Source organism: Phytophthora ramorum (assembly GCF_020800215.1).
Source record: "Phytophthora ramorum isolate Pr-102 chromosome Unknown Phyram_PR-102_s0001, whole genome shotgun sequence".
Taxonomy (NCBI): domain Eukaryota; phylum Oomycota; class Peronosporomycetes; order Peronosporales; family Peronosporaceae; genus Phytophthora; species Phytophthora ramorum.
In genome coordinates this window covers 2094181-2166269 of record NW_027150647.1, presented here as the reverse complement: position 1 = coordinate 2166269, position 72089 = coordinate 2094181, and the positions used below count along the sequence as shown (strand labels likewise).

At 54.0% G+C, this 72089-nt stretch overlaps 3 protein-coding genes across 3 annotated transcripts in view; 2 read left to right on the top strand and 1 right to left on the bottom strand.

Moving 5' to 3' along the window:
* Positions 1-14558: 14558 nt before the first annotated feature.
* On the top strand, positions 14559-17264 carry KRP23_374 (uncharacterized protein; the record flags this gene model as incomplete). The annotated part of the gene is made up of 1 exon (XM_067888409.1): positions 14559-17264. One exon carries the CDS (start codon positions 14559-14561, stop codon positions 17262-17264), a length of 2706 nt encoding a protein of 901 aa, XP_067750931.1.
* Positions 17265-17305: 41 nt separating this feature from the next.
* Positions 17306-19195, top strand: KRP23_373 (ATP-dependent DNA helicase pif1; the record flags this gene model as incomplete). The annotated part of the gene is made up of 1 exon (XM_067888398.1): positions 17306-19195. One exon carries the CDS (start codon positions 17306-17308, stop codon positions 19193-19195), a length of 1890 nt encoding a protein of 629 aa, XP_067750930.1.
* A 52550-nt stretch (positions 19196-71745) lies between these two features.
* Positions 71746-72089, bottom strand: part of KRP23_372 (uncharacterized protein) — a gene marked incomplete at both ends in the record, with an annotated part of 590 nt that continues 246 nt past the window's right edge. Inside the window, 2 exons of the mRNA XM_067888387.1 lie at positions 71746-71751; positions 71829-72089. The exon at positions 71829-72089 is cut by the window's right edge and continues 246 nt beyond it. Coding sequence (XP_067750929.1) covers positions 71746-71751; positions 71829-72089 — 267 coding nt within the window. The remainder of the gene's footprint in view (positions 71752-71828) is intronic.

Sequence of the window (72089 nt, the reverse complement as noted above, 5' to 3'; positions counted from 1 at the left end):
GAGATGAGCAGCGCTGAGCTGCGATCGCAAGACGTCGTGAAGGTGCTGACGAATGAGCACATCAAGCGGCAAGGCGAGAAGACGGCGACGGTGAAGACGGAGGACGCGGCCAAGGCGTTCAACACCGACCGAGAGTCTCGCCAGTGCACGTACTGCGGGAAATTGGGGCACACGATCGACAAGTGCTGGACCAAGCAGAAGGACGAGAATCGGGGCCCAAGACGCGGCGGCAATGGCAATGGCCGTGGACGCGGGGCCAACAATGCCCAGTGGAGGAACGACGACGCCAGCTACGACTACGGCTACGGCTATGATCGAGTGGCGTTCGCGGTCTCACTGGAGTGTGGCATTTCGACGGCCAAGGATATGCTCGGCATGTGGGCGGTCGACAGCGGCGCAACGCACCACATCTGCAACGACAAAGCCAAGTTCGCCCATTTGATTGAGCGAAACGAGGGCGAACTTTCGGTGGCCGACGGCAACAAGGCGGCCATCATGGGTGTGGGGACCATCGTGGAACGAGTGGTTCTGCCCAACGGCGACGAGCGCGACATCGAGATCAAGAACGCGCTGTACGTGCCGAGCATGAGCAAGAATCTGCTCTCCGTGCCACAGATCAACAAGAGTGGTCTGTTCCAAGTCGTGTTCGACGGCACCGAGATGCGCGTTGCGCACAAGGCCTCCAAGCAAGTGGTGGCGGCGGCGAACCTCGTGGATGGCCTCTACTGGCTCCAGACGCCTCAGAGAGCGGCGAATGCGGCGACCAGTGGGAAGACGGTCGACCTGCACGCGCGTATGGGTCACGCTCCGATGGAGGTGCTTCGCAAGATGGTCGACAACGACATGATCAAGGACGCGAAGGCACCTTCCAAGTCGAGTGGACCAAGCGTGTGTCGCGGCTGCCAGCAAGGCAAAATGGTCCAGAAGCCGTTCCCAAGCAACCGGGACAAGCGTCGCTACGACACATTCGAGCTGCTCCAATTCGACATCTGCGGCCCCATGGAAGAAGAGTCACTGGGTGGCAGCAAGTATCTGCTGCTGATCGTGGACGAAGCCAGCGGATGCATGAAGGGGTTCTGCCTGCGTGCCAAGTCGGAGAGCGAAGACTGCATCAAGACGTACGTCACGAAGGTGCAGACGCAGTTCGGCAAGAAGGTCAAGTTTGTGCGGCACGACGGAGCTCGTGAGTTCGCGACCAACTCGCTCAAGGCCTTCTACGAAGTCGAAGGCATCGAGCAGCAAACCACGGTTCCGTACGCGCACCAGACCAACGGCACGGCAGAACGCGCCATCCGGACCATCGTCACGATCGGCCGCAGCATGCTGCATCACGCCAAGTTGGACAAGTGTTTCTGGGCTGAGGCGGCCATGACGGCCATCTACGTGAAGAACCGCCTGCCGTCACCCAAGGTGGAGCACAAGACTCCATTCGAGATCGTGTACAAGTCCAAGCCAAGTGTGAAGCACATGCGTGTGTTCGGATGCCAGACGTACATCCTGACGCCGAAGGAAAAGCGGCGCAAGTGGGACCCCAAGGCTCGCGCCGGGTTGTTCCTCGGCTACGAAGAAGTGTCCAAGGCGTATCGACTTTATGACATCGAGGCGGGGCAGGTGGTTGTCAGTCGCGATGTCAACTTCGATGAGTCGGCCTTTGGACTTTCGACGCATACTTCGGATGAAGACGTCGATGCTGCTGCGCTGGACCTGGACGCGCTGGACCTGGACGACAACGATGGACCGCGCCAAACCAGCTTCAAGCAGGCGGAAAAGCGCAAGAGCCGACCGAGTGGCGACGACGACACTGCCAGAAGATCGCGCCCCGTTCGCCACCGAGCTGGCTTAGAAGAAGCAAGTGCGCCGGATGTATCCTCGTCGCGCCGAGCTGAACCCGACGAAGAAGAAAAGTCTGGGGACCAAGATGAAGACGACGACTCGACGCCTCCAGTGTTTTGGCGTGCCAGTGCCAACGCTGTGGAAGCAGCAGCCGATCTATCGGAGCCGACGACGTTCCAAGAGGCTGTGAACGGTCCGGATCAAGTGCACTGGCGCAAGGCGATCCGCGCGGAGCTCAAGTCGATGCGACTGCGTGGTGTGTTTCGAGCTGACAAGTTGCCCACCGGCCAGCGCGCCATCGGCACCAAGTGGGTGTTCAAGATCAAGCGCAAAGCGGACGGCTCGATCGAGAAGTACAAGGCGCGCCTCGTGGCCAAGGGCTTCAAGCAGAAGTACGGCATCGACTACACGGAGACGTTCTCGCCCGTGGTCAAGTACGTGACGCTGCGCATGATCATCGCGATCGCCAAGTACTTCGGCTGGCCCCTCGACCAACTCGACGTCGTGACAGCGTTCCTGTACGGGGTCATGAAGGAGGTGGTGTTCTGCGTGGTTCCCGAAGGCGTCGAACTGGATGGTGGTTTTGACTGCCTGGAACTGGTGAAGGCCATCTACGGTCTCAAGCAAGCTTCGCGCGTGTGGAACGAGACCTTCGACGAGTTCATGTGCTCTATCGGCTTCCAAGTGTCGGCCTTCGATCCGTGCCTCTACATCAAGGTGGTGGACGGTCACTGCGTGCTAGTGCTGGTGTACGTGGACGACGTGCTGATTACCGGGAGTTCGCCTGAGCTGATCTCGCGCACGAAGACGGACCTGAAGACGCGCTTCGAGATGACCGACAGCGGCAAGTGCGCGTTTGTTCTTGGGATCGAGCTGGTGGACGGCCCGGACGGCAGCGTGACCATGTGCCAGCGTCGCTACGTGGACGACATCCTGAAGCGCTTCGCCATGGACGAGTGCAAGGCTGTGGTGAGTCCGGTGGACATGAGCACTCGACTGGTTCTAAGCGACGCGGCGGCCAAGGTGAACGCTCCGTTTCGCGAAGCTGTTGGTGCGCTGATGCACCTGATGACCGCCACGCGCCCGGACATCGCGTACGCCGTTGGCTATGTGTCGCGCTTCATGGAGAACCCCCAAGAGGAACACTGGGTTGCGGTCAAGCGCATCTTTCGCTACCTGCAAGGCACCAAGACGCATGGCATCTGCTTCAAGCCGGGCGACAAGATCGACTTTCGTGGCTACTCGGACGCGGACTGGGCCGGCGACCTCGCCGACCGCAAGTCCACTTCAGGCTACGCGTTCATGCTGATGAGTGCACCTGTGAGCTGGGGAAGCAAGAAGCAGTCAAGTGTGTCGCTGTCCACGAGCGAAGCGGAGTACATCGCGCTCAGCCTGGCTATCCAAGAGGGCAAGTGGATCCATCGCCTGCTGTGCGAGATTCTGGCGGCTGCCAACGACACGGGACCCGAGCTCATGATCCGCGAAGACAACCAGTCGTGCATCAAGATGACCAAGAACCCGGTGAACCACGGCCGCGCCAAGCACATCGACATCAAGTACCACCACATCCGCGACGAAGTGAAACGCGGTGAAGTGAAGCTCGAGTATTGCGAGACTTCTGTCATGATGTCCGCCAGCATCACAGAAGTCTCGCAATACTCCGCACCACGCCACACGGAGCTGACGGCGGCTCTCGGCATTCATGGGACTTCGCATTGAGGGGGCGTATTGAAGGTATGGAGGGTTACCGGTTTGATATCGGTTGTTGACCGTGAACCGGTTAACCCGAACCGGTCCAATCCGAACCCACGCCGATAACGCCACTGTCGATTACGCCACCTGTGGGCACAAGATTGTAGGTACAAGATGGGTTTCGACGTAGGTAGATCAGCGTCAGCGATTTTTGAGAGCTTTCCTTGCATTAGGCCCCAAGGTACAATCACAGTGCGGACATTTACCGCTTCTGGGGTTTGACGGAGCCCGCCCAAAGAACCTCAACTACAATGGTGTTATTCTGTTGATGATAGGACGCGATGGAAACAATAGCAACGTTACGCTCGCTACGGCCCTTGTTCACGTTGAAAACGAGGACAATATTTTGTGGTGCATTCGAAAGTGCCATGCAGCTTGTGTCGAGTTATAAGATCGCGCCATGTTTTGTGATCGTGGAAAAAATAATTGGGGAAGCACAACGAGTTTTTTCGTCGACTGGAATTCGTAATCATTTGCGTTACTGTACTGCTCATTTGCTGAGAAACATTCGCAGAACCTGTCGATTATCAGGGAAAGATTTCGAGAAACTCGTTTGAAAGACTGAAGCTGCTGAGGATCGTCAATACTTTCATTCAGCTATGCGAGTACTAAAGCGCTCATACGATCACAACGTCTTCCAGTACGTGAAAATAATAAAACCTTGGCGTTGGGCCGTACATGCAAATATGTCAACTTACGTTCCATTTCAAGGTCAAGTTGACCGACAAAACGACGTGGAACATGACGCTGACGATTTTGGTGCTGAGCCTGAATGTGGAAATCAGATGCCTAGTGAAGCCAGCCAGCCTGATAGTGGTGAATGTGACACGGACAGCATAGCTACTACGGACTTGGACCATCTTAGTACAGAAGACTGGGCAACTTTGCCCTTATTTGAATGGAGATTATCCAATTTCGTAGAGTGACAACAATGCAATGTTGGAGAGTGGAATATGAATGGCTGTACCATTTGATGCTCTGTACAAATTAGCTCTAGTAGAGATGGGGCGGTTCATTCACCGCAACAAGAATTTGGTACACTGGCAACAAACTTTCCGCCATTTGAGACCTTTTAACAAAGAGTTATAGGAAATTGGAAAATCTCACGGGGCAGTATTTAGTGCCAAGATCATCGCCAACGATGGCATATGTGCTACACACAGGTAAAACACGAGAGATCGAAGTGCACCTTGATCCTCCATTGTGTAGTTACACCACGTGTGATCAGATGAGAATCGCATGCAAACACTTAACAGCAGCTCTTGACGGCCGTGGCGTCACCGAAAGATCTGTGTTGGCTTTTCAAAGAAGGTATTTAGTGAAACGTATGCGCGTGCGTTCGAGGGGAAAACAATCGCTCTCCCTATTTGAGACATCGAGCCAGCATACGGAGCCGTGGAGCCGTAGACAAGCCGGGTGGTGTATTACCCGGCGTTATGCAAGTGTGGGCGAAAATGCAAGTACTAGCATGGTGATACATCGATGTCAAAATTGCAAAAAAGAGGGACATAACAAACGTACCTGTCGACGTCATGCTAACGAAAGTGACAAGTTACATGATCAGCTGAAAGGCACTGCCGTAGAGCTACCCCCGATAGTCAACATCCGCACTGATATAGAACCCAACACGATAGATGATGAAACTGTGAAAGAGACAACTACTGGGAGGGCAACGACAATTGCGGAGACTAAGGTAGTGCAAACCAAAATCGCTGTAAGTACCAATGGCTTTAACAACATCAACAACGTCGATGACAACTCAACGCTTGCCGAGCTAGAAGCGGAAGAAGGTGCAATACAAGTTGAACGTAATGGTGGACACGTAGTTGCAAATCGACTGCCCCTTGAATTTCTCCTTAGTCTAGGTTAATTAAATAAATACAAAACCGGATTGTTCGTCTAATCTGAGGCATTAGTGCCCGCGGGGGCTAAGAGATCCGGGATCGTTGCGTCCTGTCAGTCGCCTTCATGCCTACGGGCAGGGGTTAATAGAGACTGGGATGGGTACACACGGCGATAAAAGCCGGCCTAGCCGGGTCGTCCATCCTAGCCCCGGGCTTGATGCCGTGTAATGGGACCGGCCCGTAGTTTGGTAACATGCTATTTGGGTTTCTGAGCAGTTACGGCTGTGGCGGACACTTTCCAATCAAAAGGACGAGTCGGCACTATTGTGACAAGTGAGGACCGCTCGACGGTGGCCATTTGCAGTGGTACCGGTGGAAAACCGTTGGTTTGGTGCAGTCTGCGCGCGAACTCGGGGTTTGTACGGCCCTTTAATGCCTATGATGCCTTGCTGCTAAAAAAAAATATTAAAAAAGATTCCCAAAAAGCTGACACGTGTCCCTTTACAACCAAAACGGTTAATTGCCTGAGCTGATAAAGCTCAGTGGCATTGAGCGCGACCGGTAGACCTCCGTTGCCAAAGGAAGCAACTAAAAGAAAAGAAAACAAAAAAAGAATTGAGGTACCGAGTCGCGCTTCAGCACCTCGAACCCGCAGCTGTGTCTCCAAAGGTATTGAGACGCAGCACCAATGCGGGGGTGCTTTAAAGGGATAACGGTGGATGTGAGGGACCAGAAACAAACAAAAGCAAACGCGGCAAGGCTAATGAGGTGTTTTACAGCCGTGCAGGACTCGGCTTCCTGGCTAGGACTGTGCAAGACTGGCGGTGCTACACGGGTATTCTGCAGGTGTGTCTCCAGAAGGCGTCTCCTTGCGAATTGCGAGGTACCGGCCGTCCTTTTACTAACGACTGCAGTTTTGGGTGGTTGTTTTCCAATGCACGTGCGCATTTATTGGGAAGTCCACTAACGCTGCATTTGCTGTTGCAGTTGTTGCGGACAGCACCATGGTGAATGTCGGCAGCAAGCGGGAGCGGTACGGCTGTTTCTTGGTTGTTGTCAAGTGTCCCTTGCTCAGTGGTCTCTTTTGTTAGTGATGAGCGGCGTCAGGAGCTGGACCAGCGCCATACCCAGGCCCTCGATGCTAACGCGTCACCACAAGGATATGAGTCTCCAGCGTCTAAGAGGCGACGGTTGGGGCGCCGCCGCGCGGCTCAAAGGCGGTTTCGGGTGGCAATGGAGCAGATGGAACAACTGAGCCTACAAGAGGCGGCCGCAGGTGGGGGGGACGTCGTCACAGTGACAACGGGTGAAACTGCCCCTCCTGTGCCGACGGTCGTTGGACAAGGGGCGACTAGCCAGCTCTCTGCAGGTGCTCCAGTGCAGAGGGCGACTGACCCACAAGCAAATCCACGTCGGATGAGGGAGGCGCAGCGAGCGCGTTCCAGAAGAAGTAACATGACCGACTCTCAGCGGGAGAGTGCGCGGCGGCGTGACGCGGAGCGAAAGCTAGCCCGGCGAGCCCAACTCAGTGCCGAGCAGCTTTAGGACGTACGAGAACGAAACCGGATCACACAGCAGGAACGTCGGCATAATCTGAACGAAGAGGTCCACGCCGCGGAGCGTGAACGCAACAGTGCTTCTCGCGCGCTTCACAGGAGTCTACACGATTGCACCGAAGAACGCATGGTAAACCAAGAGCAACACGCGGAGCGCCGGTCTCAGCTTACGCAGGAGGAGCGTGCTGAAGCGCGAAGGGTAAACCAAGAGCAACACGCGGAGCGCAGATCACAGCTTACCCAGGAGGAACGCGCCGAAGAACGCATGGTAAACCAAGAGCAACATGCGGAACGCCGCAGAGAACAGACCGAGGAAGAAGCACTTGAGCAACGCGAGAGAGAGCGATTTCGGCGTAGATCGGCTCGACGTGGAGAGGCGTTGGCAAACCACGACGATTTTGACGTGGCCTACGTCCAGGGTCCAGACGTTGTGAATGGGCGCCATCGGCTTCCTCCCACCACTGTTTGTGAACATTGTGGCGCTTGGAAGTGGCCTGGCGAATCCAAAATGAGCTGTTGTCTGGAAGACAAGGTTCGTCTTCCCCCTTTACGGCCTGCACGTCCAAGATTGTTGCAACTGTACCGGGATCCAGCGTTTCGACAACACATACGAGCGTATAACCAAGCTTTTGCGTTCACGTCCATTGGCGCTTCGTGCTCCAACCGATCCTTCCAGGACGTCAACCAGGATGCAAGCGTAGCGGGACAGAGGGGCGTGTACACGTACCGCATCCAGGGTGCAATGGGTCACTACTTGGGATTTCTACTCCCCTATATTGATCCCGCCACCGGAGAGCGCACGGACCCTAAGTTCGCGCAGATCTATATTGTGGACCCGGACATGCAGCAGCGCGCCCAACGCCGCAGAGGAATTTTTGCTGACTTGGATCCTGTGGCGTTGATGGACATTGACCAAATGATGGAGCAGCACAACCCATTTGCTCAACAGTTCCTGAGTTTCGGAGAGCAAGTGCGCTCGCGAGACACGAGCGCCGTCGTGGATATGGTGTTCCGCCTCCACGAAAATATAGCGCATCCTCGGACATACAATTTGCCAACCGTTTCTGAGGTAGGCGCGACGCTCATCGAGGACGGCAACCTGGATAGGCCTCGCGATCTACTACTGTATACTCGGGATCACAGGCTTCTGCGACTGTTCGAGACGCGCCCGGAGTATGATCCGCTTCAGTACCCTCTTCTGCTTCCATATGGGGAGCTGGGTTGGACCTACATGGACACATACGCGAACGGAGTCAGACGTCGCAACAAGAACCAGATGTCCCTTCGCGAACATGTCGCCTTCCGGTTGCACCAAAAAGTGGGAGATCAGTCTGCTCTTCATCAAGGCGGCCGTCTCTTTCAGCAGTGGTGTGTCGACCAACGCGCTAAATGCGAGCAGGAGCAACTTCGCTGGGTGGCCTCACATCAGAAGCAAATTCGCGCCGATCAGTACAGAGGGCTTCAGGACGCACTGCTTAACGAAGGTACAATTCAGCTGGAAGCAGGCGAAGGGCTACTCTCCGAGTTTGACAGAGGCGATGGTACGTTGGTCCACCCTGATCGAGGCCGTGGTGGTGATACCCATTTTCTCAACCAAGTGGGACGCCGCGTTATTCTGCCCTCATCTCATATGGGCAGTCCTCGCGCAATGTACCAGTCCTACCAAGACTCAATGGCCATTGTTAGAGAATTCGGCAAGCCTGATGTGTTCATGACAACGACCTGCAGCCCTACATGGGAAGAGATAGTCGAGGCCCTTGGGTCCGATCAACAAAACGCTCAGGACCGCCCCGATATTGTAGCCCGTGTCTGGCAGCAAAAGCTGCAAGCTCAGCTTAAAGACCTGAGCGAAGGAGTGCTGGGCCGTATGGAAGCGCGGATTTACGTGGTCGAGTTTCAAAAGAGAGGGCTCCCTCACGCGCACATCTTGATCATTTTGGCTGAAGAGGACAAGCCACGTACTCGCCAAATCGTAGATCGTATGGTGTCTGCAGAGCTTCCTGACAGAGAAAAGTTCCCGCAACTATTCGAGACAATCATGACATGCATGCTGCATGGACCCTGTGGAGCGGCAAACCCGTCATGCGCTTGCATGAAGGACGGGAAGTGTACGAAAGGATATCCGAAACCTTTTGCAGAGGCGACAAGGACCAATGGGAACGGCTATCCGGTCTACAGACGGCGTCGACGAGCTGAAGGCGTCCTGGTATGGAAGGGCAGGGAGTACGACAGCGCCACTATTAACCAGTGGGTTGTTCCGTACAACCCGTACTTATCCCAAAAGTACAATTGCCACATCAACGTCGAGGTGTGCACGGATATTTCAGCTGTGAAATATCTATACAAGTACGTCTACAAAGGGTCCGATAAAGCTGTGCTAACTGTCGAGGCAGTTCGCGCGGGTGGAGAGCTCCCTCGGCAAGAGCCAAACGAGATTCTGCGCTTCCTCACGGCCAGGTACATATCTCCAGTTGAAGCCTGTATCCGTTTACTCGACATCTTGATCCAAGGAAAGACACACGCAGTCACTCAGCTTACCGTTCACGTTGAAGATGCCCAAACCGTGTTCTTCAGAGCGACGGAAGACCCGGAGCGTGTTCTTGGTCGTGGGAATCACACAATGTTGACCCGCTTCTTCGAATTGTGTGCGAGCGACGAACCCGAGAACCAGATCGCGAAGTCAATGCTGTACCAGGGTATACCCAAGGAATTCCGCTGGATGGGAAACACGAAGTGCTGGGTTCGACGTAAAAGGTACCAGGCTGCAATTGGTCGGATGGTGCATGTTTCACCGCGTGATATGGAGCGCTTCTATTTACGCCTGCTATTATGCCATCGCCGAGGACTGAGGTCTTTCGAAGACCTGCGGACAGTTGATGGTGTGCTGTGTCCCACGTATTGAGACGCGGCTGAACATGCCGGCTATCTGGAGAACGACAGCGAATGGTTTTGTGTTTGTCGGAGGCTGCCGAGTTCCAGATGCCGTACCAGCTGCGCCAGCTCTTTGCAACAATCTTGGTCTACTCGGCGCCTACGGATGTTCGGGGTCTTTGGGACCAATTCTTCAAAGACCTTTCGCTTGACTATGCGTACAGGAACCGAGAGATGTTGGACCCTTTTAAAACGTCTGTTGTGACGTTCGACACACTGAAGAGTATCCAAGACTTGCTCAGTGCCAGTGGGTACTCCGTTCAAGACTTTGATCTCCCTCGGCTGAGCGAGTTCCCTCGCCTGGTGCTTGAGTCTGTTCTGCAAAACAATCTCATCCGACGAGAGCTAACGGGATATGACGCGTCTGTTCTTGAACAAATTGTGAGCGAGGAGGACCACCTAAACGAGGAGCAGCGCTTGACCTATGATCAGATCACCCAAGCTGTCGAGGACCCACAGGAAGGCAGGAAGCTATTCTTCGTTGATGGACCAGGCGGTACCGGGAAGTCGACACTGGTTCGGAACATACTGGCCAAGGTTCGTCTATCCGGAAAAATTGCAATCGCGGTCGCTTCCAGTTGGATTGCTTCTCTGCTGCTTATGGGAGGTCGGACAGCGCATTCTACCTTCAAAATCCCCTTGAAGATAGACGGCGAATCTACTTGCAACATCAACAAGCGATCCCAGGTCACTGAATTGATGAGGAAAGCAAGTTTGATAGTTTGGGACGAGGCACCCATGGTGCATCGGCACGCGTTTGAGGCAGTGGACAGAACGCTTCGTGACGTTTTGGATAACGAGGCAGAACCTTTCGGTGGGAAAGTCGTTGTGCTTTCGGGAGATTTCAGGCAAATTCTCCCCGTGGCGAAGGGCGGCTCGGCTACAGAGACAATCGACGCATGCCTGAAGTCATCCGAACTGTGGCCACTTTTCCATAAGGTGCGTCTGACAGAGAACATGCGTGTTCGCACGGCTGCCACCTCCGATAGTGCTGCAGAAATGGCTGCGTTTTCCGAGTACCTGCTGAAGGTTGGAGAGGGGAGACACGAGGTACACAACGATCTGGGAAATGACTACATTAAGATTCAACGTGACATGCTCATCGACAACCCCGCCGGTGATCCAGATGAGGACGAGGAGATCCGACCGGGAGCTATTCCGCGAGGTATGCGGCGCATGATCGACGAGATGTACGCCGACATCAACAATTCGGAAGTCGCAACGGACGAGTACTTTGCGAGTCGCACCATCCTCACCACCACGAACGCGATAGTCCATCGTATCAACGAAGCCGTAGCGGATCGCATGACTGGACCAGCTCGAGAATATGTGTCCACAGACTCAGTGGAGGATGACGAGGACGGGAACTTATTCGAGCAGGAGGTGCTCAACTCCCTGAACATCAGTGGCATCCCACCCCACAAGCTGAAACTCAAGAAGGGGATGCCGATCATCATGATGCGGAACTTAAATCCCGACCTGGGGTTGTGCAACGGAACACGCCTGCGAATCGTCGAACTCAAAGATCATGTCATCCATGCCACCATCATGGCCGGCGACAGGCAAGGCCAGCATGTGTTGATCCCGCGCATCGTGTTCATCAGTGATGGCGACATCCGCGATTTCCCATTTCGACTGAGACGCAGGCAGTTTCCTATCCAGACTGCCTTTGCCATGACGATCAACAAGGCGCAGGGACAAACGGTGCAGTACCTGGGACTGTACTTGGCGACTCCTTGCTTTTCCCACGGTCAGCTGTATGTGGCCATGTCGAGGGTTACGTCGAGGTCGAGATTCAAGGCATTGGTCGAGTATCCAGAGCGGGAGGAAGAAGACGGAGTGTACACGGCGAACATAGTGTACCGACAGCTTCGAGATGGCGTAGGCAGTGACTTCGTGTGAATGCATATTTTACGAAAGGAATACATTTGTCACTTTGCATAGCGGTAATTGTTGAGAGTCACCATTCCCCCTCGAGCGCAGCGAGCACGCCTGCGGTTTGAAGTCCGTGTGCGAAACACGCGGGTGAAAACCCAGGACCAAGCAGTGCATGCTAGACAAGTGGAGGTGAAGCTTTCGAGCCGTAGCGGGCTTAGGGTTGTGGTACAAGTCTACTGTAAAATATACTGATATAAGCCTGTCGTAGTAAAACATAGTAGTGAAGCGAGCTGGAAGAGCGAGGGAACGGGCACCAACCAACCATGCACCCACCGCCCGCAACGCGGGCGGCGCTCGGCTAGTCTCCTACAAGTAACAGAGTAACCTGTGCGTCATTCCGTACGCACCTCGAGCGTAACGCAAATCCGGACTTTCCGTTGGCTATAAATAGCTGCCGAGCGCAGCGAAGGCGGCCTCCCCATTCGCTATTATTATACTACGAGCCCTCTCATTGGCTATATAGTGGAGCCTCTGCGCGATTGGCTATTATAATGCGTAGAGTGGACTACATCACATCGGAAGTAGCCGAATGAAATCACTGCTGATTGGACAAAATAAACCGCCTTTCAACAACGTTTCTTTTCATTTCCATTTTCAAAACGACGCTCCGGCGACGGACCAGCTCGACGGAGGACCGGGCGGGATAGCTTCGCAGGCAGGTCATCCCCGCCGCAGGCAGGGTAGGTATAGATTAATCCTATTTAATTCTAATACATAACGATTTCGGGAGTGCCGCCTGTTGCGGATAACTGGTACCTTCAGGGCAGTCGAGGGGTAACCGTGCGTGTTAGAGGAGGATAACCGGAGCCGTGCATTGTGTGGGAAGGGCACAACTGCATGGAGGGATGGGTACCCTATGACGGCCACACTGATGCGGCCTAGCCAGCCCCCAGAGGATCCCATCCCTGCCCAGCGAGCCAGGCCGACCTCTCTCGAAGCAATCGTGACGGTTACCCCGTCTTTTCGGGCTTTCTGGTGAACATGCTATTTTGGGGGGCTCCCTTCACCCCCGGGAAGCATAATTCCAGGTTAGAGGTCCGATAAAAAGATTGCAGCTGGCGCCCGAAATGCGTTCCAAGACAGTCCGCCATCCAACCTGCTCTTCGGAGCCGTGCTGAGGCGCCCATTTATGCCCGCCGGCATAGTGGGAAGTCTCATACCAATCCAGGGGACTGGGATGGGTACACACGGCGATAAAAGCCGGCCTAGCCGGGTCGTCCATCCTAGCCCCGGGCTTGATGCCGTGTAATGGGACCGGCCCATAATGTGGTAACATGCTATTTGGGTTTCTGAGCAGTTACGGCTGTGGCGGACACTTTCCAATCAAAAGGACGAGTCGGCACTATTGTGACAAGTGAGGACCGCTCGACGGTGGCCATTTGCAGTGGTACCGGTGGAAAACCGTTGGTTTGGTGCAGTCTGCGCGCGAACTCGGGGTTTGTACGGCCCTTTAATGCCTATGATGCCTTGCTGCTAAAAAAAAATATTAAAAAAGATTCCCAAAAAGCTGACACGTGTCCCTTTACAACCAAAACGGTTAATTGCCTGAGCTGATAAAGCTCAGTGGCATTGAGCGCGACCGGTAGACCTCCGTTGCCAAAGGAAGCAACTAAAAGAAAAGAAAACAAAAAAAGAATTGAGGTACCGAGTCGCGCTTCAGCACCTCGAACCCGCAGCTGTGTCTCCAAAGGTATTGAGACGCAGCACCAATGCGGGGGTGCTTTAAAGGGATAACGGTGGATGTGAGGGACCAGAAACAAACAAAAGCAAACGCGGCAAGGCTAATGAGGTGTTTTACAGCCGTGCAGGACTCGGCTTCCTGGCTAGGACTGTGCAAGACTGGCGGTGCTACACGGGTATTCTGCAGGTGTGTCTCCAGAAGGCGTCTCCTTGCGAATTGCGAGGTACCGGCCGTCCTTTTACTAACGACTGCAGTTTTGGGTGGTTGTTTTCCAATGCACGTGCGCATTTATTGGGAAGTCCACTAACGCTGCATTTGCTGTTGCAGTTGTTGCGGACAGCACCATGGTGAATGTCGGCAGCAAGCGGGAGCGGTACGGCTGTTTCTTGGTTGTTGTCAAGTGTCCCTTGCTCAGTGGTCTCTTTTGTTAGTGATGAGCGGCGTCAGGAGCTGGACCAGCGCCATACCCAGGCCCTCGATGCTAACGCGTCACCACAAGGATATGAGTCTCCAGCGTCTAAGAGGCGACGGTTGGGGCGCCGCCGCGCGGCTCAAAGGCGGTTTCGGGTGGCAATGGAGCAGATGGAACAACTGAGCCTACAAGAGGCGGCCGCAGGTGGGGGGGACGTCGTCACAGTGACAACGGGTGAAACTGCCCCTCCTGTGCCGACGGTCGTTGGACAAGGGGCGACTAGCCAGCTCTCTGCAGGTGCTCCAGTGCAGAGGGCGACTGACCCACAAGCAAATCCACGTCGGATGAGGGAGGCGCAGCGAGCGCGTTCCAGAAGAAGTAACATGACCGACTCTCAGCGGGAGAGTGCGCGGCGGCGTGACGCGGAGCGAAAGCTAGCCCGGCGAGCCCAACTCAGTGCCGAGCAGCTTTAGGACGTACGAGAACGAAACCGGATCACACAGCAGGAACGTCGGCATAATCTGAACGAAGAGGTCCACGCCGCGGAGCGTGAACGCAACAGTGCTTCTCGCGCGCTTCACAGGAGTCTACACGATTGCACCGAAGAACGCATGGTAAACCAAGAGCAACACGCGGAGCGCCGGTCTCAGCTTACGCAGGAGGAGCGTGCTGAAGAACGCATGGTAAACCAAGAGCAACATGCGGAACGCCGCAGAGAACAGACTGAGGAAGAAGCACTGGAGCAACGCGAGAGAGAGCGATTTCGGCGTAGATCGGCTCGACGTGGAGAGGCGTTGGCAAACCACGACGATTTTGACGTGGCCTACGTCCAGGGTCCAGACGTTGTGAATGGGCGCCATCGGCTTCCTCTCACCACTGTTTGTGAACATTGTGGCGCTTGGAAGTGGCCTGGCGAATCCAAAATGAGCTGTTGTCTGGAAGACAAGGTTCGTCTTCCCCCTTTACGGCCTGCACGTCCAAGATTGTTGCAACTGTACCGGGATCCAGCGTTTCGACAACACATACGAGCGTATAACCAAGCTTTTGCGTTCACGTCCATTGGCGCTTCGTGCTCCAACCGATCCTTCCAGGACGTCAACCAGGATGCAAGCGTAGCGGGACAGAGGGGCGTGTACACGTACCGCATCCAGGGTGCAATGGGTCACTACTTGGGATTTCTACTCCCCTATATTGATCCCGCCACCGGAGAGCGCACGGACCCTAAGTTCGCGCAGATCTATATTGTGGACCCGGACATGCAGCAGCGCGCCCAACGCCGCAGAGGAATTTTTGCTGACTTGGATCCTGTGGCGTTGATGGACATTGACCAAATGATGGAGCAGCACAACCCATTTGCTCAACAGTTCCTGAGTTTCGGAGAGCAAGTGCGCTCGCGAGACACGAGCGCCGTCGTGGATATGGTGTTCCGCCTCCACGAAAATATAGCGCATCCTCGGACATACAATTTGCCAACCGTTTCTGAGGTAGGCGCGACGCTCATCGAGGACGGCAACCTGGATAGGCCTCGCGATCTACTACTGTATACTCGGGATCACAGGCTTCTGCGACTGTTCGAGACGCGCCCGGAGTATGATCCGCTTCAGTACCCTCTTCTGCTTCCATATGGGGAGCTGGGTTGGACCTACATGGACACATACGCGAACGGAGTCAGACGTCGCAACAAGAACCAGATGTCCCTTCGCGAACATGTCGCCTTCCGGTTGCACCAAAAAGTGGGAGATCAGTCTGCTCTTCATCAAGGCGGCCGTCTCTTTCAGCAGTGGTGTGTCGACCAACGCGCTAAATGCGAGCAGGAGCAACTTCGCTGGGTGGCCTCACATCAGAAGCAAATTCGCGCCGATCAGTACAGAGGGCTTCAGGACGCACTGCTTAACGAAGGTACAATTCAGCTGGAAGCAGGCGAAGGGCTACTCTCCGAGTTTGACAGAGGCGATGGTACGTTGGTCCACCCTGATCGAGGCCGTGGTGGTGATACCCATTTTCTCAACCAAGTGGGACGCCGCGTTATTCTGCCCTCATCTCATATGGGCAGTCCTCGCGCAATGTACCAGTCCTACCAAGACTCAATGGCCATTGTTAGAGAATTCGGCAAGCCTGATGTGTTCATGACAACGACCTGCAGCCCTACATGGGAAGAGATAGTCGAGGCCCTTGGGTCCGATCAACAAAACGCTCAGGACCGCCCCGATATTGTAGCCCGTGTCTGGCAGCAAAAGCTGCAAGCTCAGCTTAAAGACCTGAGCGAAGGAGTGCTGGGCCGTATGGAAGCGCGGATTTACGTGGTCGAGTTTCAAAAGAGAGGGCTCCCTCACGCGCACATCTTGATCATTTTGGCTGAAGAGGACAAGCCACGTACTCGCCAAATCGTAGATCGTATGGTGTCTGCAGAGCTTCCTGACAGAGAAAAGTTCCCGCAACTATTCGAGACAATCATGACATGCATGCTGCATGGACCCTGTGGAGCGGCAAACCCGTCATGCGCTTGCATGAAGGACGGGAAGTGTACGAAAGGATATCCGAAACCTTTTGCAGAGGCGACAAGGACCAATGGGAACGGCTATCCGGTCTACAGACGGCGTCGACGAGCTGAAGGCGTCCTGGTATGGAAGGGCAGGGAGTACGACAGCGCCACTATTAACCAGTGGGTTGTTCCGTACAACCCGTACTTATCCCAAAAGTACAATTGCCACATCAACGTCGAGGTGTGCACGGATATTTCAGCTGTGAAATATCTATACAAGTACGTCTACAAAGGGTCCGATAAAGCTGTGCTAACTGTCGAGGCAGTTCGCGCGGGTGGAGAGCTCCCTCGGCAAGAGCCAAACGAGATTCTGCGCTTCCTCACGGCCAGGTACATATCTCCAGTTGAAGCCTGTATCCGTTTACTCGACATCTTGATCCAAGGAAAGACACACGCAGTCACTCAGCTTACCGTTCACGTTGAAGATGCCCAAACCGTGTTCTTCAGAGCGACGGAAGACCCGGAGCGTGTTCTTGGTCGTGGGAATCACACAATGTTGACCCGCTTCTTCGAATTGTGTGCGAGCGACGAACCCGAGAACCAGATCGCGAAGTCAATGCTGTACCAGGGTATACCCAAGGAATTCCGCTGGATGGGAAACACGAAGTGCTGGGTTCGACGTAAAAGGTACCAGGCTGCAATTGGTCGGATGGTGCATGTTTCACCGCGTGATATGGAGCGCTTCTATTTACGCCTGCTATTATGCCATCGCCGAGGACTGAGGTCTTTCGAAGACCTGCGGACAGTTGATGGTGTGCTGTGTCCCACGTATTGAGACGCGGCTGAACATGCCGGCTATCTGGAGAACGACAGCGAATGGTTTTGTGTTTGTCGGAGGCTGCCGAGTTCCAGATGCCGTACCAGCTGCGCCAGCTCTTTGCAACAATCTTGGTCTACTCGGCGCCTACGGATGTTCGGGGTCTTTGGGACCAATTCTTCAAAGACCTTTCGCTTGACTATGCGTACAGGAACCGAGAGATGTTGGACCCTTTTAAAACGTCTGTTGTGACGTTCGACACACTGAAGAGTATCCAAGACTTGCTCAGTGCCAGTGGGTACTCCGTTCAAGACTTTGATCTCCCTCGGCTGAGCGAGTTCCCTCGCCTGGTGCTTGAGTCTGTTCTGCAAAACAATCTCATCCGACGAGAGCTAACGGGATATGACGCGTCTGTTCTTGAACAAATTGTGAGCGAGGAGGACCACCTAAACGAGGAGCAGCGCTTGACCTATGATCAGATCACCCAAGCTGTCGAGGACCCACAGGAAGGCAGGAAGCTATTCTTCGTTGATGGACCAGGCGGTACCGGGAAGTCGACACTGGTTCGGAACATACTGGCCAAGGTTCGTCTATCCGGAAAAATTGCAATCGCGGTCGCTTCCAGTTGGATTGCTTCTCTGCTGCTTATGGGAGGTCGGACAGCGCATTCTACCTTCAAAATCCCCTTGAAGATAGACGGCGAATCTACTTGCAACATCAACAAGCGATCCCAGGTCACTGAATTGATGAGGAAAGCAAGTTTGATAGTTTGGGACGAGGCACCCATGGTGCATCGGCACGCGTTTGAGGCAGTGGACAGAACGCTTCGTGACGTTTTGGATAACGAGGCAGAACCTTTCGGTGGGAAAGTCGTTGTGCTTTCGGGAGATTTCAGGCAAATTCTCCCCGTGGCGAAGGGCGGCTCGGCTACAGAGACAATCGACGCATGCCTGAAGTCATCCGAACTGTGGCCACTTTTCCATAAGGTGCGTCTGACAGAGAACATGCGTGTTCGCACGGCTGCCACCTCCGATAGTGCTGCAGAAATGGCTGCGTTTTCCGAGTACCTGCTGAAGGTTGGAGAGGGGAGACACGAGGTACACAACGATCTGGGAAATGACTACATTAAGATTCAACGTGACATGCTCATCGACAACCCCGCCGGTGATCCAGATGAGGACGAGGAGATCCGACCGGGAGCTATTCCGCGAGGTATGCGGCGCATGATCGACGAGATGTACGCCGACATCAACAATTCGGAAGTCGCAACGGACGAGTACTTTGCGAGTCGCACCATCCTCACCACCACGAACGCGATAGTCCATCGTATCAACGAAGCCGTAGCGGATCGCATGACTGGACCAGCTCGAGAATATGTGTCCACAGACTCAGTGGAGGATGACGAGGACGGGAACTTATTCGAGCAGGAGGTGCTCAACTCCCTGAACATCAGTGGCATCCCACCCCACAAGCTGAAACTCAAGAAGGGGATGCCGATCATCATGATGCGGAACTTAAATCCCGACCTGGGGTTGTGCAACGGAACACGCCTGCGAATCGTCGAACTCAAAGATCATGTCATCCATGCCACCATCATGGCCGGCGACAGGCAAGGCCAGCATGTGTTGATCCCGCGCATCGTGTTCATCAGTGATGGCGACATCCGCGATTTCCCATTTCGACTGAGACGCAGGCAGTTTCCTATCCAGACTGCCTTTGCCATGACGATCAACAAGGCGCAGGGACAAACGGTGCAGTACCTGGGACTGTACTTGGCGACTCCTTGCTTTTCCCACGGTCAGCTGTATGTGGCCATGTCGAGGGTTACGTCGAGGTCGAGATTCAAGGCATTGGTCGAGTATCCAGAGCGGGAGGAAGAAGACGGAGTGTACACGGCGAACATAGTGTACCGACAGCTTCGAGATGGCGTAGGCAGTGACTTCGTGTGAATGCATATTTTACGAAAGGAATACATTTGTCACTTTGCATAGCGGTAATTGTTGAGAGTCACCATTCCCCCTCGAGCGCAGCGAGCACGCCTGCGGTTTGAAGTCCGTGTGCGAAACACGCGGGTGAAAACCCAGGACCAAGCAGTGCATGCTAGACAAGTGGAGGTGAAGCTTTCGAGCCGTAGCGGGCTTAGGGTTGTGGTACAAGTCTACTGTAAAATATACTGATATAAGCCTGTCGTAGTAAAACATAGTAGTGAAGCGAGCTGGAAGAGCGAGGGAACGGGCACCAACCAACCATGCACCCACCCACCGCAACGCGGGCGGCGCTCGGCTAGTCAGCATTAGGTAGGCCAGACAGGCAACGAGGACCTTAGTAAGGATAGCGTTGGGGGGGGGGGCTGAAATACATTCCCTCCTGAGTTTCTAGAGAGACTACCTTCCACACGGAAGGTGTTGTTGAGGGTATTGTGAGTTACCCGTTTGGTATCGGTTGTTGACCGTGAACCGGTTAGCCCGAACCGGTCCAATCCGAACCCACACCGATTACGCCACCTGTGGGTACAAGATTGTAGATACAATATGGGCTTCGACGTGGTGCCCTCTGATCGGCTGAACTAGCTCAGTATCCAGTAAAGAATCAAGTAGTGTGTATCCAGTAGGTCTAGAGTAGCGAGAAGGCTAGCGAGCTAAAGACCTCAATCAATCACTTTCGAATCTTCGTTCTACCCCTCATGTGGTCAACTTCCTCCTCCGGTCTCGCCCAGATTGCTGCCCTCCCTCCGCACCGTCAAGCTTCGGTGTCCAAGATGTATACCTTCCATCAGCAAGAGCCGTCAACTGTACATAATTAATGCTGTACGCGTGCGGCCCTTGAGGAACCTGTGGTACATTTAACACACCGCGCACATCTGGCATAAGCGGACGTGGCCATGGATCCGTATGTCATCATGATAACGAAAAGACTGAATGTCGTGCAGGCGTGCACGCACTCTGATCGTATTGAGGTCTAGAAGATGCGCCAAGTAGTCGCCGATACCAGGGCAAAAGCGGTAGAGACTGCATGCAACTCTCTACCATGATTCAAGTACATCTGAGTCCGATATCCGACTCCGAAGCGTCTATTGTATGATGGCCACGACGCGGGGCAAAGCTTACAGTTCTACTACACAAAATGCTATTTTTAATGAGCAGGCTGATAATGCCAGCAATCGCATGACAACGATGAACCATGATGTTTCTGTGCGATGGTCAACGGAAGATCTGAGCGTGTGTATGGCGCTGAGAGGGCCCACGAGCTCAGTCGTGATTACTGTGACCCAGGGTCATTATCATGGCGGGAGATGAGCCACCAACACTCTCCACACCTGGACTATGAGATGTCTTCGAAGATATAGTCCCACCCAGGAGATACAAGACACACGAAGTGTCAGAGAAGACCCACAGGTTTTCCGAGTTGAACTGTTGGACGCTCAGGAGAAATTATCGCAATTTTGGATGCAGTAGCATCATATGCCAAAGCACTGTAGGCTTGCTAACGTAGTAGCGCAGGATGGTAAGGATGTCGGTCGTGAAGACGACACCTTATTTAGTGCAAGGAAACACCTCATAGTGTTCGTTGTGGATAGAAATCACTGAGTGTCTGTCGAGAGGGTTTTGCGCCAGCTTTCGCTGCGCCCGAGGGTTGCCCCGTTGGGAGTTCCAATTCTCTCGCCTTTGACTGGAGAATCAGATGTGGTTCTTAGATAAGTGTGTGTGTATAGGAGGGGGGACGGGGGGCGGAGGTAGAGCTCTGTCCCGCTACGCGGTCGCTGTGGGTATGGTTTGTTGGAAGGGTAGATTGGCTTGGGTTAAAAAATTGCGCTTTCTATACAATATCAAGCGAACCGGTCCGTCAGTGTGTCTGTCGCCAGCTGTCGAGAGATGGCAAAGATGGCCTCGATTCGCAAGAAAACACAACCGTGCTGCCGAAGGCGGGCCGTCATAGGGCTGAACAGTCTTGACGAGCGAAGTGAAGTCTTTTCCTTGGTCAATTATATAATCGGACTTAGCCGATCGCACAGAAGGTCCCAGATTGGCCAATTATTTTTGACATTACATTCCATCCCCATTTTGATTCCGACGCCCGCGGAAGCGACACCGTAGATAAGGTGCGCTGCGTGCATGCATGTTAGGTAGGACCTATGGCCACCACGGTGTCTACGCACAGATAGTCCGAGGTTTCCGGGGCTGTTGCGACTGGTCTTTTTCATCTAAAATAGACCTAATGTAGCAACTTGCCCCGCTAATTTGACCCGCCCAATTATGGACGCTAATACAAAAATCCAACTGTGACATAGTTAACGCACTCTGATAGGTCCAAATGGTTTTGCCGAGTGATGGCTTCCATTGGCGAATAAGATGGACTGATTTGATTGGTTTAAATAGAAGTGTATTCATATAGCTAATACAAACCGAACCGACTGGAGCCCCTCAACTATGCTACACGTAGCATCTACGTGATGCCACTGTCAATCGACGTTGACTAGCTCGGCCTGCAACACTGGCGGTGCTCCTGTTGCGAGACTCTTATTGTGTGGGAGACCTTTGTGATGGTCAATGCCAGGACGGTCGATATTCATTGGTCAATACGATTGTCCAGGCGGAGGCCCTGATGGGTCGATAGAATTGGCTGATAAGTAGCACATAGCACATAGGATCGGTAGATACATAGCGCCTAGGGTTGGTAGGTTGATAGCACATTTGATCCGTAGATAGGTAGCACACATGCTTCGTAGATAGATAGCCCATGTGGTTGGGATACAGGTAGCACGTGTGATTCACATATAGGTACTGCATACCATAGACATGTAGCACATAGGATTGACATATGTGTAGAACATACGATTCGCAGTCAGATAGCACGTAGGATTCGTACGCAGATAGCACATACAATGGGAAGATAGGCAGTGCATGCCGTTGATATATTGGTAGCACACATCACATAGGGTTGATAGATAGGTAGCCCCAACGATCGGTAGATAGATTGAATGTGTAGATAGCACACAACACGAAGGGTTGCATGGTTGGTGGTCAAAAGCCGATCCAGTTTGGTGAATAGGGTTTATCGACAGACTAGGAGCGGTTGTATACTGAACATATATGAGGATAATATGGATGGTACATGAATTCACGTAAGTATGGTATTGAGATTCGTAAACTTAAGCCCTCGTCCCCGACAGCTACGGCCAAACCTTAACATGCCGCTACGTAGGGACCCGGCTAGTACAGTCACACCTCCCTAACTGAGCTTCTCTACCTGATTACGCGTTCTTTACCTGGTTGTCGTCGCTGTGTGCAAAAGAGTTTATATGAATTTCACTATAGAATTTCTCTAACTGACTAAAACCCTCCTTATTCTCTAACTGAGCCCCGGAGGGTGGGGGAACTCCCTAAATGGACGCCAAATCGTGACTCGCCTGGATTTGCTCGACCTTTTGTCTGCTAGTCATTCAAACAGCATCCCGCCCTGAACAATGTCAGCCTTTCGCCGAAACGCTTAATCACAACTAGCGTTTCCAGTCGTGCGCCATGCTGTCTCAACTCTCGCAACAAAGAGCCGTAAGGGCAAGAAGCGTGACAAGGCCCGAGTAACTATCGCATTCTGCTGCAATGCGACTGGAACGCACAAACTGGATCCGTTAGTCATAGGGACAGCAGCGAATCCACGATGCTTACAAGGTGGTACGGGGCGTGCACTTAAAGGCAAGTCTGTCGTGTATTACCACACGAAGAATGCCTGGATGACAGCAATTATCTTTGTGGGGTGGCTACAATCTTTCAACTTAAAGATGGCAGTGGAAAACTGACAGGTTCTTTTACTGATTGATAACGCTTCGAATTACAAAGTTATCAAGCCACTTTCACATGTTGATGTGCACTTCCTCCCTCCGAATCTGACTTCGTCGATGCAGCCACTCGATACAGGTAAGCTTTCTGGCATATTTGGCAAATGCTTGGTGAACTTACTGATTGATATTATATTTGTAGGCATCATCCGATCGTTTAAGGCACGATACCGTCGTCGATTTGTCCACTGGTCCTTTGACGCAATGGAAGGCGACATAAAGCGGAAACTGAACCTTCTCGAGGCAATCCAGTTCAGCATCGATAGTTAGGGCGATGTGACGGCCGATTGAATACGCAACTGCTGGGTGAAGTCAAGGATCGTAGACGCTACATTGATAGGGGAGCTCCGCCAGGCAGGGGGGGTATGCGTTGGATGCTGAAGAAAGTGTGGTAGACGATATTGTGCGCATACTGGAGGGGGTTAGCGCCCACGATAGCGTTGTCCATTGCTTGGAGATTGATTCTGACGTTGAAGTTCACGAGCTCCCAGAAGGCGATGCCGAGGACGATGATGCTGAAGAAGTGGATGGTGACGTGGACGACAATAACGACAAACTCCCTGTGTCAGCATCGACAGAACTCTCCTATTGTATGGAGCTTTCTTCGTTTCTATTCCAGTGTGAAGGGGATACAAAGCGGGAACTGGAAATGATACAGACCTTGACAATGGTAGCTAGAGACCAAGTAGCGAAGCGTCGGCGGCAGACATCACTGGATACCTTTTTACATCAATGTGAATGTAGCCATTTCCATATCGGACACATTCTCTAAATGAAACAACGTCTCGGATCAGACAGATCGGGCGTTAATTATAGAGGTGTGACTGTAGCTCGGTTTACGTCAAAGTAGCTGCATTCACCATGCTCAGCTATTTATTTGGTGTACTAACTGCATGCCTCGGTCCAGCTGTATTATGTGCAACTTGTGATCATTCCGGTTCTGCACGATTTCTGGGAACCCACTACTTGTTAATCAACTCCGACGTACGGCAAGTGATTGCGCAATACATGATCTGAGCAAATTTACAGGACTGTCGTCACCCCTATAGTCTATTGAGCCTTGTCAGCAAACAGCTATGTCATCTTGCAGACTACACCTTACGTATCGCACAGATCACAACTCGGGCAGGTTAATTTTGCAACCTATGTAGGGTTATAGTCCTTCATGACCGCATTGGGTGTGCAATAGTGAAACAGCTAGACAGCATATACCTGCACAATCCATGATCCTATAAACTGTCTACCTTCCAACGTGTAGTCAGTGTAAATTGAAAGATCGTGATAACTGTGTATTATCGGCGTGCAGTGAGCGTAGCGATCGGAATAAGTGGATGTGTTTTCCTGATGAAGGAAGGCATTTGACACTAATTGCGACGGCCAAGACCAGTCGTTTCACCAGACAAGACTCAAGAGGAATAGGCTGCCGGACGTTTGGCCAGCCGTTAAGCGACTTGCATCCTCTGAAATAGAGTTCTCCGTGCAGTCGTAGATTATTTCGGTTTAGACGTCGCAGCGAGAAGATAACGCATCAGCCTTCGACCAAGCCATCCTGCGACCGAGCAACGTTACGCAAGCTCTCGACGGTCGGCGGAGCAACAACAGTCTTCAGCGCTTCCAAGTTGCGACACGATCCGGGTCTTTCAACCCTCCCACTTGCTTCCTTGGTCAACGCTACGCTACGCTACCAGGTGGCACTTCAGCGCATATAAACTCGCTCTTAAAATAATTCGCGTGTAGCTATGTGGCGAAGCGGGATCACGAAAATTGCTGTCGCGATCTCAGGCTTACCAGCGGTACGCCCGGACTGCCGACTATCGGAGGGGGTACTCCGTTGATCTGGCGCGATCGGAACCTTGTATTCACCTTGTGTACCCGACGGCGGGGCGAGTTACGCTCTTCCGGTGTTCACTGAAGGCGTCAGTGGTTATCAAGATGGGGTGGAGAGCTGGACTGCTCCTTCCGGGGAACCGGGGAGTGACGGCCACGCGGGTATTCTTCACGCGGTCGTCGGTGGTCTGCCGATCGGGGCCTGGTGGGGCTTGATCGGCGTGGGGGGGGGGGGGGGGGTCCTTGGGTGTGTTCCTTTACGTGCTTGCCGCCTCCTATAGCGGGGTCTTCTGGGGGGAGTTAAGTGGTTGCGCACCTGGCCAAGCGATCCAGGGTCTTCCGTGTAATTACCGTGCGCGACGAGATGAGTCCGAAGTCGTCAGGAGGGCCAATATACTTCCCAGCCTGGAATCAACGAACGCCACTTGTGTTGCAAGGGAAAGCTTCTTCTTAACAAATTAAACAATGATCTCAGCTTCCTATCCTATCCCCCCCCCCCCCCCTTACTGGAATCTTTCTCCCATCTCCCGAGGTACCTTCCACGGATCCTTACTTCGGAATGATTGCGGGTGTACCACCAAAGTGGTACGCCACGATCGTCATTTGTGATCGCGATCGCAGTTATGACCACGATCGCATATCGAAATGATCGCACCATACCGCATACCGGTATACACTGATAACTGATGGCGCCACTGTACCCATCGGGTCTCCATACCCCTACCCGTCAGGTCTAATCTAATCCATCCACAGTCGGTCTTCATCAGCCTCTGATCGTACGTCCGGTCCCGTCCGATCCTAGCCCATCGTTGGTCCATCACGAAATTTCCAACATCCACTTCACTACAATCGCCACCTGTACACGCCGTGGCTGCACAACAGTCTTGGCGTGCACACTCGTCACTTCTCCTTCTCGCTCCTCGCCACCACACCTCCACAGCACCATGTCAGGCAACTCCTGCCAGATCAGGGGAATCCCCCGAGCGATCCTTCTCCGCACTTGCCCACGTCAGCTTCCTCCCGATCTCCTTCTTCGCAGCAGAGAGCCACGACCTCGGACTCGTCCACCGCAGTTCCTGCAGCCTCGGATGCCACTATCACAACTCCCGCAGCTTTCTCCGGACCTGTACGACGAATCGAAGGTCAACCTGGCGATCTCGCGACCGAGTCATTGACTCAAGCTGGTCCCTCGTTGCCGCCCCTGGACCAGATCACCATCCGGAGATCGTTGGCTGCAGTTGAAGCCGCTCTGGATCGCGAGGGTGCGTTTCAGGCACTCCAGCGTAGCTACGACGATCTGTTACGATCTTACTTCGCTTTGCGGCAGACCTGGAGCACACCATTCGGTCGGCCGCTCAATCAGCGTCCCCATTCGTCTGCTTCGTCCAACAGAAGTACGATCAGCTGTCCCATCGTCTCGCGCAGTCTATCCTGGACTTAGCGGAACATCAGGAAGCTCTGGCCCAGAGACTCGACAATGCGACTGAACTTACCAACCTCCGTGATCGTATGCGCTTCCAAGAGCGCGTACACGCAGAAGCTGTCGCTGACTTCCAAAGTGGAAATCGACGATTTGGAGCGGCGTCTAACGGCCGCACTGGCAGTCGCCAGCACGACTTCCGGTGGCACAGCTCTGCCTCCGCCGGTGTCAACCCGAACACCCTCCAATTCCAATCCCAACTGAACGTGGCGATCGCAGCCCAAGGTCTAGCGAACCGCGATCTGGATCAGGCCCGCGACTTTATTCGCGATCTCGAGACCTCCCAGAAAGCTCCCGAGGGATCAGCGCAGATCCTCCGGCAACAGGTGGCGCTACACGAGCGTCGCGCCTCCGAATTGCGCGACCAGTTGGCGCAAGCCCGACACGGTTCCCGACGCGCCCTCGATCAGAGTCTTCAGGAACGACAACGGCTGCAAGACCTACTGGACAAGCCCGACCAAGATCTAAGCGATTAAGCGACGAAACTGCAACGGGTGACCCAAGAACGTGATCGCGCTCGGAACGAGCTTTCGCAAGCACGTACGTAATCGTGTCAACCCTTCAGCGTCCTTTGATCTAATCACGTTCTCTTTCTTGCAGGTAATCAAGTCACTTCCGCCCGGCTCTCCATAGCTCGGTTGGAGCAACGAGCGAGCAGCCTCCAGTCTTCGGTCTTCGGCAGCCGCCAACCACCAGCTGAGCAGCACTAATGCCGTGTTGCGTACCGACCTCGCGACCGCCCGTAAATCCCAACAAGACCTGGAGAGCGTGCGTGATCAGCTGATCACTGAGCGAGACGGTGCTTTGCGGCTCCTTTCGGACATCACCAGCATACTTCAACCTGGCTCGATCGTTCCTCCGGCGACACCTGTTCCCACGCCAGCCAGCGATCCTTCCCTGCTGAAGAAGACTCCATCACGGAAACGTCTCGCCAGCCGCTCTCCATCAAGTCCGTCTTCTCATCGCAAGCGGCCCCATCGGACCCACAAGTCTAGACGTCGCCGATCTCCTTCGCCCAGCGACAGCGACGATGACGACGCTCTGAACGCCGGTCTCGCTCGATCGCGCTCATCTGGTAGACGATCACATTTGTCCCGGGCGAAGCGTCGCGCAGCGGGTACCCCCAGCAAGCCGATCAACGTCGACTCTTCTAACGATCGTGGATCGGATGGCCAAGCCAGCGGCGGCAGCGACAAAGGGGATAACGACGATGACGGTAACGGCGACCGCAATGATGACGGTAATGACGGCGATGATGACAATGACGGCGGCAGCAAAGACATCGACCGTGAGGGCAATGACGGTGACGACAACGATGATAGCGACAATGACGATGACGTCGGCGGTGCCGGCGGCAGTGAAGGCGGTGACTCGTCCGGAGACGGCAGCTCCGCCGGCGACCACCCCTTGGGCGACTCCGATAGCGGCGACTCAGCGAACTCTGTCTTGTCGGATGCCGAGCTCGATCAGCTCGATCCCACCACCATTTCTCGGGACCGTTTGATCCCAGGGTACTGGAGTCCTGTGAGGTTCGCCGGTACGGACGTGGATCCTTGGCCTCTTTCTCCGGCTCGTCAACTCAGCGTCCGCTATTTGACGGTCGCCACGTTACTTCGTCAGTGGAGCCGTCCGCCATCTTGGCTATTCCCGCGTCGGACCCGCACCCCTTCTGCTGGCACCTGGAACCCCGACCTGATCACCCAAGCTAATAACCTGGCGTTGTATAAACTGCGGCCATGGATTGTGTTGGGTCGGGCAGTTCCGCCGCGATCGTTTGATGCGACAGGGTGGTTCGCGGAGTTCGTACAGTTGTACGCGGCATTCGAAGAGGGGTTTCGTCAAGCGTTCTGGGAATCTACCCACAAGCTACCGATCATCAAGGTCATGAAGTTGGCCAACCCTTTTCTGGCTAAGTTTTGGCTCGGGTGCAAGCAGCGTCGATCTCGAGCTGGTCCTCGGTGGCAGACCGTCCTCAAGCATTTACTGGCGGGGATGATCGCTGGACACTGCGATCTCGACCTGCTTCTGGATCCCTTCTTCCTTCACTTTCCGCGCCAAAACGAAAGGTTCTTTTGGTACCCCGGCCTCGGAGCCACGCGGGTGCCCCCTGACTTGATTAACGCTCTTCCCACCTCAGATTCTGCCGACCCGTGGCGCAACCAATATCGCACCCAACTGGGCGATCATCCCGGGTCCCGTATCGCACGTCTGGACGGTAAGTTTCGGTCCGTCGTCAACTCTGAGTGAAGCAACCCTCTCGAAGGTCTTGATAAGCTTCTGCAATACATTCTTTCTCTTCTTTTTCCCTCTTTATTGGGTCACCCGACCCCGATCGGCCTCTTCCTTCCTCGATCGCAAACTCACAGTTCACAAATTACCCCTTCCTCCGATGTGCGGCCACCCCGCACATCCTTCACTCTCCTCCTCCCCTACAGTGCCTGTTACTGCAGGAGGTCTTCCGCTTCTCCTTCATGGGACTGCATCACTTCAAATCTGTTCAGTCCTCATTCAAAACCGTGCAGCATAGCGCCGCAATTAAGGTCCGCCTCATCGACCCAAGTTGGATCGTCGTAACCCTTCCAGAACACCAGAAAATCTCGGTGGACCCGTCCATAGCGCGTCCGGCGGCCAGTTCTTACATCTGCGATCTTCTCCACTTCAAGCTCGCCTTCGTCGAGTGGGGTCTCCCAGCTGTCTTCCGACAGGAGGGCTTCATCGAAGTCCAGGCGATCGCTCTCGGTCACAAGCAACGACGTGTCAGAACGATCGGGGGCGTGATCGCCGATCATCTCAGCGGCACGAAAAGGTCCATGCCACAGGTGTGCAAGCTTTCGTACATACCCCTCCTTGACTCGATCGAGGTGCAGCCATACCTGAGCGCCCACCGCGATGTTGTGGGGCCGTAGATCTTCGTTGTGTCGGTTGGCTCTACCTCTGATCGCCTCGCGCAGTCGCTCGCGAACCTGTTCCCGCGCTCGCTGGTAGTGTTCTTGTACGTGGTACCTCCATCGACGGGGCTCCTGATCGCGTCGGCGCGTGCTGCCTAACGGTAGCGCTGCCTCCAGTGTCGATCGCGGGTCCCACCCATGGGCCAGGTAGAATGGCGTGTCACCACGAACTCGATCCTGGGCCGTGTTTAGAGCGAACGTGAGTCGCTCCGCGTACTCGTCCCAGTCTCTCTGGTTCACGTCTGACACGTACATCTTCAGCGATCGCGTCAGAGTCTGCACCATTCGTTCGGCAGTTCCGTTGGCTTGCGGCCGGTACGCCATCGTAGCTCTCTGTTTCTGACCCACTATCCGGCTAAAAGCACGGAAGAAATCTGACATAAAACCGGGCTCTCGATCATGGCGGATGACCTCACTGGCGCCGAAACGTCGAAAGACGCATTCTTCGTAATTCTCGGCGATCGTTTGGGCAGTGCGAGAGGCGCTAGCCTTCGCGATCACGTATCCGGTGAAAAGGTCAACCCAGATTAACAGCTCTGTGTTTCCTTTGTACGACTTCGGTAGAGACGGAATGTGGTCCATGGCGATCATTTGGAATGGGTACGTAGCTTGTACATTCCCTGGCGATTCTCCCTGAATGAGGGGGGGGGGCCTTTCCCAGTTTCACAATCCACACATTCTCCCACGAACCGCTGAACACTCCTGAACAGCCCTCTCCAGTGGAAGTGCGCCTTGACACGCTGGTAAGTCCTCCCGATCCCTTGGTGCCCGCCTTCCAGGCTAGCGTGGTAATGATGCAGGACGTCTTGTTGTAGCGTCTCCGGGATGACCAGCCGCGCGAGGGAGTCTCGGTCTTCGTCCGATTGCGGTTTTGTCGGGCAGAACAGCAGGAGTCCGCTCTCGTCCAGCTCATAATCGCAAGCGGTCTTGGCGCAGGACTTAGCATCGTTCGACGACAGGTCGGTCACTTCGCCCCGCAAGTACGATTTCATGTTCGCGATCCACTGCTCTTCGTCTTGGGCTTGCGTGATCCGTTCACTTCTGATGCGTTGCACGATCGCTTGCAGAACTTCCGGCATTCGTCTCGACCGTCGTGCCGATCGCGTCACCGCTGATACACGAGCTACAGCGTTATTATACCTCGGCTTCAGGAGCTCGTCCAGCCGATTGAGTGTGATCAGGTCCTGTCGATCAACGTACGAGGTAACTACTGTTCCATCGCCCCGTTGAAGAGCTTCGCTAGCTAACTTGTCTGCGCTCTGGTTCCAATCTCGTTTCATATGTAAGAAATCGTGTCTTGGCCACGATCGGAGCCGATCCATCGCTTTCTCGCGCAATAACAACAGGCCAGGGGCCTTGCATGCGATCTCACCACGCATTTGCCGGATCACTAAATTGGAGTCACCGCAGATCACGACCCGCCCCCTGTCCATAGTGGACAAGAGATCGAAACACAACAACAGTCCGCGGTATTCAGCTTCGTTCACCGTCAGATCAGGCATGTACTCCGATGCGGCCGTGACGATCGTCCATTCCGGCAGCTTCCACACGATCGCGCTATAAGCGCCACCACTGCGTTTGACACGCGCTGATCCGTCGAAACTCGCGACCAGCAAGGTTTCATCCGCCTCGACCGTAGGGGGTGGCATGGTGATCGTCTGTCGGGGCTGCTTCACTGGCGCAATCGCGATCAACGTCTCGTCTACTTCCGCGCGGGGTGTGATACTTGCTGCGATCGCTCCCAGAATTTCATCCTCCCCTTTCGTGCACTTCCTGATCTCTAGCGTCCATTCTGATAACAAAGCTGCCCAATTACCCAGTCTCCCCTGGAAGCCAGCCGAGTTGACCAGCCACGCCAGCGTCCAATGTCTGGACAGCACCAAGATTGACCTCGTCGTCAACAGTGTGTAATTCACGTCTAGCATCCGCAGGAGTGCCAAGCCTTCCTTGTCGACAATCCCGTAGTTGATCTCGTTGGGCTTCAGAGTACGACTGGTGAAGGTTACTGGCCAGTACACGCCATCATGCTCTTGTACGAGTGTCGCGGAGATCGCCCACTGGCTCGCATAGACTACGATCACCGGGGTGCGATCTGGATTGAAATGTCTCAGTACCGGGGTGGACACGATCTTGGCCTTCAGCATCGTGAATGCGATTTTCGTTCGGGCCCAACGGTCAGCATCTTCTGCTCGCGTGACAACGCCCCCAGCTACTTGTTTGCCGGGGATGGACCTGTTCTGCTGAACCATCTCGTGGAAATCCGCTTCGCGCAGCTCGTACAGGACAGCGGCGTAGACCGCGAAGTCTTCGATGAAACGACTGTAGTAGTTCAAACTTCCAAGGAAGGACTGCATCGATCGCAGAGTCTGCGGGAAGGGAATGTTGCCTACCACTTCAAGGTATTTCGGATGGGCTTCCAAACCGTCGACGGACACTCGGTGTCCCAAGTAGTCCACTTTTCGTCGGCCCCAGAAACTCTTGACCACGCTGATGGACAAATTCCATCGCTCGCAAGCGTCGAGCAATGCCTCTACCTTCTCACACAGCCTGTACCAAGTGATCGCAGTCACCAGAATATCATCGATGTACGATCGCCTTTCCAACGCTGACGGTCTCGGCTCTGGTTCTGGCTCGCCTGAATCGAACACGTCGATCGGTTCCGACGGATCGTGACCGGCGCGGATTCGGAAGTGTCCGTGTAGCGCGTTATCAATCAATCGCTGATAGACCTGTGGCGCATTCTTCAACCCGAGAGGCATACGCGTCCACTCGAACAACCCGAACGGTGTGATGAACGCAGAGATCCTCCGTGCGCGTTCTGTCATGGAGACTACCCAGAAGCCACTTGCCATATCGAGTGAGCAATACCAGAGCACTTTGTCCAAGTCTTCCAAGAGATCGCTAATCAGCGGCATAGGGTACACCATCAGTCTCGTCAAACTATTCACCAGCCTGTAGTCGATACAGAGCCGGATGTCAACGCCGTTCTTCTTGATGATGATTACGATCGGGGAAGCCCACGGTGAAGTCGACGGCGTGATCATCTTCGCCGATAACAGGCTCTTGATCAGATCCGACAGCTTCTCACGGAACTGTGGAGCGACTTTTCGGGCACGTTGTGCAACAGGAGCTGCTCCTCCCACATCGATGTCGCAGACTGCGCCAACGGCAGCTGGTGGTAAAGCGTTCCCTTCCCGATCAGGAGATGTTTCCGCCTCCAAATTATCTGTCGCAGGCGATCCATTTCTTCCGGGATGTTTGACTCAGGATCGCCCACCTGGATATCCTCGATCGTGACTTCATCGATGATGGTCACTACTTCCGGCAAGATTGCCATCTGTCTTTCCACATCTTCCGCGAACAGGTCGCCACCTTCGTGGTAACATACTTCTTCGTCATCCAGCGGTTCCGGATCAACGATCGGAGGCGTTTCGGCCCGGGGCACAGACTCCTTCTGGTCAGCAGTCATCTCGCTTCGTGTTGCCTGCTCAATCGGTGGAGATTCTCTCGCGGCCTGATCGCTGGCGTCAACTTCCTGATCCCTTGGAGATCCCTCAGTTTCTGATTTCATCTCGGCGGGTCGAGGCACGGTTAGTCGTGCGACGACCGACCTCGAGGTTTCACAGTCACGGCGCAGGATTTTCCTCGGTGTGTCGTACTGAGGTCGATCTACCATGGGTCCGGCAGGAGCGAGTTCGGGTTCTTCTACCTCCACACGGTCTGTAGTGGACTGGAAAGCCAGATTCTGCCACTCGGCATACCTGCGCGATCCAGGTAACACGAAACCGGGAGTGCGAAGTACGCGTCCTCCTTCAAGCCACATGCCAACGTGGGTATCGTCTTGCAATACTAACTTTTGATCGCTGATGTTCGTGATCTTCAGATAGCAAGTTTTCCCCAACCCAGTCACCAGACTCGGTACCCATCTTTCTCCTCGAGTAACACACAGCTTCCTGTGGCTTGACAAGATGAATCCCTTCCGAATCTCGATCGACTCTCCGCCTTCCAGCTGGCAATGCTCTCCGAGCTTGACCTGCGTGACCTTCTCTCCGTAGAGATGACGTCGGCCGGCTAGCTGAATCCGCACCTCGTCTGGAAGATTTATCGATCCGCCAGCCAGATCGAGGCGAATACCAGCTGGCACCATGAAGTCCATCCCCAGGATCAGGTCTTGGCCACCTGTGGGCGGACCGACCCACGCGTCGAAGTAGTACACCAGTGATCCAGCGAGCGTGATCTTGATTCTGGTACGTCCATCCGTCCATGTAGGGATTCTTACCAACTCCTTCACATTCCAACTCTTGACTGTTGTCTATGTAGCACCCAACCTTACGAGCAAAGGCGGTATCGAGAATGGACACCTCGGCGCCACTGTCAAACGGCAATGTGGCTCTTTTGTTGTTGATCTTCCCCATGGCTTTCACCTACCGGAATTTCTTGTCCGGCACATGGTACTTCCAATATCCTCGCGACTCTCCGTGCAGGAGATCCAGAGCCATCGTCACTTCTGATCGCGAATACTCGTCGACTTGGTGGAGGCTGGAGATCGCCATGGTACGTTTGTCATGAAGATCACATGTATTGTCAGTCGGCCGAATCAGCTTACTCACCTCTGACTTCGACTGTTTTTCGACATATGCATAGATGCAGAACTGAGAACGCTCGTCTCGTACCGGATTCAAACCCGGCGAGCGTTCTAGTGTAACATCTTCTCGGCCGCTTGCGGGAGCATCCCGCCGTGTTTGGTGGGAGTGTACCATTGACGGATCAAGTTGTAGAACTCTTCCATCGGGCACTCTCCGGCTCCGTGGATCTCGCCGCAGGCCTTGCAGACGAAGAGGCAGCGATCGGTCGGGTGGCTCTTCTTGCCACACTTCTCACACGTCAGACGCTTCCAGCAACCAAGATCGGTGTGCTTCGACGATCCACAGTGGGAACATGGCTTCCGCGGGACTTCTCCCTCGAGAGGTCCGGCTGGACGATCGAGGCGACGGTCGTTGGAGTCTCGACTAGGACGGCGTTGCTCCTGATCCGAATGCGATCTGGTCGGCTGATCGGGCGTTGCCGCGAAGTACACCTTGCGCAGGTCTCCCTCTCCCTCCGATCCGCTGGTTTCCAGTTCGGAGTCGCTCGAGTTGACTGTTGCGCGAGCATTAGCGGATGGGGTGGTCCCCGTGGGTGATTTCTGCTTGGGTTTGATGGACCCATACACCGTCTTTCCTTGTCTCGCCTTCGCACGTTGTCGGGATCGCAGTGTCTCTTCGAGAGTGTCTGCGCCCGGGGTTCTTAACAGTGCCAGTTGGCTGGCTAGATCGCTGATCGTCGAGTGTTTCGATGAAGTGATCGACATGTTCACGGCGGACCTCAATCGACCCATCCTTGATCGAGAGCTGAGCTCGCAGACCGGCGACATTCAAACGGTGCAGATATTTCAGCGGCGATTCATCCGATCACTTTCGCGCATGGCAGTACTGTCTCGCGACAGACACGCCACGTCCGCAGTATTGAGTCTGGAAGTTCTTAGACAAGCTCTTCCAGTTGCCGCGCGTCGTTCGACTCAGCTGTCGGTACCAGTTACGTGCGGGCCCAGTGAGCAGATCTCCAAACACCAGACACTTCTTGTAATGGGTCTGCTTAGACCCACTACTTAAGCTTACACGTGTGCGCACGTGTATGAGGAAGCGTAGGAGTATTTAACTTAAGTTCAGTATACTTGTATCCGCAAGTATACTTAAACTAAGACAAAGGGACCGAACGATAGCTTTGGGTGCCAAATGAGAACTGTATTGATTGTAAATGGGGTTTCCTCCTAAAACTGATATTTCTAATGAGAGGTTCTGCCATTGGATGGCTGGCAGAACCCCTATCTATTGAATGACTCTCATTGGTAGAAAGATGTTACTTTCTACCAGTCATATGCTTTTGCTATGAATGTGGACCACCCTGTGGAGTGGTCACCTGAATGTATCCCTTAGTGCATGTTGCACTAAGGTAGGAGGTGAACCGAATGTGTAGCCCCGCTACACCATCCCCCCGTTAGGATTTGACGTGCCCGTCTCGACACGTCAATCCGTATTTTCTTCGGGAGAACACGTGCTCATTCCCAATGAGCACGCCAACGACGTCTTCGTCTAAGACGCTGACCGCTTCGGCAACAGCAAGTGCTGTCGTCGCCTCCAAGGCGACGACGGCCGCTGCTTCAGCCACGACCGCTACTGACATCGCCTCGACGGCGATGTCGACAAGCGCGGCAACAGAGAGTCGCCTCTCTGTTGCTGGATACCACTCGAGATGGCATGAGAAACATGCCATCCGAAACAAGACAGGCAAGATCATTGCTGTCGAGACTGGTGTGGGCATTTACTCTCCGGGTGGAGAGGGAGTTCCCCTCGACTACGGAAGTGAAGTCGAGGAGGGGGAACTCGAAGGAGACAAGGATACCTTGTCTCCGGGCCACACTGACCCCAATGTAGGTCTGCGTCGTCCACGCGAGGACGACTCGAACGCTTCGGGCTCGAAGTGTTCGCGCAGCGGCAGTGGAACACCGCTCTCTGCCGCTGGAGCCTTGACGACTCCGCGGGATGGAGATGACTCCACTCCATCCGCTGCTGTTGCGGCCTCGCGCACTGAGCCAGTGCGCGAGCCGTGGATGCCGTCTCAGTTTGAGATCAGCAGCCGATTCGGTGCGACCGTGCCACCGAATCTGTACGCGCTGTATTCGTGCAACGCCATCGTTGACGATGACGTTGCGAAGCGATTGCACTTTGATCCGATGACGGACCAAAGGCGCGATTACTACATCGGACTCTTTCATGAGCTCCGATGGTTTGCGAGCAAGAAGACTTCTCGCAGAAGCAAAGTGCCCGAGTGGCAGGCACTTTGTCAGAGTTGGAGTGCCTTTGTTGAAAACTTCAACAAAAACCCCGCTGGCTATCGCGACCGGATTAGCCAGGCGCGGGAGCGCTACGAGAAGTTCTCGAAGCGTGGTAAACTTGAACGACTGCACCATGGTGCAGTCGGTATCGGACTTCCTTGCGCAGTGCCTTACGACACTGCTTGTGAGTACTGCTACCCCGGAGCAGTACGCATTACTGAACGGGACATCAACGGGTATATGTCCATGTGTGTACCTGACGACCTCAAGACCCTGCCGCGCCAGTTTTCAGGCGCAGGCGTCTTCTAGTGCTGCGGATAATCGCAGCACTTATCCGAGTGCTGTAGGCGACTACAGCGCTCGCCCAAGTTTTACGCCCTTCGGCGGAGGTGGCGGTGGTGGCCTTCGTACGCCGTCACCATTTCCGGAATGTCCTCCATCAGGACATTCCGTGATTCCCACGTATCGTGTTGGGGAGGAAATCCTCTCCAACGAATTCGAAAATGAACCGGACCTCGGGTCTGGTTCTGATGACCAACAATTCGCTGGACGATCCAGCGAGTTGCCCCGCGTGCGTCTCGCAACGGGGGTGGGGGGGCGGGAAGACGCCCCGGGTTTGGTCAACCAAACCTTGAGTCTCGCTTGGAGGCTGTTGAGCGTCTCCAAGCGTCGCAGTTCGCTGCTCTGCGTCAGGAGCTGAGCTTGTTGATGGCTCAGCTCGCGGAGATTGTGCAGATGACCTCGAACGTGAAGGTCGAGGTCGGGACGAGGCTCTCTGCCGCCTTGAAGCGCGTCGCCGCGCTCGAGAGCGCTTTGGCGAGTCACCAGACGTAGGTGACTCGTGCTGTACGTACGGCTTCAGTCGCCCAACGTAAAACGTTGGGTGCAAGCGCATGCTGGACGGTATGTCCAGTGTGTACGCGTTGTCATGCTTCGCCAACACGGTGAATGGCCCAATGAAGCGCGGAGCAAGCTTGCTTGCTCCGAAATCGGAAACTGCATGTTTAGCTAGGTTCTGCGTAGCTAACAGAACTAATGAACCAACTTTGAATTCATTTGTGTTTCCCCTGCCGGTGTTATCGGCATTCAGCTTCTGTCGATCGACAGAAGCCGCTGTTGCGTCCTGGACAAACCAAATTACGGCTTGTCGGCGCTGGACAAAGTCCATTGCATCCGAGCTGAACCCCTGGTTCAGTTCGTGCTCCTTGTTCGCAGCAGGCCCGGCCTGCGCAGTGATGTTCGTTGTGGTTCAAAGTGTCTACGCCCGTCGTAGACACTGTATTGTCGTCGCCATGACTGCGCGCAGTACGTGCGCGAGTCGTCACAGCTGATACATTGCTCGTATCAGCGTACTTATCCGGTTGTTTTGAATTAACCGGATATCCTCCCCCATTTAAGGAAGGAGCTACCGCACCGAGTACGCTCGGTACGCGTGGGTGCCTCATGACATTCACGTAGAAGGAGGGTGGGTGTCCTGTCGAGACATGCACCGAGTTGTTGATGGCGAACTCCGCCATCGGCAAGCAGTCGCTCCGATTGATGGAACGAGTGCGCGTAGCTCTTCATGGTGTCAACCAACACGCGGTTGACACGCTCGGTTTGTCCGTCGGTCTGCGGGTGATCCGCAGTCGACATGGACAACTGCGTCCCAAGAAGTGTAAACACTTCTTGCCAGAATCGCGCTGTAAAGCGCAGATCCCGATCCGACACGATGTCGAGTGGCATACCATGGTGTCTAAACACCAGGTCAACAAACAGACATGCCGTCTGTTTGGCTGTCACCTCGGCTGGTACTGCAGCAAGATGCACCATCTTGCTGAAGCGGCCAACAAAGACCACTATACCAGTCCTCCGCTTGTTGTCTTGCGGAAGACCAAAACCAAAGTCCATTGAAATGGACTGCCAGCACTCCGACGGAGTCGGTAGTGATTGAAGCGGAGCCTGCGAGTTGGGCGCAGGCTTCAACGTGATGGCATACCTCGCAAGCACGAACGTACTTGCGTACCCATTGTACTGGTGACTCCAGTAGAAGTCACGCGTGAGAAGCAAGTATGTCTTCTCACGGCCAGGATGTCCCGATGTCAGGGCATCGTGGTACTCGTACGTGATCTTGAGCTTCAACTCATGATCATCCGGCACGACAATGCGATCTGCGTTGTCGTCGACTGCGCTGTAAAGCAGCAGACCATTGTGTACACGATAACGGTGTACACGGGCACGACGGTGTTTGGCCAGCTTCTGACGAGACTTGTCAGAAGGTGTGGAGAAGTACTCCAACAACTGCTTCGCATCCGCATCATGCGCGTACGCGGCCTTCACGTCATCCAACAAGGACGACGAGGGTGTAGTCGTCCTGACGACACCGACTGCGTTAGCGTTGGCCTCTTGCACCGCATAATCTGGTCGACGCGAAAGCGCGTCGGCCACGACATTCAACCTTCCAGGTTTGTACTCAACCTGGAAGTTGTATTCAGCAAAGAATGACAGCCACCGTGCCATTCTTTGGGATATGTGCGGCGACTTGATCGCCGTACGCAACGATGCGTGGTCGGTGTAGACCACGAATGGTCTACTCCCAAGTAGATACACTCGAAACTTTGCGAGTGCATACTTCATGGCAAGGAGTTCCTTGTCATGTACCGGGTAATTGCGCTCAGCTGGCTTCAGCTGACGCGATTGGTAGTAAACCACACGATCACGACCTTCGTGATCGTGTTGCATCAGTGCGCATCCGATCGCGAAATCGGATGCATCACACACAACGTGGAATGGACGATCTTGGTCGGCAACCGCCAAGATCGGCGCCTCAGTCAAGCCCTGCTTGACTGCTTCAAAGGCCTCCTGACAATCAGCAGTCCATTCTCATGCAGCCTCTTTCTTTAAGAGCTGCGACAGCGGGCGAATCTTGCCCGCGTAGTTGCTCACGTACTTGCACAAGTACGTGGCGAGTCCAAGGAACTGCCGCAGTTCCTTTACGTTTGAAGGCGTAGGCCATTCATTGACCACTCTGACCTTTCCTAGGTCAGGGCGTACGCCGTTCATCCCCACGAGACACCCAAGTACGGGTATCTCGGTCGCCCCGAAGATACACTTCTTCAGGTTCGCATACAGCTTGTGCTTTCGCATGAGCTCAAGCAACTTGCGGAGATGCTCTGTATGCATCTCCACATCCGATCTCCCATTCACAACCCGGCTGTGAATGAACACATCATCGAAATAGCTCGGTGCGAAGTCGCGCAAGGAGCGCAACAAGTGCGTGACGCACCTGTTGAACGTCGCTGGGGCGTTCTTCAGCCCCTGCGGTATTACGAGCCACTCCCAGAGCATGCCGTTCGGAGTGCTTACCGCTGTGAGAGGGGTATCGCTCTCACGCATGAGGATCTGATAGAACCCGTCTCTCATATCCAGAGTACTGAAGATAGTACTCGAGGTCATCGAATCGATGATCACATCTTTTCGAGGTATCGGCGTCTGCGCCGGTACCGTCGCGTCGTTCAGCTTGTTGTATGCATGAACGATGCGCCACCCGCCCTGTGGTTTCTTGACACAGAACGTAGGCGCGCTGTGTGGGGACTTCGATTCCCGCACTTGTCCTGCCTTGCGACGACTTTCAAAGAAGTCGTCGATTGCCTTGACTTGTTCACGCGGCAGTGGTCACTGTCGCGTAACGCAATACTTCGTTCCCGGCACGAGATCAATCTCGTGCTGAACACCCTTGTCCTGCGGTAACTCCGCAGGAATGTCGTCCGGGAGTACATCCTTGTACTCACGCAAGACCTTGTAAAAGGGGCTCGCCTTGAGCGAGTCCCAGCCTTGCTCGTCGAAGCGTTCCTTCTTCGACTTCGCGCTGAGGGCGTCCGCGCCCTCAGAGATGAGCTGATTCAGCTCTTCTGCTTCACACGTCATCCTCTCGACGTCCGAGAAGATGCAGATCTGCTCGATGCGTCCATCGTGCAGGTCGCGAGCGAAACGCTTCCAGCTTGTGACTGGGAGCGACATCAACTCCGACGCTAACGTCGGAGGATTATTCAGCCTCATCTTCTTGTATTGGAGACCAATACTCGTACGCGTCAAGACACTCAATGTCTCGACGGTTGTCTCCAACTCCTGTGTCAGCCCGGCAGACACTGCTTGTAGCGTCTCGGTCCCTGACCGAGGCTTGCGCAGCTCTTCTCGCTTGCGCCATTCACTTCTCACGCGGAGCCCGGCTCCGCGAGTTTCTTCTTGTCCAGGCCCGGCCGTGGACAGTTGTTCCTTGTATTCGCCGGCGGGTTTTACCCGCGGGCGCACGCGTTCAAGCCCGGCTTGATCGCGAGCTCGCAAGCATTTCCGGTGCGGGACGTTTGCAACCGTCCGCACTGCTTGCAGCGTCGGCTCCCAGAGCCGATACGCCTTCTTTACCTCTACGCCTAACGGCGGAGTGTCTTTCGACAAATTGCGTGTCGACATTATCTGTCGACACGACCGCGTCGCCCCGGACGCTTCGAGACCCTCTCGAATCCGATCGAATCAGGCCCTGCTGATTCGGTTCACATTTCCTTCCAACGACTCTCGCAGTCGTTGGCGTTCGCTTGGGGTGATCCGAGACAGCCGCATCCCGCGCTGTCTCTGGTGGAGGGCCGCATGCACCACGTGGTGCATGTGCTGCGCCGACAGCGCCATCGCTCTCTGTCGCACTGCTGCTGCTCCCGAAGTACACGATCGTGCGCTTCGTCCAGTCGATCACCGGATCATGCCGTGCAAGCCACGGCATGCCCAACACAATATCGAACTTATCGTCCAGTTCCAGGACGATAAGCTCGTCGACGAACTCCTTTTCTTGGTAAGAGAAGCGTACGCGTACGATACGCTTCTCGGTTCTAACAACGACACCCGTTGCTAGTCTCACTTCCAATAGACTTCGAGGTGTTTTCACCTCCTCGAAGCCAAGCCTTGGAAGGCTCTGCAGTCGAACAAAGTTGTTCGACGCACCACAGTCCACTAGAGCACGAAGAGACTTCTCTCACTTCGAGCTTACCTTCAGGATGACAAGGTTCGGCTTGTCATCTTGCTTCTTGCAGTGAGATTGACTCTCACTGGGGGCAGCGATCTTCATTGCAGCGTGTCCGATGTCGACACGCTCGACCGCATCACCAGCAGGACGCCCGCGCCTGCTGGTCCCTTTAGTTTTTTGATTGCCCGTGGCGATACCCAGTATCGCCACGACGGCTCCTCGCCGCGTGCACAGGTGCTGTGCACTCGCGGGCATAGTGACCGATGTTTCCGCATCGGAAACAACGCACATTCGTTGATCCACGACGCTGCTGGGAACCAGCAGCCGTCGCACTCGAGAGGTCCATTGGTTCGGGACCTCCCGACGGCCTTACCACCGGTCGTGGCATCAGCCGTGGGGCGTTCACATGCAGTTTAGCCTGCCGCAGGCTAAACTCTTCTTGCATTGCAAGCGCAATTGCAGCCTCGAGAGTATTTGGATACTCTCGGAAGAGATAGGTCTTCACAGGCCCATCTCTAAGGCCCTTCATGAACGTGACGACCTTTGTCGCCTCGTCAATCGGGTTGGTCACGATGTTCGAGACCAAGTACCGTGCCCTTTGGGCGTAAGCATGCACGTCATGCTTGCCCTGTTGCACATCGAGGAACTCCGCCCGCGATCGGAACTCGTTCTGCGGGGGCTCAAACGCAAGTTTGAGCTCCTCCTTGAACTCTTCGTACGTGCTGAAGCACGTAGGGTCCGTGAGTCGGCGTCCGTACGCCCAACTCCTTGCTCGTCCGCCAAGACATGACATGGCGAACGCAACCTTCGACAACGGGTCGACGATACGTCGAGCCGCAATGGCAGTGTCGACCTCGACAAGCCAACGGAGGAGAGGTTCGCCCTCTCTTCCAACGTAGCTGCTTACGTGGAGTTTCAATGACTCCACGCGCGGTGTGGCCGATGGCGACACCGAAGTTCGAGCAGCGGTTTCACGCTGTTCCTTCACGATGAAACCCAGAGCAACACCGTGTTGCTCTGTCGGCGATAGCGTTCGCAACATCGTTGCTACCGCCGCTTCCCCAATGACTGTTGACAGTCGTTGGAGGGCCTCCCACTCTGGTTCCGACAGGTGGGGGCAGTCTTCACGCGCAACATGCGTTGCAGACGTGTTTGGGCTACCCACAGACATGTTACTGTCCGAGGGCAGGTTCTCAGCCCCGCGTTCGTATTCTGTTCTTAGTCGGTCGGACGGACTACAAAGTGCTACCAGGTGTAATGGGCCTGCTTAGACCCACTACTTAAGCTTACACGTGTGCGCACGTGTATGAGGAAGCGTAGGAGTAATTTACTTAAGTTCAGTATACTTGTATCCGCAAGTATACTTAAACTAAGACAAAGGGACCGAACGATAGCTTTGGTGCCAAATGAGAACTGTATTGATTGTAAATGGGGTTTCCTCCTAAAACTGATATTTCTAATGAGAGGTTCTGCCATTGGATGGCTGGCAGAACCCCTATCTATTGAATGACTCTCATTGGTAGAAAGATGTTACTTTCTACCAGTCATATGCTTTTTCTATGAATGTGGACCACCCTGTGGAGTGGTCACCTGAATGTATCCCTTAGTGCATGTTGCACTAAGGTAGGAGGTGAACCGAATGTGTAGCCCCGCTACACTTCTCGCCATCGGGAGTTTGATCGCGAACAAAAGCGGACTTCAGTTTGCCGAACCAGCTTCTGGCACGATCTTCGTCGTTGTCCTTCCCCGAAAATTCCTTCAATTCTGAGATCGCGGAGACTCGAATCCTTGTGGCCGAGAGTGTTCCGCCGCCTGTAGTTCCAGCAGATGCGACTGCGGCACGAGGGGCAGCATCGACACTCAGGCCATCCGGATCGTATTCACTCGGGTGCAAATGGTCCCGGCGATTCGACTCCACGGACTCCATGTCAACGTCTTGAGCTCCAGGTGGCTTGATTTGGTCGACGACTGGCGTGGTCGAGACCGCTTGCTGTTCCTTCAGGAAACGTTCCATTGCTGCATTGAAGAACGATTGCATGCGTTCAGGGGGAGCTTGGGCTGGATCACTCGACGCGATCACTGTCGGCTTGGTTTCCGATCTCTCCTTTCGCGACTGTAGCATGGTTGCTCCTGCCGGTCCAAGTGTCATTCGCTGCAGCTCGATCGAGCTGTCCGATCCCGCTTCGGATGTGGCTGAGGCATATTGCGACGATTCGGTTTGGCTGCGAGTCGGTGTTGGTCTTTCACGTTGAACCGGGACGACGCTACCGACAAGGGGCGTCAGCTTCGCGAACAGGCTCAGCGTTGATTCCCTGATGATTGGCAATTCCAAGTCGAATAGCTCGTTTGCGTCGAAGAAGCCGAGCACGATCTCCGCTTCTTTCAGCATGCGCATCAGAAGTTTCACCGCATCAAGTTAGTTGGTCACCTCCTTTGGCGCCTTCACTGGACCTTGCAGTTCCCCGATTGGCTTGGGGCGCACGATCTTCATTACAGGATCTTCGTGCAGGAACTTGTACAGGTCCTTGTAGAAGAAGGCGGACTCCAGTTGCTCGTCCGTTCACGTGTTGCGATCCTCCTGGTCTTCGGCTTCAGACTCTGGTGCCTTCAGCTTCTTGCGTGAGGTCTTTGACTTGTTCTTCTTCGCGGTTGGGTGCGAGGCTGGAGGAGCGGTTTTGGATGAAGGTCCTTCGGTTTTCACCGTCGGACCTTCGTCCGGCGGATCGCGATTCGCATCGCGATCCGCGGGGGTCCCCGAGGGGGCCTGGGGAGGGGTTTGAGGCTTTTCTTCTAGGTCCATCGCTGAACCTTCCTCCATCACATCGTCAGAGCTCCTCTCGGCACTCTCACGATCAGTGGACCCTGGCGCTTTCAGCGCCGTCGGCGGCGATCCTTCTTCCGTCGACGACTCGTTCCCTGGTTCCATCTTGATTTTGACGTCTTCTTCGGTGGACTCACGGTGAAATCCCAGTGAATCACCAGAAGATCCGGGCACGCGCACCATTGTGGCAAAGCGGGATCACGAAAATTGCTGTCGCGATCTCAGGCTTACCAGCGGTACGCCCGGACTGCCGACTATCGGAGGGGGTACTCCGTTGATCTGGCGCGATCGGAACCTTGTATTCACCTTGTGTACCCGACGGCGGGGCGAGTTACGCTCTTCCGGTGTTCACTGAAGGCGTCAGTGGTTATCAAGATGGGGTGGAGAGCTGGACTGCTCCTTCCGGGGAACCGGGGAGTGACGGCCACGCGGGTATTCTTCACGCGGTCGTCGGTGGTCTGCCGATCGGGGCCTGGTGGGGCTTGATCGGCGTGGGGGGGGGGGTCCTTGGGTGTGTTCCTTTACGTGCTTGCCGCCTCCTATAGCGGGGTCTTCTGGGGGGAGTTAAGTGGTTGCGCACCTGGCCAAGCGATCCAGGGTCTTCCGTGTAATTACCGTGCGCGACGAGATGAGTCCGAAGTCGTCAGGAGGGCCAATATACTTCCCAGCCTGGAATCAACGAACGCCACTTGTGTTGCAAGGGAAAGCTTCTTCTTAACAAATTAAACAATGATCTCAGCTTCCTATCCTATCCTCCCCCCCCCCCTTACTGGAATCTTTCTCCCATCTCCCGAGGTACCTTCCACGGATCCTTACTTCGGAATGATTGCGGGTGTACCACCAAAGTGGTACGCCACGATCGTCATTTGTGATCGCGATCGCAGTTATGACCACGATCGCATATCGAAATGATCGCACCATACCGCATACCGGTATACACCGATAACTGATGGCGCCACTGTACCCATCGGGTCTCCATACCCCTACCCGTCAGGTCTAATCTAATCCCTCCAAAGTCGGTCTTCATCAACCTCTGATCGTACGTCCGGTCCCGTCCGATCCTAGCCCATCGTTGGTCCATCACGAAATTTCCAACATCCACTTCACCACAGCTATCTATCGTGTCAATGAATAGTACTCGGTAATGTGTGTAAAACAGCCGAGGCTGTAACTGACTGCGCTCACGCAACGTATACTCGTCGTTAACTTGTAGGCTTCGTCAACCTGTCCTAAGTGACCGGTACTTCGTGTATACAGCATCGCACGCGACCATGTATAGTAGAATTTGGGTGTATTGTATAGTTCACATCCGGCTCGTTGCAGCTAAGTATCATCATGTAAGCAGGATGACGGACTAATGATAATGTCAGTATAGAGTGTAGGTTTATAGTGTATAGTGCTCGGTCATGTACAGTATAGAGTAACTGTTTCGAGCCCCTGTTAGCGATCGTGCCACTCGTGCGCATGTATATCGCTTAACTTTGTATAGTCTACACTGTATGGTGTATCGCGGACAATCAGATAGTGAATAGTGTACAGCGTCTATAGCGCCCAATCGTATCTAGTGTACAGAGGATAACAGTGTATGGTGTATACCAGGCAACAGTGTATGGCGTCCGTCGTGTATACCCGGCAACACTGTATTGTGTATACCAGACAACAGTGTATGGCGTCCGTCGTGTATATCGGGCAACAGTGTATGGCGTCCGTCAAGTATACCAGGCAACAGTGTATGGCGTCCGTCGTGTATACCCGGCAACAGTGTATGGCGTATACCAGACAACAGTGTATGGCGTCCGTCGTGTATATCGGGCAACAGTGTATAGCGTCCGTCGTGTATACCAGGCAACAGTGTATGGCGTCCGTCGTGTATACCCGGCAACAGTGTATGGCGTCCGTCAAGTATACCAGGCAACAGTGTATGGCGTCCGTCGTGTATACCCGGCAACAGTGTATTGTGTATACCAGACAACAGTGTATGGCGTCCGTCGTGTATATCGGGCAACAGTGTATGGCGTCCGTCAAGTATACCAGGCAACAGTGTATGGCGTCCGTCGTGTATACCCGGCAACAGTGTATTGTGTATACCAGACAACAGTGTATGGCGTCCGTCGTGTATATCGGGCAACAGTGTATGGCGTCCGTCGTGTATATCGGGCAACAGTGTATGGCGTCCGTCAAGTATACCAGGCAACAGTGTATGGTGTATACCAGGCAACAGTGTATGGCGTCCGTCGTGTATACCAGGCAACAGTGTATGGTGTATACCAGGCAACAGTGTATGGCGTCCGTCGTGTATACCAGGCAACAGTGTATGGCGTCCGTCAAGTATACCAGGCAACAGTGTATGGTGTATACCAGACAACAGTGTATGGCGTCCGTCGTGTATATCGGGCAACAGTGTATGGCGTCCGTCAAGTATACCAGGCGACAGTGTATGGCGTCCGTCGTGTATACCCGGCAACAGTGTATTGTGTATACCAGACAACAGTGTATGGTGTATACCAGACAACAGTGTATGGCGTCCGTCGTGTATATCCGGCAACAGTGTATTGTGTATACCAGACAACAGTGTATGGCGTCCGTCGTGTATATCGGGCAACAGTGTATAGCGTCCGTCGTGTATACCAGGCAACAGTGTATGGCGTCCGTCGTGTATACCCGGCAACAGTGTATGGCGTCCGTCAAGTATACCAGGCAACAGTGTATGGCGTCCGTCGTGTATACCCGGCAACAGTGTATGGCGTCCGTCAAGTATACCAGGCAACAGTGTATGGTGTATACCAGGCAACAGTGTATGGCGTCCGTCGTGTATACCAGGCAACAGTGTATGGCGTCCGTCAAGTATACCAGGCAACAGTGTATGGTGTATACCAGGCAACAGTGTATGGCGTCCGTCGTGTATACCCGGCAACAGTGTATGGCGTCCGTCAAGTATACCAGGCAACAGTGTATGGCGTCCGTCGTGTATACCCGGCAACAGTGTATTGTGTATACCAGACAACAGTGTATGGCGTCCGTCGTGTATATCGGGCAACAGTGTATGGCGTCCGTCGTGTATATCGGGCAACAGTGTATGGCGTCCGTCGTGTATATCGGGCAACAGTGTATGGCGTCCGTCAAGTATACCAGGCAACAGTGTATGGTGTATACCAGGCAACAGTGTATGGCGTCCGTCGTGTATACCAGGCAACAGTGTATGGTGTATACCAGGCAACAGTGTATGGCGTCCGTCGTGTATACCAGGCAACAGTGTATGGCGTCCGTCAAGTATACCAGGCAACAGTGTATGGTGTATACCAGACAACAGTGTATGGCGTCCGTCGTGTATATCGGGCAACAGTGTATGGCGTCCGTCAAGTATACCAGGCGACAGTGTATGGCGTCCGTCGTGTATACCCGGCAACAGTGTATGGTGTATACCAGGCAACAGTGTATGGTGTATACCAGACAACAGTGTATGGCGTCCGTCGTGTATACCAGGCAACAGTGTATGGCGTCCGTCGTGTATACCCGGCAACAGTGTATGGCGTCCGTCAAGTATACCAGGCAACAGTGTATGGTGTATACCAGGCAACAGTGTATGGCGTCCGTCGTGTATACCAGGCAACAGTGTATGGCGTCCGTCAAGTATACCAGGCAACAGTGTATGGTGTATACCAGACAACAGTGTATGGCGTCCGTCGTGTATATCGGGCAACAGTGTATGGCGTCCGTCAAGTATACCAGGCGACAGTGTATGGCGTCCGTCGTGTATACCCGGCAACAGTGTATTGTGTATACCAGACAACAGTGTATGGTGTATACCAGACAACAGTGTATGGCGTCCGTCGTGTATATCCGGCAACAGTGTATTGTGTATACCAGACAACAGTGTATGGCGTCCGTCGTGTATATCGGGCAACAGTGTATAGCGTCCGTCGTGTATACCAGGCAACAGTGTATGGCGTCCGTCGTGTATACCCGGCAACAGTGTATGGCGTCCGTCAAGTATACCAGGCAACAGTGTATGGCGTCCGTCAAGTATACCAGGCAACAGTGTATGGTGTATACCAGGCAACAGTGTATGGCGTCCGTCGTGTATACCAGGCAACAGTGTATGGTGTATACCAGGCAACAGTGTATGGCGTCCGTCGTGTATACCAGGCAACAGTGTATGGCGTCCGTCAAGTATACCAGGCAACAGTGTATGGTGTATACCAGACAACAGTGTATGGCGTCCGTCGTGTATATCGGGCAACAGTGTATGGCGTCCGTCAAGTATACCAGGCGACAGTGTATGGCGTCCGTCGTGTATACCCGGCAACAGTGTATTGTGTATACCAGGCAACAGTGTATGGTGTATACCAGACAACAGTGTATGGCGTCCGTCGTGTATACCAGGCAACAGTGTATGGCGTCCGTCGTGTATACCCGGCAACAGTGTATGGCGTCCGTCAAGTATACCAGGCAACAGTGTATGGTGTATACCAGACAACAGTGTATGGCGTCCGTCGTGTATATCGGGCAACAGTGTATGGCGTCCGTCAAGTATACCAGGCAACAGTGTATGGTGTATACCAGGCAACAGTGTATGGCGTCCGTCAAGTATACCAGGCAACAGTGTATGGCGTCCGACATGTATAGCTCACAGCTGTTGAAAGTGTATAGTACGGGGCAGATTACCGAAGTCACATAAAGAGTGACTTGCTGTCCTTCTTGGCGTCCATAGTGCATGGTACCAGTTGGCTGTGAGCCAACCACCTTTCTGTAGGTTTTACTATAGTTGACTTTGAGGGTGAATGGGGCTGAACTATCGAACGAGTGTTCGAACATTCAAGAAAATGCCGCGGCCTCGCGTCTTATGCAGTTACGCGCCACTCTGCGGGGAGGGGTTTTCGTCGAAATTTAACAGGGACCGCCACTGCGACAGAGCCCACCAAGGAAAAGGCCGGTTGTGGTGCAGCCAGTGCCCCGTGCTCACGTTTTTCGCGTCCAAGCAGTCGCTGCAAAAACACATCACTTGGAAGCACATGTCTGATGGACTTTGTCCATACTGTGCAGGATCGATGAGCGGTACGTACCTACCTAAGCACATGAGGAAGTGCTCAAGGCGACCTACTGAAGATGCTGCTATTATGCCCACACCGTCCAACGACATGGAGTTCGCACGCGATCGGTCGGAGCCGCTGTATCGACCGAGTAAAACAGGTCTAACTCGCTCCAGCCACAATGCTCCTAGTGCTTCGTCGGTGGAGGAGCGCATGGCTCCTTTCTGGGAGTGGCTGCAGAGCCCATCCGCTGCAGGTAAAACATTCAACCTGACGAATCCGAAGGCATATTTCGACAAATTCAGGACTGTGCTAGGGAAATTAGCCAAGTTTCACGATATTGACATCAACAAGATATTTTACAAGATGAACCGAATCGACTGCTGCAGTGCTATGTTTAGTCCTGAGAAGTTCAACGCGTTTACTATGTGGCTTGGCAAAAAAGACAACGGCGAGCCCTTGGCATTGCGAACGATCTACAACTATTTGAATACGCTGAAGGGCTTCTTTGAGTGGAAGGTCAAGGCACTCGGGAAGGAGCAGTTTGCGGAAGCTTACAGGCTTACAGCTCAAGTTTGCAAAAATTTGAGTCTTCAGAAAGACAAACGAGCTCAGGATATTTCAAAGAAGGCCGCTCGCTTAGAAAAGATGCCGAAGATGCCTCAGTTTCAATTGTTGATGTCAAACAAGCTGAAGTCGGCAGTTGATGATGTTGGAAAAGCTGGAGATTACTCGTGGAAAGGATATGAAACGTGTCGTGACTACTTTCTCATGGTCCTAATGTTTGGTGTGCCGCCTCAACGGAAACAATTCTTGGAGAGAATGGAGAAAAAGAATATTGAATCGAAGGACAAGTACACCATTATTAAGGTCCTCAATCACAAGACTGAACGTCGCTATGGTCCGGTGACAGTATTGCTTCCACCGGCTTACTATGAGCATTTTCAACTTTTCATTGATATCTGGTGGGATCACAGAACTCTGAGAACCGACAATATTTTCATCACAGCAAAGGGAGAGCCTGACACTAATTTGACTCGTCACTTCCAACGAATCACACAGGCGGAATTTGGAGTGGATGTTTCTCTTCGCGATTGCCGCAGTATTTTCATCAATCATGCAAAAAAGCGCTTGGACATGACTCAAATGTATGAGCTCTCCCGCCAAATGTGCCATAGCTTTCAAGTACAGCAATCTGAGTATCGTGCGGATGACACATTTGAGCATGCCTCGTCCGTGCTAGCTACGATGGCAGAACACCTTGGTGCTATCCCGCTCTGCGACGTTGATGCTGTTATTTACCAAGATGAACTAGCTGAGCTCGAAGTAGAAGAGGCCACCACAACCCAGGGAGATGAAACACAGTAGTAACATCCAAGTTTCTTAGACATGACCATCTACATGCTCAACATCCCGATGAGGTCCACCGAATACAGCCCAGCATTCATAACGTCTTTTAAGCTTGAGCACCAGCTTGCGCTTGCGTCGAGCTCGGCATGCTCATCCTGGCAGGTGGACGATGTCATCATGCAAGAAGTTTCTGTTGAAACTGATGCTCTTGGGACGGAAACTCCATAACGAAGATGCTGCCGCAAGTCCACTCCATGTAGGCCGACTCAAGCTCTTGGTCCTCATTCTCGACGAATGAATCCCATTCAGCCGCTGATGCGTCACAGACAAGGATACTCATGCCTTCTGGAAACTGCATCGCACGGTGCAAACAGAGTCTAGCGATTTCCCGGTTGATGCGAGCGACTGCTATGCCCGATTTGATGACTTCGTGTTAATTTGATGACTTTGGTGTTGGGTACTGGAGACGCTGCGACGAGGTGCAGCCACGGAATAACTAAAGTGCCTCCATCATCGATACAAACTATTTTTTCTCCTTTACGTCAGATCCCTCTAGCCGGTGATAACACGCACGCCCAGCGCTGCGACCTGGTGGATGTGCTTCGTACCAGGCTGCCGAATGAACATCGTGTTGGATTGCACACGCAGCTCTTCCGAGATCCAGTGAACGAGCGCGTTATCAAAGCTTGAACCGCCAACGTGCACGAAGTCGATCTTGACCTTCGGGTACGTCAGGTCAAACACGCGGGTTATCTCGCGCATGTCCTCTACGTTCTCCCTCTCGAGCTGCCGTCGTTGAACATCAGTCTCGGTGACCTCTGCACTGCTGTCTTCTTCCAAATCAGTGTCCTCACTAACGTGCACCACTTGCAAATTGTGTGTGTTCTCGCTCTTGCGTACGTACAGGATGGCCTTGTTGAGCACTGGTAGACTGGGTGTTTTGATGAAGAACACGATCGGCGGGAGATGGATTTCTTGAAGCACTGCTGTGATAGTGCGGCCTCCCTTGGCTCCGGTCCGTGATCCATCCTTCACTTTGCCTTGAGACTTTGCCGCTTCGACGTCTTCCACAGCACCATCGAGAGCACCTCGAGACGGGAAAAGCTGCTGCATAATGTAGAGCAGGATGTGCAAAATGAAGACGCGCTCCAGCATGATAAACATCGTCGATGCAAAGACCACGAAGTACAGCGCAAAATACGTAAAGATGGCCGAGTCACCCAGCAGGTTGCCCAGCAGTCAAAGAAGCACCATAACCAGACCAAAAATGCAGCTCCACCACAAAGCGTGCACGTCACGCGGGATATCTTCTCGCTTCAACTTGAGCAGCATGCAGCCAAAGGCGAAAAGAGCCATGACACCCAGGAATGCAAACGTAAACACACCAGCGAGCACCGAGGCGTCAGCGTGGAGCAAAACCACTAGACTGGCCTGCAGCGCGAAGAACAACAGGATGATATGGTGATTCGTTCCCCGCCATGTGTGAGGAACACCGGCAGTACCCGATCAAACGCCACACGACGTACGAGACCCATTATGCGCACGTACGACGTCAGCACTTCACCAGCCAGCACAATGAAGGCATCAATAGACACCCAACTCATCAACCACATGCCCGCAGCCACCCGACCCATGGTCGCCAGCACCACGTCCTTGTCATTATAAATCCCACCAGGCCATTCCAGCGGTAGCACCGACAGCAACAAATTGTAAAACGTGGCGAAAACCCACATATTCACCAACGCTTTACGAAAAACGCCAGGCGCTTGTTCCTCTACAATCTGCGCTGACGTATCAAAGGTAGTAATACCCAGCATCGCCCAAAGAAATCCCCGTCAGCAAATCCCCCTTCACCAAGTCTCCCGCTACGTTCACACTGGGGAAATCCGTCTTCATATTAGTATTGGCCAGAAAAATATGCAGATGCTGCACTGCGAAATACAGTGAAAACCCGCTCAGCAGCGTCGCGACGTGGGCAATGAAAATGCCCAACGCCACGGTCGCGCTTTCGGCGATGCCAACAATTGACAGCATTGCAAACACGAAGAGCAACGCCACTGTCCCGGGCATGACACTCACGTCCACCTGAGTGTCGAGGTACCTCAAGGCCGAAGTGCCGGAGACGACCCCCGTGGCCAAGTACGAGATGATGCCGAGCGTGGCCGCAACGGCTACGGTTCTCTTTGAAGTACTGTTAAGTAGCACATTGTAGGAATCTCCGTTGAGGGGGATAGCGATCACGGCCTCCTCGTATATGGAGCGCAAGAGGTAGAGCACGAAGGCCACGAACGCCTGCGCCAATGGCGTGAGTTTGCCGGCTTTTGCAGCCACGATGCCCGACGAGTACAGGACGCTGGCCAGGATATCGTTGCCGCAGATGGCGGTGGACGGCCAATCGCCCAACTGTTGGTGCGGGGCCTCGAGCCGCTCGCGAGTGGCTTGGAGCGAGTGGGCAGGTACTAGGAGTCGTCGAGTCTCACCCTCTGACGGGTACATCCGAGTGGGCAACGAGTGGCGGCTGCGCAGTTTGAAGTCGCGGATGCGGGGAGATTGATGATGGCGGAGAAAAGGGCGGAGACGTATCTGGGAGAGTGGAGGCGTCTGGCGCAAGGGAGGACAGGAGCGTCACCTTGAGGTCGTCCATCTATAATCGTGATCGTGGAAGATCTGATTATGCCGAAAAGGGAGTTTGGATATGATGGAGGATTCATGTCCAGGAAGCACTCGCAGCAGTACACGGTGGTGCTCAACGGCCTGCCGCCGAACCTCTGCACGCAGCAGACACTACGCAACTACCTAGAGCTGTTCTTCCCCAAGGCCGTGCTGCACGTGTACGTTGCACTAGAGTGTCGGGACCTGGAGAAACTCGTGGCAGAACGCGTCAAAGTGCGCAACAAACTCGAGCACGTTCTGGCGCAAAGTGCGTTGACCGGAGAGTGAGTCATGACGCGAAATAAGCTGCTGGGAGGAGAGAAGATGGATGCCGCGGAACTGTACCAACACCAGCTCAAGGAGCTCAACATGGAGCTCCGATCCATTATGCGCAACCAGGCTGCGGTTGCGCGTCAGTTGGTGGAGTCCAGCGGAGATGACGAGACCTACGGATTTAACCAGAACAACATGGACTCGGCCAGGAGCATCAACTTTGCGTACAAGGAGGAGGAATTGGACAGCGATGCGATGGAATCGAGGTACATCAAGAGTTTGAAGGGACAGGACAAGAAGGCGGTCGGAATCATGCGTGGAGCTGGATTTGTGACCTTCCGCAGCGTGAAGGTGGCACAGTCCTGCACTCAGATCTTGCAGAGCGCCAACCCCACGCAAATGCACGTGGAGCCTGCAGCTCACTCTGAGGATGTGGTGTGGGCGAACATCGGACTGTCCAAGAACATCAAGGACACGTGGTTCCTGATCTCTATGGGGCTCAGCACTGCGATTATCTTGCTCTGGACGGTGCCTACAGGTATCGTTGTGTCTTTTGCCAAGGTTTCATCGCTGGAGCAGAATTGGGCGTGGCTTGTCCAGGCCATTCGAGATCACCCGTGGGTGGAATCGGTGCTGGAGCAGGTGTCACCGTTGATGCTGTCCGTCATGACGGCTTTGGCTCCGATCATCTTCGGCATCCTGTCCAAGCGCGAGGGTCATGCATTTGATTCGCAGGTGAACGCGTCGCTGTTGAACAAGCTGGTGATCTACCAGATCTACGTGACGTTCTTGCTGCCTATTTTCGGTGGTACCGTCATCGATGCAGTCATGGGCTCGGGTGACACGGATCTGACGGATGTGAGCGCCGTCCTTACCATTATCAGTGATGCAGTGGCGGTGCAGTCGGCCTTCTTTATCACTTATCTGCTAGTCAGAACGGGACTCAATTTGACGTTGATCTTGCTGCGCGTTACGCCAATCGTCAAGGCTGCTATCTACCCAGTGTTCGTGCCCAAGCTGACACCTCGTGAGCGCGCATCGGCGTGGTTTGGCCTTAACTCACTGGCTCACCCTGGCGATTTTAGCGCTTCGGACCCAGTCTCCGAGTATTTCCTGGTGCTGATGCTTGTACTGGTGTTCTGCGGTATCGCCCCTATCCTCAGCTACTTCGCGCTCCTATACCTGGTGCTATCGGACTTTGTGTATCGTTGGGCGGTCATGCTCCATCAACGCAGACGTCTGGCACGTACTCCCGTCTCTATACCGCTATATCGTTGATGCCCTCCTGTTCGCACAGATCATCTTGGCGTCCGTGTTGGCCACCAGTATCGAAGCTTGGTGCCGCCGGTGCAGATCAGCGTGGTCAAAATGGGTACTGCTTACCCAAAACCGCTGCTGGCCGGTCGGTGGCCAGCCCACACCATGGCGACGACAGAGTGCGTTTTGGCATCGCATCTACTTTATATACACTCCGTACAATGACGTGAGCAAGCGCGCAGCACGCAGCGTGCCGGTGGCATTGCTTTGGTGCCGCCGGTGCTGATCAGCGTGGTCAAAATGGGTACTGCTTACCCAAAACCGCTGCTGGCCGGTCGGTGGCCAGCCCACACCATGGCGACGACAGAGTGCGTTTTGGCATCGCATCTACTTTATATACACTCCGTACAATGACGTGAGCAAGCGCGCAGCACGCAGCGTGCCGGTGGCATTGCTTTGGTGCCGCCGGTGCTGATCAGCGTGGTCAAAATGGGTACTGCTTACCCAAAACCGCTGCTGGCCGGTCGGTGGCCAGCCCACACCATGGCGACGACAGAGTGCGTTTTGGCATCGCATCTACTTTATATACACTCCGTACAATGACGTGAGCAAGCGCGCAGCACGCAGCGTGCCGGTGGCATTGCTTTGGTGCCGCCGGTGCTGATCAGCGTGGTCAAAATGGGTACTGCTTACCCAAAGGCCAGCCTTTTACAACTAGGAGAGAGAAGAATACGGTGGATCTTCGTACAAGCATTGTCAGATAAGGTGATGAAAGCGTTACCACATTGTGGCAACGTTAGTGTGGTTGAGTTCACTGGCGATAAAGGTTATAGCGATCAACTGGATGTTTAGGCAAGATGATTAACTTCTCATGCAACTTTGCAGCTCGTTGCCCAGCACCGGTTTAATGTAGTTCAGAATTTCAACCTAAGTTAAGGTGTTGTTATCACGACAAGCTAAACGTGAAGGTGCATAACACATTTTGAAAGTGCTTGAAATTGCTGAATGGTGCTCAATTATTTTGTATTACTCCCTCCGTTTCACAATAGTTGACTTCAAGTGGGCAAGTCAGTGTTTCATATTAGTTGACAGTTTCTGTGATTGGTGGAAAGCCAATTGTGTTTGGCCAGTCACTGCGTACAGCTGCTGAGGTTTCTGTGTGGGTGCTGTTTTAATGCGGGTAGTCGGCAGGTTTAGCATAAAATTACTGCGGGTAGGCAGCGGTTTTTACTGAACCTACCGTCTTACCCCGCATAGAGCGCATGAGCACTCAAATAAAATAAAATAACCACTGAGCACTGTATTCGTTTATACTGCCTGGCCATGGTCGAGTGAACAAACTCACTACCTTTGAAGACGAAGTCCTTGAGCACAACTTCGGCATGTATGTATAAGTACAGATGTTGGGTCTCAGAGTTCAATGTGCTGACGGCTCAGCTGGTAAGATCATGGATTGGCGATCAGCTGGTCCATGGATCGATTCCAGTCGTGTCAATTGAGGGTCCAATATGCGAAGAGGGTTGTCACGAGTCAAAATTCGTTAATGCTCCGCACAAAATGGCAAGTTCAGTTTGGTATTTCCATTGGTCCCGTGCAATCAGAAACTAACATTGTTTGTTCTTCTTTTCGTTGCAGCTAGACTACAGCAGATACCCGTCCACCTTGACAGCGAAAAAACCACCCGACCGACCCAAGCAGACGTCCTTGGCTGCGTTTTCCGCTGCATACGTGAAACTGGATTCAAGGCGGCCCTCTGCGTCTCTGTTTTTAGGGTGATGTTCCAGCCGTGCATCGTTGCAGCCTCGAAAATCTCCAGCTCACCTGGGTCGGCATCGCCATCCCTCACAGCCGCAAGGTAGTTCTCATCTAGAAGACCATCCAAGTCACTCAGTGTAGTCATGTAGCGTGTCAAACTCGACGCGTACTCGTGTGGCGACACCGCCAGTCCGTACGCCAGACAGCAGAAGAGACTCGAGCGCTCCTTCTCGGGGACGTACCAGTCTGGTGCTGCGATGCGTAAAGACTCGAGGTCTGCGCCTTCGTCGACAAGGTGCTGGTAAGCCGCGTGCCACTCACTCATGTCTAGGTCAGGCTTGAGAATCGCCTTCAGCGGGGCGTACAGCTCATCCATCTTGAACGTCGCCTTGGCAACCAATCCGCACAGCGTAAAAGCCTTCTTGACACTGTCCCCACTTTTCGTGACAACCCAGTCAAGGGTCCACTGCGCCATCTTGGCGTAGTGTGACATCTTGGGATTCCCCGCCTTGCTCTGCAGACTGGGATCCCGTAGTGCAGAGTCGATGTAGTCGCCGTACTTGGAGCGGTAGAACTCCTGATAGCTGCGATTAATAGCCACATCCAGTGGCTGCAGCAGATTCGTGAGGTTGAGCGGGACGAGCAGCACAAAAATTTTGTAGCGCTCCAGTCTCTTTGAGTCGGCCAGCTTCACGTGGCATCCGTACGAGTCAATCACATAGAGTACGGGCTCGCGGTACAGCTGCGTCTCCTTCCTTGCGCAGATGACGCTTTCAGCGTGAGCCATCAGTAGATCCTCGCTCCACATATCGGTCCTGTTGACATCGATCAAGACTCCGGGAGGACATTTGAGCTTATTTTTGAGTTTGGAAAACAGGAGGTGGGGTCTCAAAAACTTGCCATCACCTGTGATGGCGAACGTCGCCGTAAAGCGTTTGTGGCTCGATCCACCTTTTCGTAGGAGCACTTCATGAGATCCTCGTGTCGTGATGGTCGACTTCGGCTCAGTCTCGAAGTACCGCGGTACTTGGTCCATATTTATGATGTTCTTGGACTCGATGCCGTGCTTGGCTATCAGGTGCTGGGCACGCTGGATGAAGCTTCGGCAGACTTCGGGGGCATCTGCTGGAAGTGACCGCGTCGACGACTGTCGACGAGACACTAAGTTTCGACGGTCCTTGAACCTTTCCAACAGCCCGATGAAGCATCGAAGCCGGTGGCATCGGCGCCATGGAGCTCCCGGTAGATGTTAGCAGCTTGAATGTGGATGTAGGAGTATTTCACCCGGAGGCCCTTGCTGTTACGATAGGAGATCCACGCGTACAGCTTCTGCTCCAACGCGCTGTGGACGGGTCTTCTTCCGCCGCCAGTGAGTCGACGTGAGGTCCGGGTTGCAACTTGGCGATCACGAGAAACAGACACCAGCTTCTCCCTGATCGACCACCATCCTCGAATGTTGCTCGGCGAGATCCCGTGCTTAATGTCAAGGGCGTAGAACCCACTACCTTGAACGTTTGGCTCGTACTCAGCCAGTATGGCGAGTTTTTCGGTGATACTGTAGCTGCGGCGCGTCGATATGGCTTGCAGGCTATTGTGGTTGAGGTCTTGCTGTTGGTAAGACTCCTAAATGAAACTGAGTCCTTGCTGACACACAGGAGAGCTGACTTCTTTAAGTGGTTGGCCATTGGATGACTTTGGCACTCAGTTGCTGAAGAGTCGAAGCACTGGCTGTCAGCTCACCGAGCAAACCCTTATCGCGGAGAGTGTCCTTATATTTGGCGATGCGTAGTGATCGTGGATTTCAGGTCCAGATTTTCACTATCATTTTTTTATTAGTGTGCTTATGCACTCTATGCGGGGTAAGACGGTAGTGCAGAATTGGCCATTTCAAGATGCAAGCAGTACAACGCACCTCCAACAAGGACCTGCCACTCGAAGAGCCAATGAAATCTCTGCATTCCTGCTCGAGAACTCAACTAACATGAGACTTGCCCGCGGTTTTAAATTTGAAGTTGCTCATCGATGTTACTGTAGTGATAGTACTGTTTCTAGGATTTGGAAAGAGACGGTTCAGTGCCGTAGGAACGGTGGCGGGATGTCGAAGTTTGAGAGCAAGCGAGCTGGGAAGTGTGGGCGGAAAAGGGTGCATGTTGATTAGCTGCGTGGATCAAATCTCTGCCGTGGCGTCGACGGCGCACAATGCGAGCGGTCGCCAAGGCCATTCATATGCCAGCCGCTATTGTGGTTCGTTTCCAAAATTCCCGTGGGGGGTTCACAATCGACCCTGGGCGAATCGACCCCCCAATCGACCACCTCAGATATTGACTTCGATCTTATGACTTTTTAAAGTGCCAAGAAGAGCATTTGCGGTGGCAGACGGAGTTGGTGGCGCGACGAACGGTGATAGAGCGAGCTTATCGCCTCTACGAGGACGTTCACAGCGCACTACACGTCGAGTGCAGCCGTATTACGCACGGCCATCTGCAAGAAGGTCGCTGTATATATCGCCGAGCCAGGAGGACATCCGACCAGCACAGACTCCGAGCCAAGTTAACATCCAGCTAGCCCAAGACACCCCCGAGTTTACACTGGCCTCGCCTGATGGAGTCACTGGGACGGAATCTTCCTATAGTGCTCACCCAGCAGCACGTCAATCCCAGACCAATCTCCTGTTGTGAAGAGGTTACTAAGAACCGCTTCTTTGACATCGCCTCCGCGTAGTCATGACACACCGTTGCGGCGTCCGGCAGGAAGCCTCGAGAGCGATCGCACGGTCAGAAGATCTCCCAGATTGACGAGTCATGGTGATCGTACGTCACCTCCAAACAGGAGCGCGCCCGCCACGAGTTCAAATTTGTATCGTCTCCTTGTGACGCCCATCGTAAAGACATATCTCAGCCAGCGTGACACTTCAGGGGAACTACTCGATGTCTGCGCACTGGAAGGCTCGTGTAATGGGCCTGCTTAGACCCACTACTTAAGCTTACACGTGTGCGCACGTGTATGAGGAAGCGTAGGAGTAATTTACTTAAGTTCAGTATACTTGTATCCGCAAGTATACTTAAACCTAGATAAATGAACCAAACGATAGCTTTGGTGCTAAATGAGAACTGTATTGATTGTAAATGGGGTTTCCTACTAAAACTGATATTTCTAATGAGAGGTTCTGCCATTGGATGGCTGGCAGAACCCCTATCTATTGAATGACTCTCATTGGTAGAAAGGTGTTACTTTCTACCAGTCATATGCCTTTTGCTATGAATGTGGACCACCCTGTGAAGTGGTCACCTGAATGTATTCCTTAGTGCATGTTGCACTAAGGTAGGAGGTGAACCGAATGTGTAGCCCCGCTACAGCTCGTCCTTCAGTGCAATTCCTAAACAGCTTTGGGATAGGTACAGTGAACATGTGCATGGGGTTGTCGTCAAAACCCGTGGCCTGTGGACTGAGGAGACAGCTAATATTGAGACGTGGAGTAATGTGATTCAGTTCAAGTTTAAGCGCCACGTTGTTGACAGCACGAAGCGCGAACGGGCGTGGAATTCATGGCTTCATACCGTTCGTGGGGAAGCTGTCAAGCTGCTGATCTATCAGTACGGGATTTCCATTACGACTCTGCCAACTCTGGTCGAGTTCAAGAAGGCGTGCATTACTCCTCAAGTCAGAAATCGGTCCGGGGCAGCCGCAGAGGAATCTCTAGAGGACGTGGTTGAGCGACTTAAGAATAAGTGGGAGTCTACCTTTCAGTGCGCAGCTACTGTATGGAGAATGTGGGCGAACCACATATTGCGCAATTTAGATCGATCAACTTGGGACTCCGCAATCGAACAGCCACCGCCAGAGCACTTAGTGAGGATGCTGAAAGCATCCGAATCTCGACTCGAGCAGCAAGTTTCGGACATGTCCCGCTCATCGAATTTGGCTTTGGAATGTGTTGAATCGTCGATATCTGCAACCGACCAACTGCTTCAGGATTGGGCAGCGTTTGGGGCTCGGCTGAGAGGGAATAAACAAGCGCTGAAAGCACGGAGAAGTTCCTGCACGAAGATCCCGTAATGAAGATCGTGCGCCCCAAGCCAATTGGGGAACTGCAAGGTCCAGTGAAGGCACCGAAGGAAGTAACCAGCCAACTTGAGGCGGTGAAACTTCTGATGCGCATGCTGAAAGAAGCGGAGATCGTGCTCGGCTTCTTCGACGCAAACGAGCTATTCGACTTGGAATTGCCAATCATCAGGGAATCAACGCTGAGCCTGTTTGCGAAGCTGACGCCCCTTGTCGGTAGCGTCGTCCCGGTTCAACGTGAAAGACCAACACCGACTCGCAGCCAAACCGGATCGTCGCAATATGCCTCAGCCACATCCGAAGCGGGATCGGACAGCTCGATCGAGCTGCAGCGAATGACACTTGGACCGGCAGGAGCAACCATGCTACAGTCGCGAAAGGAGAGATCGGAAACCAAGCCGACAGTGATCGCGTCGAGTGATCCAGCCCAAGCTCCCCCTGAACGCATGCAATCGTTCTTCAATGCAGCAATGGAACGTTTCCTGAAGGAACAGCAAGCGGTCTCGACCACGCCAGTCGTCGACCAAACCAAGCCACCTGGAGCTCAAGACGTTGACATGGAGTCCGTGGAGTCGAATCGCCGGGACCATTTGCACCCGAGTGAATACGATCCGGATGGCCTGAGTGTCGATGCTGCCCCTCGTGCCGCAGTCGCATCTGCTGGAACTACAGGCGGCGGAGCACTCTCGGCCACAAGGATTCGAGTCTCCGCGATCTCAGAATTGAAGGAATTTTCGGGGAAGGACAACGACGAAGATCGTGCCAGAAGCTGGTTCGGCAAACTGAAGTCCGCTTTTGTTCGCGATCAAACTCCCGATGGCGAGAAGTGTAGCGGGGCTACACATTCGGTTCACCTCCTACCTTAGTGCAACATGCACTAAGGGATACATTCAGGTGACCACTCCACAGGGTGGTCCACATTCATAGAAAAAGCATATGACTGGTAGAAAGTAACACCTTTCTACCAATGAGAGTCATTCAATAGATAGGGGTTCTGCCAGCCATCCAATGGCAGAACCTCTCATTAGAAATATCAGTTTTAGGAGGAAACCCCATTTACAATCAATACAGTTCTCATTTGGCACCAAAGCTATCGTTCGGTCCCTTTGTCTTAGTTTAAGTATACTTGCGGATACAAGTATACTGAACTTAAGTTAAATACTCCTACGCTTCCTCATACACGTGCGGACACGTGTAAGCTTAAGTAGTGGGTCTAAGCAGACCCATTACAAGAAGTGTCTGGTGTTTGGAGATCTGCTCACTGGGCCCGCACATAACTGGTACCGACAGCTGAGTCGAACGACGCGCGGCAACTGGAAGAGCTTGTCTAAGAACTTCCAGACTCAATACTGCGGACGTGGCGTGTCTGTCGCGAGACAGTACTGCCATGCGCGAAAGTGATCGGATGAATCGCCGCTGAAATATCTGCACCGTTTGAATGTCGCCGGTCTGCGAGCTCAGCTCTCGATCAAGGATGGGTCGATTGAGGTCCGCCGTGAACATGTCGATCACTTCATCGAAACACTCGACGATCACGATCTAGCCAGCCAACTGGCACTGTTAAGAACCCCGGGCGCAGACACTCTCGAAGAGACACTGCGGTCCCGACAACGTGCGAAGGCGAGACAAGGAAAGACGGTGTATGGGTCCATCAAACCCAAGCAGAAATCACCCACGGGGACCACCCCATCCGCTAATGCTCGCGCAACAGTCAACTCGAGCGACTCCGAACTGGAAACCAGCGGATCGGAGGGAGAGGGAGACCTGCGCAAGGTGTACTTCGCGGCAACGCCCGATCAGCCGACCAGATCGCATTCGGATCAGGAGCAACGCCGTCCTAGTCGAGACTCCAACGACCGTCGCCTCGATCGTCCAGCCGGACCTCTCGAGGGAGAAGTCCCGCAGAAGCCATGTTCCCACTGTGGATCGTCGAAGCACACCGATCTTGGTTGCTGGAAGCGTCTGACGTGTGAGAAGTGTGGCAAGAAGAGCCACCCGACCGATCGCTGCCTCTTCGTCTGCAAGGCCTGCGGCGAGATCCACGGAGCCGGAGAGTGCCCGATGGAAGAGTTCTACAACTTGATCCGTCAATGGTACACTCCCACCAAACACGGCGGGATGCTCCCGCAAGCGGCCGAGAAGATGTTACACTAGAACGCTCGCCGGGTTTGAATCCGGTACGAGACGAGCGTTCTCAGTTCTGCATCTATGCATATGTCGAAAAACAGTCGAAGTCAGAGGTGAGTAAGCTGATTCGGCCGACTGACAATACATGTGATCTTCATGACAAACGTACCATGGCGATCTCCAGCCTCCACCAAGTCGACGAGTATTCGCGATCAGAAGTGACGATGGCTCTGGATCTCCTGCACGGAGAGTCGCGAGGATATTGGAAGTACCATGTGCCGGACAAGAAATTCCGGTAGGTGAAAGCCATGGGGAAGATCAACAACAAAAGAGCCACATTGCCGTTTGACAGTGGCGCCGAGGTGTCCATTCTCGATACCGCCTTTGCTCGTAAGGTTGGGTGCTACATAGACAACAGTCAAGAGTTGGAATGTGAAGGAGTTGGTAAGAATCCCTACATGGCGGATGGACGTACCAGAATCAAGATCACGCTCGCTGGATCACTGGTGACACGAGGCGATCTTGAGTTTCTCGTTCGCAGCTGCGCCGTCCGGTCTGTACTCATCAGAATCAAGTGGGAGAGAAGGTGATCCGGGATTCAGCCACGTGCGTCACCCGAGTGACTGGCTTTCTAGAGACTGCAGCCAAGGCCGAGCAACCTGGACCCGTACAGGCCCCTGATGAGTACGTACATCCTGAATGAACCACCCAAGTCCGAGCCTGGAACGACTGTGTAGCGATGAACCTGGAAGGAGAGCCGAGTGATGAAGGCACAAGATGACAGAAGCCTATACCTCCGAAGGCGTGAAGGAAAGCGAGATCCGAGTTGGCGACGGATATCCCGAAGCGACGAGGACATCCCGAATGATCAAGTGACTTCCCGAATGAATCGACATCCCGGATGAAGTTGAAGCTGCGTGGCTCTCAGCCAATCAGCGAGTGACATGGCGTCCGACCAGCTGGCCAGGGGGCCAGTTTCAAGGTGTGCCCGGAGAAACGCAATGCCGGTCCCACCGTCGGGATGGGCCGTGCTGCAGATCCCCATACAAACCGCAAGTGAGTCCAAGGGACCCCAAAGATATCAGCGTCGACATGTGATGTGTGCTCCGCTCCAGAGCCCGACGTGACGTTCGACGTGCAACCCACCATACTAAGACCAAGTCAACCTGAATGCGAGTGCGCGGACACGACGAAGGAGACCGCCAAGAATCCAGTAGACCAAGTCAGACAGAAGAAGAAGATAGTGATAAGAAGAAACAGAGTTTGTTTTGCGTTGGAAGTGAGAAGTGGTGCCTTGTCGGCCCCCTTGCTTTGAGCGTACTGCGTTGAGGAAGACTGCTGCGACCTATAGCGACTACTACGAGGCTGCGACCCGGGAGCGCTGGCGTATCGGACGACCAAGACCGCACGAAGATCGAGGAACCCGTGCGGAAACTCTCACCTAAGTCTAAGTCCCATTTAGGTGGGGACCAGGAACTCGTATCCCTGGATTGATCCGCCTATTTCATTTGTCAGTTGACTGTGGTTGCTTTAGAGTGACTGCTTTCATTTCATATCCACCTACGATTCGGGAGGTTATTAGCAATCCCCCCTGGATTTTGATAGTAGATTGCTGTGTGGTTCGAAGGAACTTGTATATTTCTCCCATCCGGGAGTGGTGCGCGGAGGCATCCCGAATTTACCTGTATTCGGGACTGTAACTCATTCGGACAGGCTGTATATTGTGAGTGTATAACAAACTCTGTTGTTGTTTCTGTATTGCTTTTGGTTATATTGGAGAAGGTCTTTGTTCGTGACCCCACTCCCAGCCAAGACACTCAGGACTGTTAGAGTCTGGTAGTCTCTCTACATATCTACGTATCCTGATCGAAGAACATCCCAAAGGTCAAAGCCCGGTCCGTCGAAGATAAACGACACCGATAGGGATTACTTCAAGGTCACACGCCAAATCTCGGGGCAGACACTAGTTGTCTGCATTCGGGATTCTGACCCCGGCATCCGGACGCTCCCTCCTAGAGGAACGGGTACTCCCCAAAGCGTTCGGGTCGTCTGAGTTCTCGAAGCTCGTTCGTCTGCCGGCACGACTGTACACCCTGGACGTGAAAGGCGTTCACCCGCCTCGCCTCAGCTGGTGCGCGTGCCCGGATTCGATTGCCTAAGGACTTGACCGATTATATATTTGATTTAGGATTCAAGGGTTGTGAGAGCTATTAACCAACTGATCTAAGGTGTTATGGCTGATAGTGAGAGCACCCGCGAATGATAATGTGGTCGAGGGCGCGGTGAAGCGTCGCGGAAGTCACGTCGAGCTCAAGGAAACGAAGTCGCTGGATGAAGTGAACCAGGAGCGTCGTCAGGCCGCCGCTGCAAAGCGGAAGGCTGCCAAGGGGCAGAAGGAGCAAAAGGAACCGCGAGATTTCCAGTTCCAGCCCGACTCAGAACCACCCATCCAGGATGCGCACCAAGCAACCCCGGATGGTGGCGTCAAAATCGGCTTGAACGCGGAGGCTTCGGGTGATCCCGCTGAAGATTCCAGCTCGGATTTGAGTGTGGAGTATGTGGGTGTGTCCGGTCCGGATGCGCCCGCCCAGGCGTCTGTGGGAGGCGCCGTCAAGGTAGAGTCCTCGGCTGAGGGTGGGAGCCGCGGCCGAGTCAGAATGTCCAAGAGGAGATCGTCATCTCGGATGACGCCTTGGAATCGGAGGAGAAGCGGCCGGCGCATAAAGACCCTCCGGACGAAGCGCCGACGATCAAGCGCGAAGGTCCTCTGTCGACGGTGAAGGAAGAAGTGACGCCCCCGGCTGCATCGGCGCCCGCGCGTCCAAAGACCGAGCTGTCGCCAACCGACGTCGCGCTCCCGCCCAGTCGAGAGAGTTCACTCGGAACGCCACCATCCCCAGCACCCCGAACGGACGTCGACCTGTCGTCCGAGAAGTCGGAAGAGGGGCGTCCAGAGTGGACGAGTGTGGATCAGGCCAAGGCGTACGTGGCTGAACAAGTCCGTCGCTGGGAGCGTGTGGTCGTCGAGTACGTCGTGTCTCCGACTGTGCGCTACGAATGGCCTGCCGCCTCCCCGGATTTCCAAGCGTGGTGGCGAGCGATGACGCTGACGACCGAGTATGTTCTATCCAGGACGGCAATGGCCGCGCAGTCCGAAGCGTGGATCTCCGAATGGGCGCTCGAGCGAATGGGCCCTAACACGACCGAAGATATCGCCACGATCGTGGTGCCCCCGAGTACGCTGTCCCCAAGAGAGTGCATGGCACTTCTCCAGACGCTGTTCTTCGAGGCTGGGTTCAGGTTTCGCAACTTGATCCCTGAATGGTTTCGGACGCGTGCGTCCCGAGTGGACCCGAACTTGATCCGCCGAGTGACCGAGGACCTGCAGCATCTTCTCGGCGCAGAATTTCTCGAATGGCGTAGCATCACTGCTGGAGTGGCATCCCGAATAGTGTCTGCTGAGGAGGCACAGACTCTGGAAACCCAAAACACTCTGGAGGACGTGAAGGCCGAGGATCAAGACGGCGATCTATTGATGTCGACCTACGAGGCTGACTTGGTGGGAAAAGACTTTGTCGCCCGCCTGAAGGTGGCAGGGATCCGGCCGACAGACAGGCTCCGTAGCCGTCATATCCGCACCGTGATAACCCGGATCGGGATGAACAGTGCGGAGATTGTGGCAGATGGGGACACAAAGCCTCGAATTGCTTCCAGACTCGAGTGTGCGGACGCTGTAATCGCCGTGGCCACGCGAAGGAAGAATGCAGTACTCGACCATGTCCCAAATGCAAGCAGTTTCACGATGGAAAGTGTGAAGATTGGAAGGCACTCCAAGATCTCAAGAAGCTGCTCATGCAGGGCGACTTACCAGACCTGCCAAACTACATCCGGGATGCTATCCTGGGTAGCGAAGCCAATTCTGACGGGGCGCAGTTAAACCACTAAGCCCGCCGAGTGAGGACTCGGTACGCGTCGGGCAGAGAAAACCCTCAGAATTGTGTGTCTTAGTGTACGTCGGCCCGGAACTGAGAACCAAGAACCAAGATAAACAACAATGTATGACTTCCCTGATTGATGAAGAACCTGTACAGCCCGAGCGTTGGTCTTCGGATCGTCCGAGACCGCCTTCGCCTGCAGACCCTGAAGGTCCGACTGAATTTCGGTTGGATCCGGGAGAGCGGTATGGCTGGTGGGCCGATCACGACCCAGAAGAGGGAAGGTGTCAAGTTGCCACGGTTCATGGTGCAGTCAACAACTTCAGGGTGCAGATCCTTCTGGACACCGGTGCGACTGAGTATGATCAGCTTTGACCTTGCGCGTAGGCTCAAGCTGAAGATCAACTCCGGAAAGCAGATCAAGGTGTCTGGACTCGGGGGTGTATCGACATACATCTCCGCGAGCACAGAAGTGAAGTTGACTCTGGGACATCGAGTGGTGTATGTCTCGGAGTTTTGGGTCGCGAATATTGGAGAAGACGTTCATGTTCTTCTGGGCATGGATTTCATGCTTCGAGCTGGAGTGCGGTTGTGCATTCGGGAAGGACTCATGGTCCTCCCGGATGAGGAGACAGTGCTCATGTACGGTGACGTCATACGCAAACACCAAGGGATAGACCTACCGGTCTGCCCTCTCGAGAGTTTGTACTTACGTCCCGGAGAGAGCACCACGGTTCAGATCCGCTATGGTCAGGCCAATCCCTGGCGAGACGTAGTTTGGGCCGGACGCGGTGACCGGTGGGTCACTCAGATCATCTATGGAGCCAAGTCATGGGCTACTGGAGTCAAGGTGGTGAACATCTCGAATCGAGATCTTTTGATGGATTTCCGAATGCCGATCGCCCGGATTGTGGAAAAGGATCGCTTCCCGAGCCCTGGCCATTTCGTGCGGCCCGGATCGAGACGCTATCAGGAGTGGCAGCAACTGGTCTACGAGAATACTGTTTCACAGCAGGCCAAGTTGCGGGCCAGACGTTTCGAGCAGATGATGTGGGACGCTCAGCCACCCGCAGTCCAGACGCACGAGTATAAGTGGCCGACCAAGTTGTTGCTCAAGCCTGCAACCCCGACCGGATAAGTTCGGATGGTGCAGCTCCAGAACAAACCTCGACCGTTGTTGATCACGATTTCCGAGCAGCCCGAGGTGGACACTCCCGAATCAACGTGGTCACCAAATCCGCCAAGGTTGGCTCACCCGCGAGAACTTCCCGGAAGAGTGTACGTAAGAAACCACCTGAACAAGGAGCCGACCGAATGGACGAGCCCAAACCGACGATCCACTCATCCGAGGAAGTTCAAGGCGAGGCCGTCCTTACGGCGGTTCCGGGCGATCAATCGGAGACGGCGGCCCCAAGTGAACCTAATGTGGAGGATTCCGGCCCTGAGTGATCGAGTTCAGCTACGGCAAGCACGCCAGTCCGGTTTCTCAAACAAGAGTATGAACGGTGCATGCGAATGAATGCTGAGGATCTCGACCTGGAACCGGCAGTGTACATTTACGAAGGCAGTGAACTACTGGCGCAGTGGGCTATAAGAAGGAGGAGGGGCGACGGAGTGTGAAGAGGTGATGCGCGTGACAGGAAGGAATGGCCAGTCGCGCATGGTTATTAGAGTTCGGCGAAAGCATGTAACACAATAATCGGTACAACAACAAAAAAAACTACTGGCGCAGCTGCGCGACCAACTAGCGATGCTTCCTGAATTGCAAGATCTGACTCCGCATTGCGATATCAACAAGGCCGACGTGGGTGAACCTGGCGTCACGACAGAAGTTCAGGATCGCAAGCTTCGGAATATCCTGAAACATCATCGGCCCATTTTCCTAGGTGACGGTAATGCGGCTCCCGCGCCTGCGTGCGGAGTCGTGTGCGACCTAGATGTAGGTGACATCAAGCCAGTGGATCAACGTCCCCGTTCAGTTGCACCTCATGTGGCAATCAAGGTGTACGAGCTTCTGAAGAAGCTGCTTGAGACCAGATTGATCGAGCACTCTGAATCGCCGTGGGCATCCCCGATCGTGATTGTTCTGAAGAAGAACGGTGTGGATATCCGGATGTGTATCGACTACCGAATTGTCAACGGATTCATTCGGCTCTCCTATTACCCTCTCCCGCTGATCGATGACCTTCTGATTGGGTTCGAGCGAGCGATGTGGTTTATGAGCCTGGATATGGCCAGTAGATTCTGGGCAGCCCGGATGATGGAGCGAGCCAAGCTCATCTCGGCGTTCGTGTGTCCCTTCGGACATTTCCAGTGGGTGCGGATGCCTTTCGGGTTGAAGAATGCTCCGCTGGTCTATCAGCACATGATCAACAACTGCCTGTGGGGATTCGTTCGGCTATCTCCCGAAGAGGAAGTTTTGGTGGATCAAGATGTATTGGACTACCTGAAACTGGATCCTTATGAACCCCGAGACGTTACTCCGGAATGTACATGTGATGATCCGAAGTGCCCGAACCATGGTGCCAGTTGCCCGCGTTGACGGAACAGATGACTGTGTTTAAGCGCAATATCCCGGCGCCATCCCAAATGGGACCGGTCCTGGGGCGCAGCTCTTACATCGATGACATCGCGCACGGAGCGCCAACTTGGGATAAACTGTGTAACGATCTGAATGCGCTGCTCTATCGGCTGCGTTATTGGAGCATCTCCGTGAGTCTGCCGAAGAGCGAATTCGGGAAGCAGACTATCCCCTACCTCTCGCATGAGATTGGCGCTGAAGGCATCCGGGCCACCCCGAAGATAGCCAAATGCATTGAGAGTCTCCCGTTCCCGACCACCCTGGAGGGAGTTCAGTCGTTCTTGGGTAGCCTCAATTACTACCACAAGTTCATCGAGGATTTCCCGGTGGTAGCCGCCGTTCTGTACGAGCTGACCGATGAGCAGGTTCAGGCCGGGCAAGATCTCGCTCGAGCTAAAGAGGCTTTCGCTATCCTAAAAAGAAAGATTGTTTCGACGCCGATGCTGCGTCATCCGGACCGGACGAAGCTGTTCGTGATCATTCCGCATGCCAACCAGTGGTCGCATTCAGCCTGTTCGATTCACGGGGCGCGTCCTGAATGAAGCCGAACTTCGGTACCACATCGCGGAGAAAGAAGTCATCGCAGTAATGCGGGTGCTCCGGGTGTTCCGAACGCTTCTCGAAGGATGTCCCCTGGTGGTGTACACCAGGTACTCCGTTCTCAAATGGGTCATCAAGTCCAAGACCGCTGATGGGCGTACGGTGCCTTGGGGCGTCGCGCTCTCGCATTACGACTTGGAGATCCGGAAGGTCCAGCGTGATGAAGATGAACTCGCCGCCATCCTGGGTGCTGTCATCACTCCGAGAGAGCACTTAGATGAAATCGCGGAATCTCTCATCCCAGCCAAGGGGCGCATCAAGACGCCTCCGGTAGTGAGCATTGAGATGCTTGAGGCTGGTTACTCCGGGATTGTCATGAGTTTTGATGGTGCGGCTAAGACCTCCACGCGGCAAGGCAGCTGCGGATGCATCTTGTGGAAACTGCCCGAATGGACCGTCCTGGATGCACGAGGTTTCGTCCTGGATGACGTCATTGTGAACGACGCTGAATACTATGGCCTACTTAAAGGCCTAGACATGGCGTTGGAGAACGATGTTCAGGACCTCGTAGTCGTCGGTGATTCGAGGATTGTCATCCAACAGGTCCAAGGACTTATCAACTGCCACCAGCCAAATTTGTAACGCAGACTGGCTGAGTGTGAAGTCCTGAAGGAGAAGTTCCAGAGGCTTCGGTTAGTACACGTCAAGCGTGATTTCAACCAAGCTGCCGACTACCTGACCTCCAAGACGCTTGTCTTGGGAGAGTCGTGGACCGTTCAGGATGATGATGAGCGAAGACACCTGGAAGTGGTATCTAAGATCCATGAACAGTTGATGAAGCCGCCGGTGTACATTCAGGATGTCAAAGGCGAGGAGGTGAAAGAGGATTCGAGTAACACCCCGAATGATGATCCTGAGAACACAGTGGCCGGTCCGGAGTCTTCTCCGCTAACGCCTGCTGCGCGAGTGATGGCTGTCCTAACGAGATCTGCCGCAGCTGAAGCTTCGGAAGAGCGCCCTGCAATGGGCCCACTCGAGTATCAAGCAGAAAGGTGGAGACGGATCAAAGCTCACCAGGAACTAGATGAATATCTATCTGAGATTGCGGCTTTCCTGAATGGTGATTTGGAGCAGTTTTCTCCCAAGCGACTGAGGAAGATCTTCAAGGTCGCTGATTTGTTCGCCTTGGATGAAAGAGGCATACTCTACCGACTTGCCCGGTCAACCCGGGATCGCCCAAGAGACTTCCAGGATGAACCTAGGCTTGTCGTCCAGGATGCACTCCAGGAAGACATGTTGCACTATGCCCACGAAGACTATCAAGGTGGACATCAAGGTGTGACCCGGACCTTCGAGAAGTTGCGGTCCGAGTTTTATTGGTACGGTATGTATGCTCACGTGGAACGTTTCGTGAAAGAATGTGTGGATTGTGCCTCCGGGAAGGGGGCGCCTCCGAATCCCGGACCGTCGCCGGGTAACATCGAGCCAAGACAGCCATTCGAGGTAGTCTCTATGGATTTCGTGACGCACATGCCGAAGTCAGCGCGAGGAAATATTTTCCTCCTCCTGTTTCAGGATGCTTTCTCTGGATACGTCATGTGCCAGCCGATGGCGTCCACAACGGCTCAAGATGTTGCTGAGGCCTACGAAGAGCGGGTGTTCCGGAGTTTTGGAGCATCGCCAATGCTTCGCCACGACCAGGACCCACGTTTCATGAGCGAGGTCTTCGCGAGGTTCGGAGAGCTTCTGGGCAGCAAACAGCGTGCCACTCTGGCGTACCGCCCCCAAGCTAATGGCCTGCAGGAACGGTCGGTCCAGACTGTCATGCGAAGTGTCAAAGCTTACGTCGCCGAAGCGGATCAGACCGATTGGGATGACCACGCCGAGCGTCTCATGTTCGCCCTGAATACGTCATTTGACGCAACCCGCCTGGATACACCGTTTTACCTGGTGCATGGTTGGGACGCTCGGGGTACGGTGTCTGCAATGCTCGGGCCTAAACCCTCCAGCCTTCCTGAACGTACGGCTTACGAGTGGCGCCGGAAGTTCCAGCGTGACTACAGCTATGCCCAAGCATGCGCCGAAGATCTTCGGAAGATGGCTAAGCGAGCTCGCTCGGACGAGCAGACACGCAAGTGGCGTGAACTTTCGGAGAGACTCAAGGCTGGTTTCGAGCAGGGCGATGCTGTGTGGTTGTATATCCCACGCGTGCAGCCCGGACTGAGCAGGAAGTTGGCTCACATGTTGCAGCCCGAATTGACGCTTGACCTCCCGTAGTTCGGAGTCTGCGTTAAGTAGCTGCTGACTGGTCGTCTTGCCATCGGACTTGAGCTGCGCTTCGGCCCGGTCCAGACGATCCAGAGCGCGACGAAACATAGTGACCATCCAGAAGATGCGACGTGCCAGGTCCTGGCTACCATACAGGCGCACGAGCGACGCCAACTCGCGCTTCGCGCCCGGGCTTTCTAGGAGAGTGCGAAATTCCTCGGGAGTCCAATCAGA